We start from the raw sequence: 60,961 nt of genomic DNA on the forward strand, positions 1-60,961 counted from the left end.
CAAAATCTTATGTCCAATCTAAAATGTATTACTTGTTCTCCCCATGTCATCTGCATCTACTACTACATGTAGCTGTAATATGTATTCCTTAAATTATATGTTTGAATGAAATATTATTCAAACCCTTTTCTTACGGTAAGTAATAACTTACTTAAATACATGTATTCTTATCTAGATTTAGTTTTATCTAAACTGGCCCCGCCGTCACCAACATCACTCAACTCATTCCTCAGCCTCAACTCTGAGGTTTTCCCTCAAATACTTAACTTCACACTCAAGTCACCGTCACCACATAAATTTGAGGTTTCCTCAAGTGATAATCTTGAGGAAATCCTCAAATATTTAAGGTTAGCTTCATAGCAACCTTAAAATTTTCCTCAAGCATATTCAATATGGCAGGTAGACGTCGCAGACGACGTAGGTTTCTGAGATATCGGAATCGACCATCAAAAAGGGTTATTCGGGACCGACTGAACCCTTTAGAAGCCTACACGGACGATGAGCTTTTCGAGCGGTATAGATTTCGGCAGGCATCAGTCGTGTATCTACTGGACTTGATAGGCGGGGCTTTGATAGACAGCACAAAAAACAATGCCTTACCTCCGCTCTTGCAGCTGTTTGTATGCCTCAGGTTCTTTGCGACAGGCGCATACCACAAACTTATAGGTGATAGTATCAATGTTTCCGAGTCCACCGTCGGTAGATGCTGTAGATCGGTCACGGATGCCATCCTTAGAGTTCGACAACAATTCATTGTATTTCCCAGAGACGCACAAGCACGAAAAACTAAGCAAGAGTTCATCAAAATAGCCGGTATGTTGTCAGTCGTTCTGTTTTCTTTTCTACTTTCTTTTCAAAATTCAGGGAGGATAACTCGTGCTAAGGGGTCGTGCGTAAATTATTCGATTCTAAATATTACATAGTAGGGGTGTAATATTTGTATTCTAGGCTATATTTATCATTTATAACCCAACCAATAGTAACCGTATTCTCTCTCTCTCTCTCTCTCTCTCTCTCTCTCTCTCTCTCATTATTTTCATTGGTTTCCTTTATGAAAAGTCCCGTGGGGATCGGGGTTAAAATATCTGTCTTTTTTATATGCATTAGTTTTTAAAAAAAAATAAACTTTGAATTTATAAATTAACACAGAATTCCCAAACACACTAGGCTGCGTTGATGGAACGTTTATAAGAATCATAGCTCCATCTGAAAACGAACCGGATTTCGTGAATAGAAAGGGGTTTCATTCTTTGAATGTTCAGGTCAGTATTTTATTACTTTCTCCTTTGGTATAAATTTCACAGAAAAATGCAGAACATTCAAAATGCACATATTATTTTTTGTGACACCCCCCCCTTTTATGAAACGGAAGTCTGCGATCTGCATCTTACATTAGAAGCATCAAATGTTGAAGTGCCAGAACTAGAAAATATTCAATATCATATATGTATGTAATAAATTTGCAACTTATCAGTCCCCTTGAAAAGTTTGAGTTTCAAATTATGAATAGATGGTTTGTGACACCAACTTCAAATTTACGAGTGTGTGTGCCAGCTGGCCCAGCAGTGTTCACGACAGTAGAATTTGGCGGGAATCCTCCCTTTGTCGGCAGTTTGAAAGAGGTAAACATTTTTATTTTTTCGTAAAAGTTATTTGATAAAATAAATTGAAAATATTTAAATTATAATTAAATTTAATTATGAAACACTTGTATATTCAGGTGAACACAATGGTATTTTGTTGGGCGATTCTGGATACCCCTGCAGACGTTTTTTAATGACACCATACCTAAACCCACAGACAAACACTCATCAAAGATTTAATGCATCCCTGTGTCGAACGAGAGTGCTCATTGAACAAAGTTTTGGCATTTTGAAACGAAGGTTTTCCTGCCTTCATGGAACACTGAGGCAAGTGAGCTTACATAACACACACACACACACACACCAATCTAATTAAAATTAGATGTTAGATCCGCTCGCGTACGTATGCGAGTACGCGAGCGGATCTAACATCTAATTTTAATTAGATTGACACACACACACACACACACACACATAATATAATGTATGTAATTTCTAAAGTAACTTCAGTCATTATGTGAAACTATCAATTTTAGAACTACCCCGGAACAGGCAGCGGCGTACGTCGTGGCCTGTGTCATTCTTCACAATCTCAGCATTGAGACTGGTGATGTGATGGACAGACAAGACCAGCCAATGGGCGCATTTGACCAAACCGCTCACCAAGTTGCGTGCAATTCTCCAGAGGGAAGTCGCATGCGCGATTATATCGCACAGACGTACTTCGGGTAGAGGTACGTATTGCATTTAAAATTTTACCAAACTTATCTGTAACACCTATACGTTTAAATTAATTTCCCCCCAAACTGTCAGTGTAATTCACCAAGAGGGGGGGGGGGGGGTGTCCCATTTTTTATGGATCAAAATGTTCAAGAGCTATTCAATTTTAACGAGCCTTTGAGTCAAAATAATATGAAAGGTGGATACTTACATCACTTAAATTCATCAACAACAGTATATCATTTAATTCTAGGATAAATAAGACCACTGATATACATTTACCATATTTTTGTCGCATTCAAGTATCACTTAAGAATTCTTAAAAAGTGCATGTATATATGTAACAGAACAGTTTTGTTTAAGACGTAGACAATTTGAAAGTGAAAAAAGGAGTGCCAAGGGAAGCTCAGAATGCAGAATTTTGCACCATTTACCCCAAAGCTCAATCAGTATATACAAATGTATATTCAATATTACAGTTGTAGATTAGTGATATATATATATTTTTTTCATTTCAGGTCGTGGACAGACTTTGGAATTACATGTACATGTTAAAGCAGAATCTCATTTGAAATGTTAAATAATGTTCGAAAAATGAATAGCTGTGTAACCTTTACTGTTTCTTATACTTTTCTTGTTTACTTCCCGGATCAAGGGTTTAAGATTTTTCAAAGGTAATTCATTGACACATTGGGTTTATGATGGATTCTGGAAATTCAGAATTCAATATACAGATATGAATTAATAGATGGATAGGTCGGTAAGAAGATATTGCCACTTGGCAATTTAGCTGAAGTATGTCCTATATATCTGATAAAAACAATGACAATGACATTAGTGATCAAATTATTTTTCATTTCTGGTCGTTTTTTTTTTCTTTTGAGAAGATGTGTTTGGTCTTTCCTGACTACATACAAGCTGGGTTTACATGTAACATGCACTCAGGAAATTCCGCATTTAGTTTACAAATCAAATAGGATTTCTTTAATTCAATTAAATGATTTTCATTTTGAAATTTCTTTTCCTCTGCCTCTAATTTTCTCTGTTCCAGTTCAAGCTTCTTCATTTCTAGAACAAGTTTTGCGTTTTCTAGCTTAATGTTTTCTATTTCCAAATCCTCGACAACATCTCTCTTTGTCTTCCTCTTCTTCTTCTCCATAGATCGTCTAACTGTATATTAAAATATCAGCATGATTATAACATTTTGTTTCGTATTATATCAATTCAAGTCATTGTTTACTTGTCTCCAATTCCATTACGTTTTCACCCATCTTGCTAAATCGTTAAACTTACCACTAAATGAGCTTGAGGCGTCACCGCTCCCACTTGCTACACAACTCGAGACACCTGTCATCGCGGCTGAAGCACATACTTCCTCTTGAGGTTCAGAAAAACATGTCAGTGGTTCTACAATCAGTATAGAATTATGACTATTTTCATCTTACCATATGAATCTTAAAATTAGAAGAAGAAAAAATCTTCTTCTTTTTTAACAGTCCTAACCATTTTTTTTAACACAGTCCTAACCAATGAAATAAAACAAATTTATTACCATCTGAATCAATTCCGCCAATCACGCCTACAATGTTGGGTCTAGAGTCCATAGCTTGATAGAGGACCTCCTCAGCTTGGGTCAGTGGTGGCATTGGTGGACCTCCCCCTGTCTTGGGACGGCGTATTCCGTCAATCTTATCCTTGGCTATAAATCATATAGATAAATTATTATTATCATTATTAATATATTAAAATTTCTCAAAACAAAAAAAAAGTTATCAATTTGTATATTTACCTCTCTGTTTTACGTTGTCGTACTTTTTAGAAATTGATTCTGAGGTTCTTTCATTTCTAAATTGCCTATATGAATTAGAAAATAAATCTAATGTTAGATTATTTAAAATGAACAGCGCTAATTATCATCAAATATTTATGCAAAAATTGAAGGTATTTTTAAAAAAAATCTCATTTCATCTTTCAGTTTGTAATTTATATAAATCAATAAAATGATGGTGATGATGGTGTATATTTATAGTGCAGACTGCCCAGTAGGGGCCCTACTACACTAATCAATAAAAAGGGTGATGCCATGGTGAATTTTAAGCAGGCACCGATATTTTTAAGAGGGGGGGGGGGGGTGACAAGGAAACAAATTAATTATAAAACATAAAACTAATTTTCAAACTCTTAAGAGGGGGTGGCAACATTCACCCTTCACAACATGGGTTCATTTCATCAGTTTATCTTTACATTTTCATATCATTCATTACGTCTAGAAAAAAAAAAGGGGGGGGGGGCACCCAATTTGTCGTACTGTGCGTGTGAAAGTAACAGACACTGATAGATGTGAAAAAAGTAAATGGGATTGTCCCATATCCCCTGATTCTACTTGCTAATTACGAAAGAAGAGAGATGGACGTAGCGCATAGTGCTTCCTTTTAACCAGTCATAATGACACAGAACAAATTGAATAACACGATAAATTATTTTCCAAGATACGTAAATCGTGAAATGTGAATCATATAAAGTGTAAGTGTTAAGTTAGGCTGAAGAATTAATCAAGTATTTGGTACAAAGAGGGTTTGAAGAATTTTAGAATTCAATAGAGTAAGAATACGGTAGGTGCTAATTTTGGTGTAGGAGTGAAATACACTAGGATAAATTTTGTGTATACACCTTCTAAGGGAGGCAATGCTGCGGAATCGTCTGATCATCAAAATAGCATCAGCAGCAAGGGGTAAGTGGAAGGCAGATATAGAATACTTACGAATTCAATGTGTCTGTTATAGACTGCCATGTCTCTTCTTTCAGTTTTACATGTTTCCCCTTCATCCCCGCCCCTTTCATTTTTCCAAATAACTTCTCTTCGTTCTTCAAAACTTCCTCGATCAACACGATCTCCTCCTCAGTGGACCAGTTAGCCCCCCGCTTCCTCTTTGCACTCGAAATCAAACTTAAAATATCTTTTTCAGCCATGTTTACAAAACACAAATGCAGACGAGAGAAATTTTATTACGTAAAATCATTACATAAAATATTCCGCGAAATCACCCGAAATTAATCGTGTACTTTCTCAACTGAGTTGAGTGTGAATTTTCAGCCTCAACTGAGGTACTCCTCAGACTGTTTGGTGACGGCGAATTGAGGAAAATCTCAGTTAAGGAAACCTCAAGGATTTGAGTTGAGGGTTGAGGTTGAGGAAAAGGAAATTTTGGTGACGGCGGGGCCTGTAAGGTGATTATATGATCTCAATTAATCAACACATGGGTTAATCATAATATTCAAAAGAGTGAGAATTGTTTTGCGGTGTTTTATCACTTGAGGACTTATGCGACGTTTTTCAATAATATATATCAATTTTCATGAATGTGCACTCTGTCTCGTTTCTACAAAAAAAATCTTGGGGTATGTATTACCATGTCTGTTTTAGAGATAGCATACTGGTACTCAGTATTTTGATAGTTTCTAATATTGTTGCAATCAAAAGTTATGTATTACAGCAGGTTGTATATATAAGGACAGTACAAATATATTTTAGCAAAGAATGGATCAAATCCAGGACCCCTGCATTACAAGATAGGTTATCTAATCGCTAAGCTACTCAGGCCGGTAAAATTTGAATTTATTTCCGAAATCATACAATAGCTTTTTATATCAAGAAGATGGAAAAAAAATCCAGAGAAAATGTCAGAAATGTTGCTTGTATGTTCTTAATAAATACTTTTGTTTTGTTAGTGGCATGTGTAAAATGAAAACAAAATCAAGCTAAACAAAAAAGAAAAAAAAAATAGAGTAAATTCCCATGCATAACATGTACATAGGCTAAGGTGTATCAGTATTGGTATTTCTACAATATTTCAATTCTGTTTAATTAATTGAATTTATTCATAGAATTGATAATTTTTTAAAGTATCATCAAAAGTAAAGGGGGGGGGGGGGTATGCAATGGCTTAATCACAACAGGGCGTCTCTTTTCTTTTATGTAATATGTATAATAACGAAAGGTCATGCATTTTTCAAATGAATAAATATCTATGATTTTTTGTTTATGATTCTATTAGGGGTATGCAATGGCTTAATCACAACAGGGCGTCTCTTTTCTTTTATGTAATATGTATAATAACGAAAGGTCATGCATTTTTCAAATGAATAAATATCTATGATTTTTTGTTTATGATTCTATTAGATCTACTTTATTCTATTATAAAACAGATAATGATAACGATTTTGCATTTATTATCTCAATTTCATCCTAGTCATACGATCCCCTACATAATAAAGTGTGCTGCATTAGGCCTAAGTAGATCTAAGTACTGTAATGTGTGACGCCACAGTCTACATTTTGACGTCATATCAATACAACTGAAGCAGTGGCGAGTTGAAGGGTGAATATTTAGCACGCACGCACATCATATGTGCCATGCTATAGCAAAGATCGCGCATCACTGATAAGACCTAATTATAGATAGGATAAAGATAACGCGCAGCCTCGTTATCAAATGTAGTACAAACATTGGACAGCGTGTACTACATTCCTAATGGCCACGCCGATATCAAAAGAAAAAAAGCTAACACACGGTACAACAAGACACTGCTGTTATGGAATATGCAACAGTGACAGTAGATATGCTGAAAATGTACGCATGTGTTTAAGTGTTTCTTACCTTTTGACTAATTCGGGTTTTGTACCCGCTTGTAACATTCCCCTGCATTCTAACCATCGCTTCAGTTCAACGACTGAATGTTCTGACACATCAGAACAACGAAACTTCGCTCCAGGAACATCAGTTTCCTCTAACTTTATAGAATAGATTTTGTCGGACACTGCCATTGTTTGTACTACACTTTCACTTTCGCGTATCACGTGATTACACACCACACGATTTATGACGTAGCGTACGATCTACGCTATTGGCAGATCTAGAGAAATCCATAATTGTACACAATGTCTATGAAAACATTTGACATCAAATGATTGTGATCAAGTTGATTAATTCTAGGCTTGTGAATGGATTTCAAATAAATAGAATAATTACCTGTATTACTAGAACGCTGGTACTTGGAGATATGTCTCTCACACCTTCTCCTTTCGTGTGGGTGAGTGGAGAGAATATTTTGAATGCCACGTCTTCGTCTAAGCTTCTGTCAGCATGCAGTAAGACATTATCCCGCCATATTATATGTAACTAACTAACTATATTTATTTTCCAATCAAGGGCCCTCAAGGGGCAGCATGAAAATACATACAAATAATATACACATACAAGTAAAGAGAAAAGTGATTACATAACACATAGTTATATTCAAATACAGTGTCATATATTGTTCAAAATAAATTTTCCAGTTATATTTAGAATGGATGGCTCTTCAGAGCATAGTATGTAAATGAATTTTTGTTCATCATTGAGTTTGGTAAAATTTTTAACTGTTTTTTCTATAGCACCACAAAAAGATTTTCTTTCATCAGCAAACTTTTCACATTTAATCAAAAAATGGATCTCATCACCTAGTAAACCGGAGTTGCATTTGTTACATATTCGTTCATTCCTAGTAATACCAGAATATCTACCAACTTCAATCATTAATTTATGAGCTGATATCCGTAACTTACAAATAGATCGTCTAATATCAAAATTTTTAATTTTATTAAGATAGTTCTCAAAACCAAAGTGCTCCTTAAGCTTAAAATAAGTGCACAGTTTCCCATCAATTAATTTATTTCGATTATTGTACCAGGTTTCAGTGTATTTATCACAGAGTAATTTCTTTACAATTTTCTTAAATCTATACTGACTAAAATCTCTTAACGGATATCCAATTTTAATATATTCTAAAGCCTTTTCTACTAGTGAGTACCATGACAGTTTGCTGTTTAAATGTAAAGATTTACTACATAGATAAGCATCCTTAAGTAGTTTAAATTCATTTTGGGTTTCAAGCCTGTACCAATAACAAATGATTGATTTCAAAATATCATGATGTAGAGGAAATCTCCCCAATTCTGATAGTACAACAAAATTTGTACTTTTCTTATGTACACCCAGAATACATTTAGAATATTTATGATGAAGCTTCTCACAGTGAAGTGATTTAAAAAGTTTGTCTGGATCAAATGGTGATGATTTTAATTTATTCCATGAACCTATGTATCCACCCCATATTTCAGAATTATATAATAAAATTGGTTTTATTGTGTGGTCAAAGAGATGAGTACTTGTTTTAATTCCTGGTGCTAAACATAAAAAGTCTTTTTTCAATTTATAAAATCCTTTGAGGGCTGTGTTATATAGTTCAGATTTAGCGGTACTAAAACTGCCAGATGCAGAAAAAAAGGTACCCAAGTATTTATAATAAGGTGTACATTCAATATGTTTGTTCTGAAATTTAAATTTACACTGCAGTATTCTCCCAGCCTTGTTAAAGACAATAACTTTTGGTTTTTTAACATTGACATTCAAACACCAATCATTACAGTATGTTTCTAAAATATCGATTCTCTGTTGTAAACCCTCTGCTGATGTTGACATTATTACTATATCGTCTGCATACATTAAACAATTTAAATTTTCTTTTTGAAGTGATACAGTATCTATACATTTTTCGAGATATAATGGAAAGTCATTAATGAAGATTTTGAACAGAGAGGGACTTAAATTGTCCCCCTGTCTTACACCAATGTTAATCAAGAATGGATCAGTAAGACTATCTCCGATTCTAACACATGCTTTAGAATTCCTGTACATGTCTTTGATAATGTTGTAAAAATAACTGCCAATATTCATATTCAGCAGTTTTAGTTTCAAACTAGTGTGTATTACACTATCAAAAGCCTTACGAAAGTCAATGAAACATGTATAAAGCCTACCTTCTTTGGTATTGCAATATTTATCTATCAAGGTTTTTAAGATAAAGACATGATCGGCAGTTTGTGCATGTTTTGTAAATCCTATTTGGGAATTATGAATTAGATTATTCTTCCACAAGTACAAATCTAATCTGTTATCAAGTATAGAGTTAAATAATTTACCAATGCAGCTTGTTATAGTTATGCCTCTGTAGTTTGCTGGGTCGTTGGGGTCCTCGGATTTATAAATTGGAGAGATATAGCCATCGGCCCATATCTTTGGGTAAACCCCATTTTTAAAACAGGTATTGAATAGTTTTCTCAAACATGGGGTTAATTAATTTTGACTACATTTTAGCATTTCATTTGAAATTAGATCAAGCCCAACTGCTTTACCTAACTTGAGCTTTGCAAGTGCATTTATTATTTCTTTATCTTTAATTTCAAAATCAAGTTCATTAAATATGGCTTTCTTTTCTTTTCCCTGTAGAATATGTTCTAGCTCATTAAGTCTATTCTGAAATGTGTTATCAGTATTAGAGTGCAAATTTCTAAAATGGTTGACCCAAGTCTCAGAATCAATTTGTGAGCATGAAGAGTTCCCAGTTTTTGTTGATCCCTTGATATCATTTACCAGTTTCCATTAATGTTTAAGGTTGTTAGATTTCATCATATCAAGTTTATGTAGCATCGAGTTCATAAATAGTTTATATTTAGTTTTCCTGGATTTGTTATACAATCTGTAATTTCTATAGTATCTGCCTTTTATGAATGGATCTCTAGGGAATTTAGCATATAGTTTTCCAAGTGAGATTAAGTTTGTTCTCATTCTGTGTAAATCTTTATCAAACCACTTATTTATTTATATAAGTGTTTCTATGTAATTTTACTGCCTTATTACGTTGAAGAGTTTCAAAGGGGAATAACTCTTGGTTACAGAATGCATTTCCCCCCATAAATCATTCACTTCAAATTGTATGAAATAGGCAGATTCCCAAAAGTTTTAGTTTAGATTTATGAAGAACATACATTAGTTGTTTTTAAAACTTGTGCCACTTTATTTGAGGTGGATGCAAATAAAAGTTATTAAGACATAAAAACCATTGAATTTAAACACAATTTTACAGATTTCTTCAATTATAAAAATCACTAAGGATTGTCCATTATTCATTTTTTTTCTTAAATGAAAAATATGGGATCTGTTTTATAATTTAATATGAAAATTAGAATTTTAAGACTATCCATAATGTTTTATATTCAACTTTTGTGCCAAAACTACCAACTTCTAGAAAATGGCCAAACTTGATAAAACTGTACCTGTTTCCATAGCAACCATGATCACTATCTAATTTTTAAATATATTTTCTTGAATATGTTATATAGATGTTTCATTCAGGTGAGTTTCATGAAAATCAGTGACTATGCGTGCCGAATTTTTTTAAGTGGTTACAGAGAATGGCTCTTAAATGTCATCGGTTCTGGATATCGGGTTTTATTTGAGTGAGAATACCACTTGGTTATGTACAAGGGTTAACTAAAACAGACGGTGGTACATATAACGCACTTTGTGATGACCGCATATATAATTCATCGTAATGTTGAAGGAACCGAAGGTTTTTTTGAAAATATTCTTCATGGGGACGATTAACAGTACTTATGGAACGACCGTCTATATATACTAAACCGCCCTCGGCGGTACTTATCTTAGCGCCGTATTGTAGGGACCAGTTTACTAGGAGTGTTCTCCCCGAAAGTCTAGTCGCCAAAAACAACATCTAAATATCTTATATGATACAAAGATAATGACAGTTATGCTGAGCATACCCTTATATATGAAAAAAGCTATAAACACTCCACTTTGATCCACTGTAAATTGTAGGAAAATATCAGATCCCAGCTTAGAACAATATAGAAATCATCAAATGATAATAAAATATTGTACAAAATTTCAAGGTTATCTGATATGCTATACAGGAGAAGTGTTTACAAACTCTTCAACATCACCCAACCCTCTTAGATCCACTATAACTTTAAGGATAGCAAATGGATACTCCTGTCCCGACAATATGCACATCTACAAATGATATTGAATTATTGTACAAACTTTCAAGTCTCTCGGATAAGCCATATTGTAGGAGAAGTGTTCACAAGCTATTTTACATTCTCCACCCCTCTTAGATCCACTATAACTTTAAGGAAAATAATTGGATCCTCCTGTCCCGACAATATGCACATCTACAAATAGCAATGAAGCATTGTACAAAGTTTCAAGTTTATCCGATAAGCCATAGAGGAGAAGAAGTGTTCAACTTCACAAGCTATTTTACATCCTCCACCCCTCTTAGATCCACTATAACTTGTAGGAAAATACTTGGATCCTAACGTCCCGACAATATGCACATCTACAAATGGCAATAAAGCATTGTACAAAGTTTCAAGTTTATCCGATAAGCCATATAGGAGGAGAAGCGTTCATAAAATTGTGTGACGGACGGACAGAAAATACGAAAACATTATGTAAAGGGATTAAGGGGCCATCTAAGGAGAACACAGGTAGAGTTTACCTGCATTTTTCCAGGATAATGAAGAGTTGATAAACTAGCAAAAAATCATAACATTTCAGATGTTAAATTTTAAAGTGATTTAAATTAAATGACGCATAATTATCAATTACATCAGAATATATGTTATTGGTCTTTCTAAATTATGTGATAAATTAGAAAATGACTTATTTAAATGTTTATTTTAGATTGTTTGTTCCACAGTATGCAGATGACACACCAACAGAACTTCAGTATCAATCATATCTGCGAACATTTAAATCATTCTTATTCCAGCACTCTTATTAAATATAACAATGAGATTCTAGAAAATATTTGATATTGTTACGTTCTTAAAAAGTTCATTTTATACTGAAAAATTAGAATGACAACAATCCTTGGTTTGATTACATAAAACAGATTTTGAATGATTGCGGTTATCTTAAATATGCAGAATGCACAGCCATATGACTTGGCATAGAAATACAGTTTTTCACATTTTGTATGATCAATTCAAACAAAGTTGGACTAGTGATATGTATAATTCCGTTTAGGAGGTAATTACATTATTTTTTAAGAACATAGTCTGTATAGAAAAGTACTTACTTACCTGAAAAAACATTTCAAATATTTTGGTAAATTTAGAATTGGTAATATAAGAAAACCTATAGAAACAAAAGGACGGAGAGACACACCTAGAGAATGTAGAACTTGTCAGCTATGTAACAGAAAGGAGATTAGTGTTGAATGTCATTATATATCTAATTGTACAGGTATATCTGTAAAACAAGCTAGGTAACTCAATGCTTCAAAGCATTACTACACAAATCCTAATATTCATAAATTTAATTAACTGTTTAATGTAACTAACACAAACACATTAATCAGATTACGTAAATTTATAAGAGTTATTATAGAGAGGGTTAGTTCTCTATGTTTAACCTTCCTTTTTTTTTTTATGTTTGATTTTGTTTTGTAATATTTGTACTGTAACGTGTAGCGGTCACCCAGCCAAGTGCTGATCACGCTCGCCGTTGCTTAACGTGCATGATCAAGAGAGAGACTCTACCACATCACTAGAAAAGCTAGCTCTCTAGCGAGGCAGTATAAGTTCCCTCTTATCTGTCCGCTACACCCCCCCCACCATCGTCCGCGGATGAATCCACGTCCGTACATGGACACGAAGTCCCAGAGCTCAGATGAGACTCTACCTGAAGCAAGCCTCCCGCCAAACACCAGAGTCACTACGCTGCCACCAATTTGTAACGTGTAGCGGTCACCCAGCCAAGTGCTGATCATGCTCGCCGTTGCTTAACTTGCTTAACTTGCGTGATCAAGAGAGAGATTCTACCACATCACTAGAAAACCTAGCTCTCTAACGAGGCATTAGAGTTCCCTCTTATACTGTCCGCTACAGTACTAATATTCTTTTCAATGTTTTACTTCTTTGTGTTGCAAGACAATAAAACATGGATTGGTTAAATGATGATTTTGTTTTAGATTATAAAGAAGAATTATTAAAATAGCAAAATATCACCAAATTTCCGTATTTAATCGACCTGATGTTGTATAGATTAAGTATCCGCACTTCAACACCTTCGTCAGTGATGTTATATGACTGACAATGAAGGTAAAAAAAAATTGATTCAGTGCAAGAAATGCATGTACAAATATGTATATGAATCAGAGACAATGTTGGATCGTGAATAAATACTGAAAATAAAAAGATCAAAACAATGCTTTAAATGAAAACAAATTGTGAAGCTTTATATTTAAACAGTACCTTATATTCTGAGAAGATTTTTGTAAAATGCATGATTATGCATTGGATTACCAGTGCTTTTATAAAATAAGTTTTGCATGCATGAAAATCATCAGTGCTTCTCAAAATGTATTAATTATCATTCATGTGTACATATAGTGCTATTGATTATACTTAATAATATAAGGATGATTTTCTGCTTTATTTTTACCTGGATTATCCAGGTAAACTTTACCTGTATTTCCCTTAGAGATCCCATTAGTCCCCCGGCATAATCATGTTATTCGCACCGCGCGATAAAGTGTAAGATTTATTTTTCCTTTAGTAAGAGTTATTTGCTCTTTAAATTTGGTTTATTCCGTTAAATTACTATAAGAATATGCAAATTTTCAAAATTTTCAAATATGGCACAGGTGAAAGAAATATAAATTAAAACAACCTTGAGGTGGAATGGAATAAACTGTGGTGTGAGTAACATGATTATGCCGCAGTCACTATTAGCATACTTGATTCTGATAAAATCCGGCCGAATCGAACTAAGCCGGGTGAACCCTGCGACGTGCTAAGAATAAGTGACCCGGTGATCGCTGTCGCTGGTGATCAGGGTCGCTCCAAATATAGCGTAAGCCCTGCTGTTCGACGCTCGCACAATTCAACCCATAGGTAATTGTAAACATTTTATATGGTTATAATCAGCAATTCTTTTGAAGTATGGTGATGGGAAAAAACCAAAAGACAATAAAACAATTTGTATTATTGAATTATCTTGTTTTAAAAAACCAGAAAATGCTTTGATTTTTAATTCTACATCTGAAATTGTGATCGGCATATGAACTTCATTTATGTACATATTTTAATGAGAAAACGTGCATTTTAACTAATCTATTAATTAAATTATATAACTAGTGCAGCTCCTTTAGAAAAAAAAAATCAACAGAAACTTACTAATAATTATTCATTTTACATGCAAGAATCATCGAGATCGGCATCCCACCAATGTCCTGTACTCGAGTCTCGACTGATTTATTCCATTATGATTATGATAACAATACCTTGAAAGTAAGATAGTGGTTTAAAAAGAAACAGTAAATATTAATATGTTATACGGTGTGACCGTTGAGACGAGCGAAGCCCATTAACATCTTGCAACACGACTTTTATCTGCCTCTTCATTTAACGCGGGAAATATAACGCGCTTGGTGTAAACAGTTACAAATTGTGACGTCATGTTAGCTGCAATGTTTTTTTCTTCTCTCAAACCAAGCAAAAACAAAACGTTTGAAACTATGAGAAAGCTTGTCTGGAATTTAAAAACGTTAATTGTACTTTCTAAACAATCTAATTATTTTAATTACGGGATTGCCAATGAAGTATACCACAGTGACGGCGACATTTTTCCGGAGGCATTATGGGTAGTCCCCATCATTTTTCAGCTGAGGAAGAGCAAACCACGTGACTCAATTGCGTAATCATTGGAGCGAGCTCGTCGCGTCGCTTCGCGAGGCGAGCTTCGCTCGCTATTATTTATATTGTCGACGATTTAATTGCTAGTATGAATAAATGCGAATCATGATCACACTGTACCAGTCTAATTCTAAACAAAGTTGTGACTCGAATTTCCTCTATTGTGTTTTTTAATATCGAAAAGCAATTACCTTTTTCATATCAACTATGTCAATGAAGTATTTTTATATAGGTGTTGAAATGCTTAGGTATTTAGTTTTAATTTTTTGAGCAATTAAGCCTAGTTATGAATTTAAAGCAGATTTTCGACATAGTTTGTGGTCAGAATAATCGATGCCCCATGACTAATTTTCATTTGTAATTAAATGAGCACAAAGCACAACTAGCCAATCCAATAAACTTATCATAGTTATTTAACACTAACCTGACTAAGAAGATAGGTGCCTGTTTTTGACCGACTCAGGTTTACATTTCTAGGTAAACATCATATCTATAGATATCTAGTCTTTTTCAATGATAATATCAGACATTCAGTATTCGAAAATGTGGATAATTTATGATGAATTAATGTTAAGAATGGAGATGTGGAGTCCATACTCCATTAAAGTAATTTACTTCACGTAGTTCAAAACATGTGCAATTAGTTTAAATTCATTTCTTTGAAAACACGCTAGAATAAAGGTATACTAATGCAATAATCAGTTATATTTGGAATGAAGAATATGAATTATTTACTCTGTGAAAAACAAATAGAAAACATCCTATATATTGGACATTCTCGAGCCTACATTAAAAATGTGCATAATCATTTGCATGAGATTTCTATATGGTAGAGCCCTGATATTTAGAGGTCAAAGGGCAAGTATTATGACATCATTTACTGATCCTTTTAATTCTTTCTGCATTGAATTTGTCAATTCTCCAAAAACATCCCAATTTCCCTCATTGTGATACATTTTAATCTGTGATCCATTTCAATCAAGTCTGTTGATTTTTTGTTGGATTTGAATCATATTTTTTTCGAAGAAATTTGTAGAGTAGCATAATATCATGTGAATTTGCAATTCTTGAGCTACATCTGTTCTATTATAACATCAGGTTGCACTCAAATACAGTAGTAGAACTATACCTTACTGTGTGTGTGTGTGTGGGGGGGGGGGTTTAACCCATTTAAAAAGAATGATTTAAAATGATGCATTTTAGACTGAAATTCTTGTTCTTTCTTCCCTTCATTTGTAGTCACCACATCTTTTATATGTTTGGGTGTGGTAAAACAAAAAAGAAGACTCCCCCCACTGAAATATGCTGGTGTCAGTATATTTTTCTGAATTATAGTAACAGAAAAGCAGTGTTCGAAATTGGTTTAAAACTTAGTACAGACTGGGATGAAATCCGACTGAAAATCCTGAAAAAGAAAGAATGCTGGAAATGATTTCTCAACCTGGAAAGAAAAGGGTGAATTGTCAATGAGAATGGTTGGCTGTGTTGGTAATTCATCAATGGCTAGCCGAAGTTCCGAGTTTGGCAAATCCCTGTGTAAAGAAATTAATTTATTAGTATGCACTATGCAGGGTATGGCCTTGAAACATACCACGGTTGACATCAACTGCAGACCAAGAGCAAATATTTGTTACTGAGGCATACAATACAGATGTGTATGCCATTGAACTGCACTGTGACCCAGCAGCTGGATCAGCTGACAAAATATGAAACGATCATTCTGAAGTGCTACTCCAGTCACCGACGCTCATAATTAATTCAAAATAATTATTTTCCCCATTTTTTTCTCTCCCGATTTCTGAAACTACACTTAAATTATCTAGTTCAAATCAAACCGCCACCTATTTGCACCTTTTAAAGCTTTTACAGACCATACACTAGTCAGTTCTGACAAAATATGAAGCGGTCATTCTGAAGTACGACCCCCCCCTCCCCCCCCCCCCCCGGAAACTCAAACAACTAAACTACCCATGTTTATTATAGAAAATTTTGACAATGATCCTGCTGGTGTACATTATTACACTGGTTTAGAGGATATTAAGAGGTTTTATTTTGTTTTATACACTTTGGGTCCTATGGCATATTGCCTAATTTATATGCATAACCAGGTTGTAAAGTTGGATGTTCCAAATAATTTGTGTTCTTTCGCTGATGAAATTAAGAATACCACAAATTTTGCGCTATCGGAGACAGTAGTTCAAAATATCATAATTACGTGGATTAATTTATTATCAATGGCGACAAGTTAATATCTAGCCCATACAAGAACTAGTTCGCCATTTTACCCCATCTGGATTTAAAAGGTCGTACCCTAAAACTAGAGTTATAATCAACGGGACAGAATGTCCCATCAAAAAACCAACGAATTCGAAAACACAACAGTTAACTTTTTCTTTTTATAAAAATCGTAACACGTCCAAAGTTCTTGTTGGTGCAACACCTGATGGACTAGTTTCTTTTGTGTCAAGTGCATATGGCGGTAGTGCAAGCGACAGACAGATTACTGAACGCAGCTCTTTGCTCAACAATTGTGATCCATATGATAGTATTATGGCTGATAAGGGATTTAATGTCCAAGACATTTTCGCACCAAGAAATATAACCATAAATGTTCCTACTTTTTTAAAAAAGAAAAACCGCCTCTGATAAAAAATCATCATTGTGACTTTTTGTCCTGCGAATTTTTGTCCTACCGATTTTGTGACTTTTTGTCTTGTGACTTTCCGTCCGTATACCTACGGGATGTTCTTCCTTTTCTCCAAGCATATTTTGCAAATTATACTTTTAATTTAGAATGAAAATGTTCCTTGACAGGCTGGTTTCCCAACCCTCCCACTTTTTGTCGCTGGGCAGTCAAATACTCATGTCGTAATGTATAATAGAATTCATTTTTTTCTTTTCATTTCAGAAAAGTCGGAACTTAACACCCCCCCCCCCCCTTCCAAAACATTCAACCGAAAGCGAATTTTTGTGTTCATGAAATTCTTTGTATTGGCTTGACAGCTATATTTTAGATAAGAGTTGTGAATTATATTTCTGTCAACCCTCCCTTTCAAAACCCATCCTAAGTGTCTGTGAAATACTGATTGTGATTATTGTACCCTCTGCACTACGCCTTACTCTATATATGTTATTTATGAAACTGTATACAATAAGATATAAGTCCTACATAACAAAGTGCATTGATGCTCTTTAAATGTAATTGTATAATATTTTAATTAATTAATGCTAACATTTATATTATGGTGCGTGTTTTGCGATATAGTGAAACAAATGGTTTACTTCATGATATGATTATGGAATTATGGTATTGATCGCTGTAGACATGCTCTTGGAAATATTTTGTAAACCAAGTGCAATAGAATAAGTTTTTATTTTCTTCAATAACATTTCTACTTTGGCAATTTTTTTTAAAGATATGCTAATTTTATACATATATTTCGGGCCATAAGACTGAAAACAAATGATTTGTGGATTTTTACGCTGATGTCGTTTCCACCGAGATGAACGAAAACTCGATCAGGGGAATACTGAAGCAGATTTTGCAGGCAGGTTCGATTTGGCTCCTTTGCTGTCATGTCACCAACTCCAAAATATTTTATTCTCGGGTCTGCTTCGGTAGATCTCGCGAGACGCGAGACAAAAGACGATCCAAAGACGGCATCTTTCATGAAGATATTAAACATTGTACATACCTATCATATCACTGCAAAGAGTGAGATTCACTCAAAGTACTGCTCATTTTTACGTAGTTCCTTGTCATTAATTTGATATAAGAAAATTGTAATTTTATGATATATAAAAAATGATTCAAATAAATGTTCCTAATTAGAACCAGGATCATGAAAATATTTCAACTTTTAAAGTCATAATTAATATATACATTGTGCTGAAATTACGAACCTTTCAAACCATTTACAACTTTACAAATTACAAAAAGTCACGGCCAATATGACCATGGGCAAAAAGTTACAATAAGAAATTTTATGAAAGTAGGACAAAATGTCACAATTTTATAAGAAAATAAGACCAAGTCACAATTAGAATTTTATGATAGTCACAGGACAAAAAGTCACAGTTTATAAGAAAATAAAAAAAACTATTGATTTTTGATATATATTTGAAAACATATCTGTTCTTTTTGTAAAGTTTAAGAAAATATATATGCAAAATTTATATTTTCTATGAGATTTTGATAATAATTATAAAATTGTTATTCCTTTTAGTATATTTATTGTAAAATATTTTGATTTTTAAAAAGAGAGATTTCTTATTTAGATAAAATAAAAATAAGCTTGATGATCATTTGGTTTAGTATACTACATATTACATGTAATGATTGTCAAAACAAAATCTGATGACATAATTATGGTTGGCTTCCTTTCACTCCAGATCATTGTCAAAACAAGAAGTAAGTGAACTATCATATAATAATTGCTATATAAACAAGTTAATGATTTTTCCTTTCTTATTATCTAATAATGAACATTTAATAATGAACTAAAGTCGCTAAATGTGGCAAAACAAACACCAATAATGATGACATGTATTCCCTTCTACCTCCTATCCACTGTAAGAAATGTCTGGTGTCTGAACAACAGCTTTAGTGAGCATTTGGGTACCACCTGTTATTATTATCTTAAAAGTATATATGGGGTCTCATTTGCTAAGTCATTTTGTGACTTGTCCTACATATTTTGTGACTTTCTGTCCAGTGACGTTTATCCTGTGACTTTTTGTCCGTATACCAAACATGAATTCTATTTTTACTAATTTCGTGAAACTGAAACGTGTCCTTTGTAAGCAATTATAGTGGGGCATAAGTGAACAGATATACGTTGACCTTGAAAATAAATAAATAGATATTAGGTAAAGAAAGAAGAAAAAGCCGTCAGACGTTAGTTTTGTTGTCTTATGGTTTTTATTGGGAATAAGAAGGATTGCACGATCCCTCATGCCTGCTGGTTCCTATACACGACCCTGCTATATGTATATAGAGTCTAGTTGGTTAAATTTTAACACAAAAACAATTATCTCGTATTAGGAAAGTCGTCCACTTTTGTACAAAAATACCCAAAGTAAACCTCCGAGTTGTATACAGTAGATGTGTGGTTGTTCGCATATCGGAGATAATTTGAATTCAGATAATCAGAAAATATATTTGAAATAAAAGAGTGTGAGAGAAGAAAAATACTATGCAAAATAAATAAATGAATGATGAAATAATGTTGAATATTGTTCGTAAGTTGGTTGAGTGGTACTTGTAATTATACGATTACGAAGGTTGGTCACGGTAGAATAACCTGGTGTTTACAGGTAATTGTTTACACCTGCACGTTAATCCAAGTTTAAGACGTATAGCTGTGCCTTGTTCACACCTGCTATCATGTGATTAAAATATAAAAGATGACTTAGGAATTGTTATGGAGATAACACTATTGTAAATATGCTTTCAATAAAAAGCCATTGTTTTCAAGTTGTTTATTCGTTATTAGATATCTTAGACATAATTCAGAAATCTTGTGCATTAAAATATCAATTTTGGAGTTTGATAATACAAGTTAATTTGTATCTTTCAAGTTATGATGTGCATACGAAACAGAAAACTGAGAAGGAGGTTTATTATTACTATGGATTTAAAACCAATGGGGCACCGCTTCGAGTTAAACACCACGCATGCGCAGAAGCCGGTGATTCGAGTCGTTCTTTTCCCTATACATGTATATTCTATTAAGAGCGACTCTGGTCACCAGCGACAGCCACCACGGTTACCGGCTACTGTACAGACACGAACAGGTTGACCTTCTATTGCATAAACACTATTTGGCATCATGTTTATTTCACCAGTGTACCTGGATTTAAAACATGATAAAAATAAGCCACTCTCGATATTACTGTGTCCAAGGACGTCAGCTTGAACTTCGAGTTGAAGCCGCCTTCGTCTATCAAAATTTTCCAGCTCAATCGGCTTACCTGGCGGGATGCTTGTGCAATTTCGGCTCACAATCAAGTGTGTCTCCAGTCATCCCGAGAGCGCCGAATAGTTAGAATCAAGTATGCTATATCTTAGTGAATGCTGCACAACTCGCCCTCAAGACAACTTGGGGCGAGTTGTCTTGGGGACGAGTTGTCCTAATACCGCCTTAGGTTGGATGAATCACGAATCTAACTCGCGACCCCTCCCCCCTTTCTGGTTGCGAAGCGAGCGCCCTATCAGCAACCGGTCTCAATGCATTACAGACAACAGAAGTTGCATTACAGATAATATTTTGATCACTTTGTAAGTTTTATGAACTATCAGCAGACGCAAACACGTTGAATCAAATTCTATTTTACGATCTGATTGTAACATCCAGCACGAAAATAGCCATCCATGGAGGTCTGAAAATCAATGGAATGATCACTATTGATAAAAATCTGTATTGATAAAAGACTAAATGTAATAACTCTTTATTAATTTAAGTGTACATTTCGTTGGAAAATGATAAATAGTCGCTCAAAATATTGCTCAAGGGGCATGATAAAAAATCAATGTTGGGTGAAAATTTAAATCAAGCAGTCGGGAGAGGAGGGGGGCTAAAAAAAACTTTCATTTTAGCTTATTTTGTCTGACATTCATTGCATGATTTAAAAAAACAAATTAACCTTTTTAATGTACATTCAAGGTGACATTAAAAGACTACTCTTTCATTTGTGAAGAAACAGGAGAAAGGGTATAGCGTGTTATTAGTACTTGACCTTGATAATTAATTTGGGATCAACATTCACCGTAATTAGTTTCAAGGGGGATTTGGAGGGAAATTTGTGAATTAAGTTTTTGTCACACATTAAACGTTTGATCTTGCCCGTAAGGATCGATAGATTTAATGAAAACAATAAATTTCCTCTGTAAAGTTCAGATTTGTCCTTAATACTGATATTGTACATGCAACTAATGATTTGAGATTCTATTTCATCTCGTTCTTTTCCCTGTTGTCTGTTCAGAACTAATATATCAAATATTTCGTATATGCATAAACCCCAATCTAAATTCGTTCAAAGGAAAGACAAAATAAAATGGGAAGCTTAATATTGCACGGTCCCCGTGGACTGTTTAAAATTATCAAAAAGACCAAGGAAATTGGGGCGTTACTCAAAATATTGTTCGTTTCTACATTGTTTTGTGACCCAACACTTTAAAACTATTGACCCGCAAGAAGGAAACTATTTTAGGGGAGTCGAGAACATTTATAAACAATAACGCCTAATGTAAACGTGTTATTAGATTCAAGTGAACTATCACAAGATAACCCCGAAGATGCTTAACTTTGTGATAAAACAATTTTTTTTCCAGCAAAAAATCATCAATACACTATTTTTGAGTCGGTGGCAGTTTTCCTGGGTCGGTTGCAAAAGGAAAACAAAATTTGAATGTCGGCCCAGCGGTCACAGTCTTGGCGTCATTGATGTTCCCCGATATAGGATTTATCTGAAATCGGGTTTAGGATGCTAATTTTAACGATGACCGTAACAAATGTCTCCCGTTTCCGAAGTGGTGCCATTTTGTTTGAATAAGTTCCATCGAATTATTTAATACATGTACATACACCTTTATTGCGAACAGTATTTCACTTCATTTCCTTGAGCTAAAGAGGTTTGCAACTGAGTTTTGTAGTATTGCCATTTTTTGGGAAGTGTATTTTTGGTTTCTACATTGAAGGAGAACTATGGAAATAAAAAGAAACTAGAGATTGTTTTTTATGAAAAACAAATGTTTCCTTAGCTCCCGAAGCTGGTAGTGCTCCAAATGAAACCTCCTCCCTTAATGTACTGCATGGTATGAAGGAGAACACACGAGCATCGACATTATCAACTCCAATAAGCCACATAGCCACTATGAACTCTGATAAGCCATAAAGGAGAAGTGTTCACAAACTATTTTACACCCTCCATCCCTTAATTAGAGATTAATTTGATCTTTGTGCACTTAAAATTTACTCGAGGCTTTCATTTGTGTGTTGATGTAATACAAAATCAATCATTACATGAAATAGATACATAATCATGTCTCTTAACAATACGGATATAAAAGAAGGTTAATTCTAGCAGAATGAAAATAGATATGACCTTTTTGCACATGATAGACGGAAAGATTTATGATACAGAAAGAACATATTAGGAGTAATGTTAATTTCTAAAATTGCACATAAACTACAATGTCTTGTCTTAAAATTTAAAATGGAACGTTAAAAAGTTGGATTATAGATAAAAAAAAAATATTATTGGTCAATATTTTGAATCTTTAAGTAAAATTTCAGGTAAATTAATCAATATAGACTTTTGAAGAATCGCTGTTTGGAAAAAATACATCAACCAAACTAATGAATCACAACATTTGAATTGGTTCGAAGTCTTAATTACTTGTATCATAAATCAATAAATTGAAGAAAAAAATATAGGGTTATCGAAAATAAAATGATACACATCGATATACTAGGATAAAACAGAAACTGTAAAATATGCAGATTTAGAATAGAGCTATATCAGTTACAGCATTATTTCATCAAAATCAACTGCATGTGCAGGTATTTTCTGGTTGGTAATTTGAACATGTCTACCCGTCCTGCGTCTCAATAGATGCCTACAGTATAAATGGGAAACTAACTCGTCCAAAAAAAGAAAGTTACACACATTAATAAAGCATTCTCCAATCACGATTGCTAGGGGATGTGCATGCGCTTTGATATACATGTACTTTCTTTGCATTGAAAAAACAAGACAAATTATGTACTCTCTATGTAATATTTTCACTTGGCATAAGATGCATGTGTACCAAGTTTAATGGTCCTTGCCCCAACAAATCGGTCTGCATCCTGCTACTACGACATTGACCTTAAGAAACAATAGGCATCCTTCACTTGGCATAAAGTGTATGTGTACAAAGATTGACGGCCATAGCTCAAATAGTTAAGTTTGTATACTGCCTAAAAGGTTTTCCAACAAAAGTGATACTGTGACCTTGACCTGGAGCTTACGGTTGGGTTTGTATCCTGCCCTCAAGGCTTTCCTACTAAGTAATACTATGACCTTGACCTTTGACTTCTGACATTGAAAAACAATAGGCATCTTCCTCTTATCATGGTGATCAAATGTACCAAGTTCCAATATCCTGGAGCTTACGGTTCGGTTTGTATCCTGCCTACAAGGTTTTCCTACTAAGTAATACAACGATCTTCACCTTTGACTTCTGACATTGAAAAACAATAGGCATCTTCCTCTCATCATGACGATCAAATATACCAAGTTGTAATATCCTGGAGCTTACGGTTGGGTTTGTACAAAGTGATACTGTGACCTTGACCGTGGACCTTGAAAATCAAAAGGCATCTTCCTCTCACCATGGTGATCAAATATACCAAGTTGTAATATCCTGGAGCTTACGGTTGGGTTTGTATCCTGCCCACAAGTGTTTCCTACTAAGTAATACTATGGCCTTGACCTTTGACTTCTGACATTGAAAAACAATAGGCATCTTCCTCTCATCATGGTGATCAAATGTACCAAGTTGCAATATTCTGGAGATTACGGTTCGGTTTGTATCCTGTCTACCAGGATTTCATACTAAGTAATACTATGACCTCGGCCTTTGACTTTAAAAAACAATAGGCATCTTCCTCTCACCATGGCGATCAAATATACCAAGTTGTAATATCCTGGAGCTTACGGTTGGGTTTGTATCCTGCCCACAAGGGTTTCCTACTAAGCGATACTACGACCTTGACTTTTGACCTTCAAAAACAGTAGGCATCTTTCTCTCATCAAGGTGATCAAATGTACCAAATTGTAAAATCCTGGAGTTTACGGTTTGGTATGTAACCTGCCCACAAGGTCCGGACAGACAGACGGCCGGACGGACGACGCCATACCATAATACGTCCCGTCTTCGACGGGCGTATAAAAATGAAATGTATATATATATATATATATATATATATATATATATATATATATATATATGGAAATAAAAATGAATTAATATAAAATGGGGAAAGATAAATACACGAGAGGGGGTTCCTAATTTAATGATATACGATATAGGCCTCACGGCGGATGTGACCGGTCGACAGGGGATGCTTACTCCTTCTAGGCACCTGATCCCACCTCTGGTGTGTCCAGGGGTTCGTGTTTGCCCAACTATCTACTTTGTATGCTTATATGAGATTGGCCACTGTTCGTTATCTTCACCTTTCATTTAATCCCATTTCATGAATCCAGTACACACTGCACTTTGAATCGTCTTTTATTTTTATTATTCAAAATTTCTTTTTTTTTAAATTTTGTTTTCAGTCGTTCATTATTTTCATGATCAGAAGAATAAGTTCATTCACAGAAATACAAAGCGTGTGATGAGAAAATAAACTGAAAAAGTTTGATTTTTGTGCGATTTACTAAATGTGAGGCATTTCACCCATCCTGGGCCTCTAGCTGTCTTACAAATTATTTAACAGCGGAAAGGATGTATTTGAAATGACGACGATTATCATCGATTTAGTGTGGGATTGAATGGTTTCACTTGCATTTTCTTGGGGGAAAATCATTCATGGATTGATTTGGGTAAGTTTTCAAACGATTCACATCAAATGTAACCTGAAATAAAATTGAACCGAAGTGCGACTGATTTCCCACATACTTTATGAAGGCTTGTACAGAAACGACAGGGAAAAGGAAAGACCGAATATAAATAACCCCCTCGTTTCCACAGACATTAATTATTAGCTCACCTGAGCTGAAATCTCAAATGAGCTTTTCTGATCACCTTTTGTCTGTTATCCGTATGTCCATAAACTTTTCACATGTTATCCAGAACCACTGGGCCAATTTCAATAAAACTAGGTACAAATCATCCTTGGGTAAAGGTTATTGAAGTTTGTTCAAATAAAGGCCCATACCCCCATTAAAGGAGATATAATCACAAAACTGCAAAAATAGGGTGGGATCATTTAAAAATCTTCTCAAGAACTACTGGGCCAGAAAACTTGAAATTTATGTGAAAGCTTCCTGACATAGTGCAAATTAAAGTTTGTTCAAATCATGGACACAGCGGGTAGGCTGAGGCCACAAAAGGGGATCAAAGTTTTACACACAAATATATAGGGAAAATCCTTAAAAAATCTTTAGAACCACTGAGCCAGAAAAGTTTACATTTACATGCAAGCTTTCTGACATGATGTAGATGCCAGTTTGTTAAAATCATTGTCCTTTGGGGTAGGGTGAGGTCACAATAGGGGATAAAAATCTTAATATGCGAATTTATAGGGAACTGTTTTTAAAATTTTCTTCTCAAAAGCCACTGGTCTATAGGAACTTTCAACTTTACATGAAAGCTTCTTGACATGAGTCGATTTAATTTTGTTCATGGTCACCGTGGTAGGGTGGGGCAACAATGGAGGATCAAAGCTCCGGGGTAGGGTGGGGCAACAATGGAGGATCAAAGCTCCAGGGTAGGGTGGGGCAACAATGGAGTATCAAAGCTCCGGGGTAGGGTGGGGCAACAATGGAGGATCAAAGCTCCGGGGTAGGGTGGGGCAACAATGGAGGATCAAAGCTCCGGGGTAGGGTGTGGCAACAATGGAGGATCAAAGCTCCGGGGTAGGGTGGGGCAACAATGGAGTATCAAAGCTCCGGGGTAGGGTGGGGCAACAATGGAGTATCAAAGTTTTACATTAAAATATATTTAGAATTATTTTTAACAATCTTTTTTTTCAAAAGCCACTGGGCCAGAAAAGTTAAAGGATGAGATGACACAGCTATTGTAGTCGGTCCCTTTTCCCGTGGTCAATAAAACCAATGATACTGTACAAAAGTTAAAACTTCGTACAAAGACGCCACAGACAATGTTTTCTGAATAGTTTTTTTTTTTAAATACATGTAGTTCCCTATATATTTTGTCATAAGGAATATCGAAATATCAATTGATTTTAAAACCCTATAAACAAAAGACCATGGACCTGTAACACTGTAACTCTAGGGATTTTTCTACACTATGATTTGTTTTGAAAGTGTGCATATAATAAAGGTAAATGAAGGTTGTTTGACAAATTTATGTTGAGGTGTCTTCAAGACATGGCCATTTGAATTTATCAATTGTTTGCAAATTCAATATGGCCGTTATCCATACCGCATTAAAGACGACACATTGTAAACACAAACAATTGGCATGGGGCTTTCCAGAGAGGACATTGGTGAGAAATACGTATAAAAAATAGAAGACAGTTAATGTAAAGTTGTGTACACAATTTTAAATATCTGCAAAATACAATTCAGTCATGTCTTACGAAATTATACTACATGTATTCCCAAAACAATAAGTACCTATTAGCATGTTCAATACTAAATAAACAGTATGATAAACGGTTCATTTCTAGATACTATAATCCATAGGTCCTATAATATACACACTCTGTGTCAAGCTCTTATCAACATCAAGAACAAAGATGTATCATACATTATGGATAGAATGTAGAGGATAAAGACAAAATCCTTCATGAAGCAGTTTTCAAAAGATTACAAAATGAAGTCACAAGAATAATAAAGACATAGATTGTTTACTAGAAGCTTTACATGGCTTCTATCGCTGGTGTTATCAATTATTTACAAATATTAGTTACTGGAAGTAAACCTTGAGTATTAAGGAAGTTGTGCCGAGTCAACTGAACTGTAAGAGACTTTCACTCAACCTGTCTTCACTATCGGCACTTTCCCCCATGCACCTATAGGTGTCTGTTCTGTAAGAAATAAACTTAAGTACAAGGGGAAAACACAAACTGGTAAAGTGTGTGACAAAACAGCATTCTCTCACCAGAGGGCGTGTTACGCAAGCTTCACATACACCTCTGTCAACGTTTGAAATCACGTGACAATATAATCACATGATATAAACAATCACTCTCGGTTTCCTTTCCCTTTAAAAGTCCTGGCAACAGGTAATACATCAGGCTCTTTTCATAGCCCACTGACACTTTATAAGTACATATTTACCATTTAGCTGTTTGTCTCCTATTTTACAAGTTTTATCGTATTTTCACAGCCTTTCTTACTTTTGATTCCATGTTTACATTTAAATCTCCACCACGTGTATGTCCTACATTCATACGCATATTACGAAGTAGTTCCAAATTTATGATCAGAAAACGGCGATTTTAAACAATTTACAGTAAGCATCAATTTAACTGCACCAAAGACATATCATAATATGACTAAATATTTAGTCCAAAACATAAATGTTAGATAATAGAAACTTTTACAAGATTTCTGTAAAAAGCCGTTGACAGAGGTGTAGTGCGAGAAGCGCACGGAACTCTGGGTAGAGAATGACAAAACAGTAGAAGCCATTAAAAAACTGCAAAGACTAAAAGTATCTATGACACAATAGGCCTCACCTGCTTTGACACGGGGCCTCGGTTTTTTCGGTGTCATCCGAAGGACCGCCCCATTTAGCCGTCTCTTACAACAAGCAAGGGGAATTGAGGACCTATTCTAACCCGCATCACCACGGGACAATAAAGAGTAAAGTTCGATATAATGATTAGGTTGCTAAGGGGGTAATGTTTTATCCGACCAATAGAAAAACCCAAACTAGATCCGATGGCTAAAACAAGTCAGAAACTGAAGATGATATGATTCTTGAGCATTTATCTGAATACCGGTATATGGAGATGAATATCGTGAAGAATTACGTGGTTGCGAGTATGGCAATGCTCAGAGAGAGATACTCGTCACTTATCTCGACTCATGTAACAGTGATTAAAAAACTTGAAACCTGAAATCAAAAACAGAAAGAAAATTTGGTGGTAAAATCGAATTTTGGAAAGTTTCAAAAGGCGAACTTATAAATTCGTCATGTGTAGCTTCTGAACAAGCAATCGAGTGTGCATTTGCATTAATCCTATCAGCCAAACAACAAGTCAAAGGATCTGCTGTGATAATCAAAAGGCAGATTTTTGACCGCCACAAAATTGCCAATAACCTACCATGGCCACCTCTCCATCATCTCTGAATACGTGTGTATAGAATATCGTATTACATTCTCTCTGAAGTCATATCAGACAACCAATCTTTTTTTTTCAAGTGCAAAAAGGTTTGCCAAATCGTACTCTCAGCTATGAATGACAAATGTATTTTACCTAAGCACCTCATGTTTGAATAGACTATGCACTATCGGACAAGAGTTTATTACACCTTAAAACATGTTAGATCACAGTGGAAGCTACTCACAGACGCCGGAGCTTGAAACTGCTATTTGCAATGCGATTATAAAGTCTTGATTAATACTGCCTGCAAGCATATCTCTTACAAATAACTCAGTGATTCATAAATACAATTCACCATAATGTCAAACAACTTGATATATAAACAAGGCGGTGAGTTCTTTAAAGAAAAAAAAAAAAAAAAAAAAAAAAAAAAGTTTGCAAATATCCATATTGCGTTTTTCTTCTCACGTAGGAGCTTTTGAATAAATTCTGCTTCATAGGAATATGAAAACAGGTCAGCTAACAAAGGTGCACAATTCGTGCCCATGGGAATTCCAACAGACTGTTGGAAGACCTGATTACCAAAGACTACGAAGATATTGTCATTGATGTACTCCAGCATATTTTAGATTTCACCTTCAGTGTACTTGTGCGTAGAATCAGAGTGGTATTTAAGAAAGTAATGTTTTAGTGACTGATCACTAGATATGAACATTTCCGTTTTCCGTTTTTGTTGAATAAGCCACTTTCTAAGATGCAAAGTCTAGTCTTTAATAGATCATGAAGAATCGTAGTGTAAAGTGTTGAAAAGTCATACGTTTTAATTGATTCATTGTATCTTGTTAACGTCTCGCTCGATAATCTTTCACTTATATGGAGACGTCACCAATGCCGATGAAGGGTTGCAACATTGAGACCTATGCTCGGCGCTTATGGCCACTGATCAGGGAGGCATCTTTATCGTGCCACAGGTGCTATGACACGGGGCCTCGGTTTTTGCGGTCTTATTCGAAGGACAGCCCTGTTTTGTCGCCATTATTTGAGAAAAGTTTTGCGATTTCAAGTTTACTAAAAGTTCTTTATAATTTTGTACAATCCACATTTGATTTACACCACCTCTGGAATGGTGGTGTAAAGTGTTGCAAAGTCATACGTTTTGATGTTATTGATATGAGAAAAGCTTTGCGATTTCAAGTTTACTAAACGTTCTTTAGAATTCTTTAGAATCCACATTTGATTTACACCACCTCTGGCATATGTAGTGGCGCAGTACGTTTGACGTTTCTCCTTCAACTGTTAATATTTTTGTGTGGAGCCAAGATAGAAACATTTACTGGATCCAGCAAAGTATCTTTTTTAAGGGATTTTTATGAGGTTTAGAAATCCAGTATAGGTATGGTAAGTCATATTCATCCGACCTATTTATCGACTGGAATATTGAATATGTTTAAAACTGAAGCAAGGTTTTGAAGAATTTCATCTTTTGAAAGGACAGTTGGAGTATAAGTACAATTACCAATAGTGGAATAAATGCCGAGTTCGTTTGAAATATCGTTGTAATAATGAGCCTTACAAACAAAAACATTGTTACATGTACTACAAGTTTTGTCTGCTGAAACCAAAACATATTACTCATGTAACCTATCTAATTCTTTTATCACTTATGATTTACTAAACACAGTGAACTCGAAATAAAAGACACCACATAGTCGTCCACTTCTTACTTAAGATATTTGATTGAAAGTAGATCTTCACGACAAACTAACAACTCAACTTTATGACAAACAGGATGGTTTCAGCTTCTCCATCGTCAACTTCCCAAATTTATGTAGCAATATTTCATTATCACCTGCATATGGTGTTTATATCTTTCAACTGATTCGATACGCTAAATATAGCCAAAAACAGCGTGCCAAAAAAGTGGAGCCAAATTCGTCCAAGGATAAGAGCTATGCATGAGGGAGATAGTCCTTAATTTTGAAATGAATTTCTAAATTTTATAACAGCAATTAAATATACATCCGTATTTTCAAGCTAGTAACGAAGTACTTAGCTACTGGGCTGTAGAGACCCTCGGGGACTAACAGTCCACCAGCAGAGGCCTCGACCCAGGGGTCATAATGTAAAACTTATACGGTACCAATTTTGATGCACCAGATGCGCATTTCGACAAATAATGTCTCTACAGTGATGCTCAACCGAAATGTTTGAAATCCGAAATAACTATGAAGTTTTAGATCTACTACATCGTTATAATAACCATAGAATTTGCGAAATGCGGACTTTAAACGAGACTGTTGAAAACCATGTAACATCAACTTATTGATCAGTAGTTTTAGTTTTAGCTTCAGTTTTACATTTAGACATTTAGTTAGAATTACATTTTAGCGTTAGGTTTTTGCTATATTTAACGACATTTCCCTGTCTTCCTCCTAATGAGTAAATGCATTTCCACATTTTTAACGGATTTGGAAATTTCTGTCGTAAATCTGGTCACGCTAAATCCTATTCAAATTGGTAGCCTGTGTTTTACTGTTATTTGAGAGTATTTTATTGGGTCTTTGAGAATTTGGGAATCACATAGCTGTTCCAAGAACATTGTGGTTGTGTGGATTATATGTATTTACAAAAGGAATATCATTGTTAAAATGGTTTTCCTCTTAACGGGAGTTTCTTACGATAGAAATGGGTATCTTCCGTTATTCCGTCATTGATGAGTTTCCTGGATGTCTTTAAATGTATATTTTCAACTCCCCAATCTGACTGACAGGAATGGAGTATCCATATTATTACTTTTTTGGCACGCTGTTTTTGGCTATATTTAGCTCTAAAACTTCATAGTTATTTCGGATTTCAAGCATTTCGGTTGAGCATCACTGAAGAGACATTATTTGTCGAAATGCGCATCTGGTGCATCAAAATTGGTACTGTATAAGTTTTACATTACTGTACATATCCATCTTGCCATGTTATACGAAATACATGTAATACGTTTGATATGAGAAGGGTGACATGAACAGAAATAATAATGATTGGTTTTATATAGCGCCTTTTCCAGCGTATGCTGCTCAAAGCGCTTTACAATAATCAATGTACATTATTACCCCGGCAGACCTTATATCAATCTAGAACTTTCTCAGCCTCCAAGGAAGCATACAATGCAAGCTGCCATTACAAGCGCTAGATCACTAACATTCTAACAATATCTTTCACTGTCTATAGCCAGGTACCCCTTTTACACTTGGGTGGAGTGAGGAAATTCATGTAAAGTGCCTTTCCCAAGGACACAACGTCAGCCCTGCCGCGGCCAGGACTCGAACCCACGACCTTTCGGTCGAGAGTCTGACGGCCTAACCACTCGGCCACCGAAAGCCTAACCACTCGGCCACCGACGCCACAATATCTAGATATTAATGAGAATCTGTTTCTTTGCAATAAAGATCTGTGATTATATTTGTATCATCCTTAATAATTAGGAGGTCCAAAATTGGTTCATATCCATAGCATGAACCGTATTCAATCATGAAATTGATTTATTCTAAATTGACATATTTTTTTTGCAATTCATCTTCAGTTTCATTCCAAAAATGTCATCAAGGCATTTCTTCCAGTTGTCGCGAATACATGTATATTGTACAAAATTTATCAAGCAATTTTCTGATGGACGTTTGAGTTTGGAAGATGATAAGCGAAAGGGTAGGTCATCCTTAAGGGCGTTGGAGAATGTTCAAAAGGAGGTGCACGACATCATCAATGCTAACCGATGTCTAGTGGTAAGTGAAGTTGCACACATATATGGAATATCCAAAACTACATCGCATTAAATATTTGTAAATGATCTGCACATGAACGGGGTCTACGCTCGAATTGCCTCCAAGACATTTTTAAGGAATTACAAAAGGTACGGAGAAGAATGTCTATAATTACAACAGACGAAACTTGGTTCCATTATATTGACCAAGAAAAAAGCAGCAGTCAAATCATCAACCCCTGTGCTGAATCCAACCACAGAAGCTCAAGAGCGATTCATATCAACAAGGCACGCATTCGAACAAGGAACGTAATACGCAAGTTCCGAGATATCAATTCTTTTGTGATGGAGGTACATTCAGTATTCCATTTAACGCTTGGGTGGGTACAAGATGTATACATATGTTATAGATTAGCTATGTAAATAAGGATAAAAGTTATGAAAGCGTACATTTTGTTTATATCAGCAGTTGCTATACATTAAATTGACCATATGAAGAATACTTGTTTGAATTCGGCCATTAAATTAAATATGAATTTATTTTTTTCCTCTTCTGCACGAGTGATACTTCAATGAAAGAAAGATGGTGATTATCGATTTTTATTTGAGTTATTTCATCATCAAATAATCATAAACTTACTAAAATTGTGTGTCCTAGCAGTTTGGGTGGTAGCATGATGTCTGATAATCATCCTTTAGGCAATGTATGAAAGCAGCGATAAGCATTTGTACCCACCTCGTGTGGAAGAAAATATGTTTTGCATCTCACTGTGCGTAAGAGTTCCTCAAAGGGAAACTATTGGGTAACTCGGAAATTGTTCTTATTTGTTGTTCTTATTTGTGACAACGGTCGAGTTCGGATCGATTATAGAGGAAGGTGAAATGATGGTACACGAGTGCGGGATCAACTTATCGCTGGACGATTCGCAATGTAAATGAGCTATTGATAGATATTGACAGGAAGTGTCATTGGCTGATTATATGTTTATGTTTAGGTGTTTACACATACATACATACATACAATGTCAGATAATCATATAATTCAATATTTATCATTTCAAGCATTTTCTTATGCCACACTGAAGACAACACCGTATTTTGATAGACACACTTGGTGTCCTGCACATTCGTCTGGAATCTTTGTTGATCTAAAGCCAGCCTATGTTCTCTAGATTTTCTCTCTCGATATCCCTGTTGTTCTATTTGAATCAGTTGCTGCATGCTGTTCTCCTCATTCACCCTCTTTGTTTTCCTGGAATATGTTTCCTGAAAGGTGGAATGGGGTTGGTAGACAGAATCTTGCAAAACAGTATAATAAAACAATGCATCCATGAGTTAGTGTAGTACTGCCTTTGTGAAATCATTGTCTTACCTGTAGAGTAACGTTACACTGCATTCTGATGTTTGAAGTGAAGCGGCATTCGTTCGTTCTGATGAATCTAAGAATGGAAAAGACAAATATAGTATTCAATGGCATGGGTATTACAAGAGGCCCATGGGCCACATCGCTGACGTGACCCATATTCAAATATTTTCTCAATATATTTGCATGTAAAACTTTGATCCCTATTGTAGCACCAACCTAATCCCGGAGAACATGATTTGTACAAACTCAAATCTGCATTATGTCGGGAAGCTTCCATGTAAATGTAAACTTCTTTGCCAATTGGTTCTTCAGAAGAACATTTTTAATGATTTTCCCGATATAATTTGTATGTAAAACTTTGATCCCCTATTGTCGTCCCATTCTACACCCGGTGGCCATGAATTTTTACAAACTAGATTCTGCATTATGTCAGAAAGCTTTCATGCAATTTTCTACTTTCCTGGCCAAGTGGTTCTTGAGAAGAAGATTTTAAGTTTTTTCCTATATAATTGCATTCAAAACTTTCATGCCCTATGGAGCCCCATCTTACACACCTTGGACCATAACTTCACAAACTTGAATCTGTACAGTGTCAGGAATCTTACATGTACTTGTAAACTTCTTTGCCTGAATGGTTCTTGAGAAGATTTTTAAATATTTTTCTTTGTATATTAGTAGGTAAAATTTTGATCCCCTATTGTGGCCCCATCCTACTACCGGAAGCCATGATTTTAACAAATTTGAAGCTTTCATGTCAATTTGTAATTTTTTAGTCCAGCGGTTCTTGAGAAGAAGGTTTTTAAAAGATTTTCCCTGTTATTCATTTATAAAACTTTGATCCCCTATTGTGGCCTCATCCTACCCCTGGGGGTCATGATTTTAACAAACTTAAATTTGCACAATGTCAAAACGTTTTCATGTAAATATCAGCTTTTCTGGTCTAGTGATTCTTGAGAAGATTTTAAAAGATTTTCCTTATATATTTGCATGTTAAACTTTGATTCGCTATTGTGGCCCCATCCTAGCCCCGGGGGCCATGATTTTAACAAACTTGAATTTGTCATAAAGCTTTCATGTAAATGTCAGCTTTTCTGGCCCAGTGATTCTTGAGAAGAAGATATTTAAAGATTTTTCCTATATATTTGTATGTAAGACTTTGATCCCTATTGTGGCCCTATCCTACCCCCGGGGCCCATGATTTTAACAATTTAGAATCTGCACTATGTCAGGAAGCTTTCATGTAAATCTCAGCTTTTCTGGCCCAGTGGTTCTTGAGAAGAAGATTTTAAAAAATTGTCCTTATATATTTGCATGTAAAACTTTGATAACCTATTGTGGCCCCTTCCTACCTCCGGAGGCCATGATTTTAATAAACATGAATCTGCACTATGTCAGGAAGCTTTCATGTAAATTTCAGCTTTTCTGGCCCAGTGGTTCTTGAGAAGAAGATTTTTAAATGACCCCATCCTATTTTTGTGATTATCACCCTTTGAACGAGACATGGCTCTTCATTTGAACAAATGTGAAAGCCCTTCACCCAAGGATGATTTGTGCCAAGTTTGGTTGAAATTGACCCAGTGGTTCTGGAGAAGAAGTCGAAAATATAAAACATTCACAGACAGACGGACAGACGACGGACAACAGGCGATCAGAAAAGCTCACTTGAACTTTAAGCTCAGGTGATCTAATAAGTGTAAGTTGTGATCTATACAGTGATCTTCATAATACATACCATTAACAAGAGAGACGCTTTCCTCGATTTGCTCTGCCGTGTCGTGTCTCCCTGGCAATCCATCAATGATCAAGTTCCCGATGATGCCTACAACTTTGTCCTGCAATGCATCCAGTTCCACGGGGAGTGAACCACCTCCAGTTTTCATAGCCTGCCGGCGCTGTCGGGACGCCTATTTCATAGTGCCACTAGAATAGGAAGATCATTTCTAACCAATTTCGTCCATAATCTGTAAGTACAAATGCTCTCCCACGCCCACTGCTTCGCTACATTTGTAACTACATTAGACAATTTACTAAATAAGACATCTCTGTTTTTCTCTACTTCATCAAGAAGAACGTGAAATTGGGGCTCTTCATGTTCTTACTCATGGTAATCCGCACAGCTTAAATTCAAACCGGTTTATCTAGTGTCGGAATAACGATTGTTCAGCTATTTTTTCTATGTCCTTGTCACGAGTTCATGTAAGTTAAAATAATTGAACTAATTTGAAAGGGTATTGCGTGACTCAGTAGTTTCCCCATTGCAATCATTGTGAAAAATTTATATGAGTGTGTATGAAATACACATGTATAGGTTCGAATCACAATTTATTTTATTTAATGTAGTAAATGATCTTAAGATGCCTTTCTTTATAACATAATTATATTAAATATACGGTATTTATATGAAGAATATTTATATGAATAAATAATGTCTTTTTCTCTAGCTGTATGTGTTTAGATTTTAATTTTGTAATCGAAAATATTTCACGAACACCATGGGTATAAATGAATGTAAAGGAATAAGAATGTTCCTTAGTAGTTAGGACGTCCTAACTTAAGAAGAAGAAACGGTTAATTTTTCAATTTAGATTATATCTTATCCTATCAACTATTCAGTGATATTAATTAGTCAAGTTCGTGTATCTCTTTACGCTTTATCGTTCAGAATGGTAAAATCCGTTTGTTTTTCCTGAATGGACGAGTTAAACTCCTGTGTAAAAACACACGTGATGTACGCAACTCATTAAAATATTTTTGGTTGATGTACGTAATTTTCCTATATGTTGTACGTAACTTTCCTATATGATGTACGTAACTGTGCAATTCACTCGTAGTTCGACAAACCCTAAAGCTTGCTTTCTAAGCAGCCAAACAAGTAGAGAAGTAATGCGCATACTTTGTGGCAGAGAAAGAATGCCATTAGCGATATATATAAAAAAACTCATTCTATAACCTCTTGAGATATTTGTTACGAACAGATGCTGCACACAGGGAAGGGGGGGGGGGGTATTACTCCAAATTTTGTACCATTTAAAGACTATGCCTATTCTTGGGAGGACAAATTTTGAATTTTGGTGTCTTTTGGAGTTCCAACAAAACCGTAGTATGTCTGTCGGGGGAGGGGGGGGGGGGGGTAGGGGGTAGGTAAAATGGATGTTTTGGGGTTGGTTTTCTTGGTATTTTGACGGGGTTAAAGATTTAAAGGAGAAATTTACATCATTATCATTAACTTGTATGAATGTTTCACAAGCTTAGAAGATCTTGATTTTAAGATGTTTTATATTTTTCAGGTTATGTAGATTTTCAGTAATTCTTTATTATTATTTTTGGGCGCGGGGGGGGGGGGTGTGTGTGTAAAAATGTGCATAAATATTTGGGGGATGTTTTTACCAGGTATTTCTTTAGGATACGTTGACAAACATGATTTGTTTGGTATTCTTTTGCTGCAATACTACGTAGACTCAATTACTCTGCTGGAATTAACTCTCCTGGAAAATTTTCATGTGATCTTCAGAGCTACAGAGTCTGTTTTATCCGAGTACAATTAATACCAATTAATTACCTTCAATATATTATTTTAATATCATTTCACGCGTTCTCGTCTGCACATGCATGATATACATAAGTGTTGTAACACGTCGAAATTTTCATATTTCTTCATATAAAATTACATTTTTTCCAAAAAAAAAAAATATCTGTTGAAAGCCATTTTCATCCGATTTTTGTGAAAATTCTTCTTGTGAAATTCAGAAATATATCTAATTTCAGTTTAATGTTGAAATATTTTTACTACTACGGTAAATTTCTCCTCTGTTTCATGTCTGTTGATCGTATGAAGCAAGATCTGATTTGGACTTGAAGAGACCGTTGTGCAGTTGTAACACATACATTCGTCTGAAAATTCAATTTTATAACCAATGAATATATATAAATTTGCTTTTTTGCTACATGTATATCTGGATCAAAGAAAGCAAAAAGAATAGCCATATTAACAAAGTATCAATCATAGAAAAGATAAAGTGGACAAACCGATCATGCTACAGTATTACATTCATTTGATTTATGTTATTTTCGGTGTGTAAAAATACTTTTTGTTCATTTTGCCAATGGACCAACCATGTAACTTGCGGAAAGGGGCTATGTTTTTTTTTTTTTTTAATTTTGTTGCTGACGAAATTTTTTTTATCTGAAGCAAAGTTTTGCACTAATAGTAGTCCCAGATAAAAGTAATGCAATATTAAACTGGAAAAAATTGTCGCGAAACGTAAATTCATAAAAAAAAAATTGTCGCCCGCTGAGTGCGGAAAAAATTCTGTCGCGACCCCCCCCCCCCCCCAACCAACCAAGTTAAATGACCGGTCCCTTATCCTTTTGTTACAAAAACATCGTCGATACTGTACTTGCTCATGCATTAACGAGTTTGGTTACCGTTGAAGAATATTTGTGGCGTACTTTGAATGAAGTTTATCAGTGATTGTGCCATTTTTTGATTGATTGCTCTTTAACTTATAGCATTATAGGTACTGCATCATAGATATGAAAGAACATTCCTAAATCTTCTTAAAAGAGCTTAAATTGAAAGTTTGATTTGATGGGATGTTGGTAGCATTATTTAACATGTGATTTTCATTGATGAAGGCATTCTATCGGGCTTTTTGAAAGAACAAATGAATAAAAGTTTAATAGAGATCTTTTGAGTTACGTACATCTTTTATGTGCAAATCGGAAAGTTACGTACATCATATTGTGAAAGTTAGGTACATCAATCTACGTATTTCGAATACCGATTGCAGCAAATTCGGGATAGTATCATGAAGACTTTGGGTACAATTGTGAACTATTGATATAAATAGACATCCTCTTTCGTGAAGTGTATTTCACTTTGCTTTCTAAAAGACAAAAACATCGCTATTCTAATTTACCTGTTTCTTCTTCCGCCATCTTGGGATGTACGTAACTGCAGTTACGTACATCAGTTTAATACCAGTGACCCTTGCCTGACTCTTACTGTAGCTAGTCCAGAAGAATTGTCCTTGCTGATTGTTGAGGAGCACTGCGCTGCTGGAATGTTTATAGAGGGCCTGGATGACTTGAATGAGCCCTTCATCATTGCTTCTTGGTACTTGCCAGAAACCGCTGTTCTACACCCGATCGAATGCCTTCTTGAAGTCGATGAAGTTGATAAAGATGTCCTTTTGGTGTTGTAATCGATGTTTTTCAATGAGGACGCGACAGTTCGACAGTGCTCCGCCCTTTTCTAAAGTTCTTCTGATAGCAGCTCCTCAGCATTTGATTTCAATCAGTTGAGGGTGATGCAGAGCATAAATTTGCTTAGGTGACTAATAAAACTTATAGCGATGAAGTTAAAATGACAATGCTTGAGGAATCACAACCTATTGTGTGAAAGGCGAAGATAAACGAACAGTGATCAATCTCATAACTCCAATAAGCAATACGGCACACACGGACCTCTGTATATTCCAGAGGTGGGATCAGGTGCCTAAGAGAAGCAAGCATCCCCTGTCGACCGGTCTCATCCGCCGTGACCCTATATCTTGATCAGGTAAACGGAGTTATGCGTAGTCAAAATCAGTGTGCCAAGAACGGCCTAACAATCGGCTATTATCAAATTTTCCAATGCTCGATTAATTGTATCTTGTTTAACGTCTGTCTCGAGAATTTTTCACTCATATGGAGACGTCACCAAGACCATTTGAAGGGCTTCAAGTTTAGGCCTTTGCTAGGCGCTTACGGCCATTGAGCAGGAGGGTTCTTTAGCGTGCCACACCTACTGTGATACGGGACATCCGTTTTTAATGTCATCTCCGATAACCCGTGACATTCACACCTGATGCCGAGCGTTTGGTGATGGAACTGTCACTACCTGTTTTAACGACTTAGGTCTGTCGCGGCCGGGATTCGAATCCCGGCCTTCCGCATGAAGGGCGAACGCTCTAACCTCTAGACCACCGCGGTGGTTTTTAACGCTCGAAATCGGAATGGGCAAGTAATAGTATACAAATTAACAATATCAAATGTTGCTGATATTGCATTGTCGTTTACCTTATCAGGTAAGTGTCGTAAAAATCACCACGGAAAAAAACTGTTATCTTCATTGTACAGAGGTTTTAAAATAATGTCAAAAAGGTATAATTTTGTGTCGGGGCGGATGCTGGAGGCGACATTCTCGGGCCGATTTTAAATACTTGCGAGCCGAATTCAATGTTAAACTCACAACTAATCAATAAAACGATGCTTTTTGTACTTACTAATAGGAAAACGTAAGATATTTCGGACTACTATTAAATATGTTTGAAAACACTTATTAGACCCCCGATGTCAGAATTTCCTTTTACTAGACATCAATATGTCAAATTCATAATCCTTTTCGAATAGTATGTACCACATTTTGTACCAGTTATTGTGTTTGAGTGGATGAGTGTGTGTCAAACAAAAGTAATTTAAATTTGCATCAGTCTCTCATAAATAGGCTTCATGATTCCTTTGTTTTAAAATTTGCATTCCAATGTATCTTTGAATATTATTAATTCTAACATATACACCAGCCCCAAACATTGCTCTATCAAATACAGATGTCACTTTCCTCTAATAACCCTCAGCGGGGCCCTTGCTGACCGTGTCAGTTTTCTAGTTTTCACTAAAAAAAATTACGTACTTTCCAAAGCACCACGGGATTAATTTTGTATTGTTAACTGGCACGAATGGTAATGAAACAACGATATTAATAGATATATGTGTATCAAATTATTTTAATTACCCAAAGCTTGTTGACGAATGACACTTTCATTCATACACGTCTCAAGATTTGTTCAGGCTAACTTTCAATGATCTGGCATCATTCATACACACACAAAGTCAGTATTATTAACACTTACATGAAATTCCATATTTCAAATTGTGTGATGACGCGATACCAAGATATAGTGCAACCGGTTGACAGGGGATCTCACCTCTGGTGTGTCCAGGGGTCGGTGTTTGTCCAACTATTTATTATACCCCCCGCAACAAGTTGTGGGGTGGGGGTTTACTGGAATCGGGTTGTCCGTCTGTCTGTCCGTCCGTCCGTCCGTCTGTAGACGCAATGGTTTCCGGGCTATAAAGCATTATCCTTTCCACCTACCGTCACCATATCATATATATGGACTACCCATGGGATGAAGATGTTCCCTATTGATTTTGGGGTCAAAAGGTCAAAGGTCAAGCGCACTGGACATCGAAGTAGCAATATGGTTTCTGGGCTCTAAAGAGTTATCCTTTCCACCTACAGTCACCATATCATACATATGGACTACCCATGGGATGAAGATGTTCCATATCGATTTTGGGGTCAAAAGGTCAAAGGTCAGGCGCACTGGACATCAAAGTAGCAATATGATTTCCGGGCTCTAAAGTGTTATCCTTTCCATCTACAGTCACCATATCATACATATGGACTACCCATGGGATGAAGATATTCCCTATCGATTTTGGGGTCAAAAGGTCAAAGGTCAAGCGCACTGGACATCGAAGTAGCAATATGGTTTCCGGGCTCTAAAGCGTTATCCTTTCCACCTACAGTCACCATATCATACATATGGACTACCCATGGGATGAAGATGTTCCCTATCGATTTTGGGGTCAAAAGGTCAAAGGTCACGCGCACTGGACATCAAAGTAGCAATATGGTTTCCATTTAAATTCTTTAACGGCTTTTTTCATCGCATGGAGGTGCTGTGTTCCTAGATACCTTTTGGATCATAATACTGAAGTTTTACCTATTACCAACACCCTTTGGGATATTGGGGTAAGCGGGGGTATTCTCGGTGAGCATAGCTCACAGTACCTCTTGTTTTGTATTGCTTATGGGATTTATGAGACTGATCACTGTTCGTTATCTTCACCTTTCATTTTAAAAACTGTTTCACCAATTTACTTGAAAATGAATAGGGTTCGTCCTCTTAGAATGCCACAGAAGTATGCGTTGTTTGATAATCCTTGGTGGAAGGGTTCTTTTTAAATTTGGCTTACAATTAGTTGCGTGAGGGGATACTACAAAATGTAAGTTACTCTAAGGCGCTTTACAAGGGAAAGAAGAAGAATGCAGCAATAAAACACAATTACATGGCAGTTTGACATAAGATCTTATATCTGTAAAATTATCAAAATAAAACACTATAATTAATATCGATAAGCTAATGGGTTTTGATAATTAAAATTGCCACGGTTGATACATGTTAGAATCTAAAAAGCTAATTTATGAAATGAGTTTTAATACGCTTTTTGACAATTTCAATAGATGTTGACTTTTTGATGTTACATGTATTTGTAAGGTCATTCCAGAGATGTGCTGCAGCCCAGCTAAGTCTGTATTTATTTGATCTGATTTTGGCACTACAAGTGGCGACTTTGATTCAGACCGTAGTATTCATTTTAAAGACTTTCAATACTTACGATGTATGACAACGCAGATCTATGGAAGGAACAATAGGCATAGGTCAAAATCTTGAACTGGGGTCGGTAATGGATAGGAAGCCAACAAAGTTCCGCCGTAATCGGAATTATGTTTTCCCACTTCGTCGTCTTCGTAACTAGGCGAGCAGCAGTATTCTGCACCAGTTGCAGACGGTCCAATGGTTCCAAGTTTAGATGTTACAAAGGCGTTTACCGGGGTTTTGCTAGCTTCATTTGTTAAGTAGTGTCTTATCCGCCCGATGTTAAATAAACTTATGATGACATGATTTTACAACCGTTAACACTTGATTTTCCATTGTAAGATGTTGACCGAAAATACGCCTAAATTTTTCACAAATGGTGCACAGTATGCCCCCCCCCCCCCCCCCTTTTTGGATGTAGTGTTAAAGTGCAGTCTAAGTTTGGGTTTTTTTTAAAAACAGAATCAATTAAGTCTTGTTTTGATTTAATTTAAAAAGTTTCGGTGTCATCCAAGATCCTATATCTACAATGCAGGATTCCATGCGAGATACATAGTTTACCCAGTTTTCTTCGGTCTGATTACCAAGTGGACTTGTGTATCGTCTGCGTAGCAATGATACTTCATATCATGAACACAAAATATTGTTCCAATGGGTCTTGTAAAAAGACAGTATAATTTGGGTCCCAAAACAGACCCTTGGGGAACACCAAAAGGTAACTGACGGGTATCTGACCTAATGGTTCCAATGATATGAAGTATCATTGCTAGGCGGACGTAAAACAATGGTTTCTATCCTGTAAATAGGATCTGATCAATTCTAGGGCATCAACATTAAGTCCTCAGGATACGGAAAGGCGTTGAAGTAGTATTTCGTGGTCGATGACATCGAAGGCTGCTGGCAAATCAAGAAGGTATTAGGACCTGAAATTACTTATTTAAAAGAGGTCCTGAATTCAGAGAATCTCGATCTTGCAATTGGCGACGTAACTTAATCTCTATTATGAATTGGACTAAATATGAAAAAGAACTTGATACCTTGTCAGAATGGATTAAAAGTTTAAGAGGGATATTAAAATTCCGTATTAGACACCTCAAAACAAAAGTACATACTATCTATCTTTCTGTGTTTAGAAAACCAAAAGTGATCAAAGAATTAGATAGGTTACACGGGGAATATGTTTTGGTTCCATACTGGTTGAATAGGGATTATATTAGCAGGTGTATTCGCAACCATTAAAAAAAATCAGGATTACATTTGCTGTACAACTCGAATAGGTTAGGTAATCGTATTGCATTAGCTGGCGGGAATTTCATTAGTCAGTGCTACATGCTCAGAAACGTTTTGAATTTTATTTCCGGTACTTCACTGAGTGCAAATATACATCTTGATGGCCATGCTCAGTCCTTAGTTTGTAATATTTCTTATAATCTAAGTTAATTGTGATCCGCAGATATTTCTTATAATCTGAGTTATTTGTAATTCTCAGTAATAATTCTTACAATCTAAGTTATTTGTAATCCTCAGTAATATTTCTTATAATCTAAGTTATTTGTAATCCTCAGTGATATTTCTTATAATCTAAGTTATTTGTAATCCTCAGTAATATTTCTTATAATCTAAGTTATTTGTAATCCTCAGTGATATTTCTTATGATCTAAGTTATTTGTAATCATCAGTAATATTTCTGACAATCTAAGTTATTTGTAGTCCTGTCATATTTCTTATAATCTGAGTTATTTCTAATACTCAGTAATATTTTTAAATCTGAGTTCTTTGTAATCCTTTATTTAGTAATATTTCTTATAACCTAAGTTATTTGTAATCCTTAGTAATATTTCTTATAATTGAATACTTCTGGAGTACAATCTTTAATCATTACGTTTTGGGAGCAGAACGGATAAGTTGGATTATACACATTGGTGCTTTAACGAAACAATAGAAGAAATAACACATGATACAACCGTACTATGATATCTTTTATTCCAGGCAATATCCACCATTTACCATCAGATGCACATTGTTGAAGAAATATACATGTATATAAATTCTGGAGAAATTTACGCAGAAGATTCATAAGTGCGGCATATTGATTAGGAGTTCATTAACTAAAACATCAATTGAGATATTGGCCATTGAAATCACAGGATGAACAGATTTAGGTTTTGTAGAATTTCAATATGCTTCCGGAAGTCACTTGTTCACTTTCCTCCTCAATAAGAGGTTCGTGAGTTACATGGTTTGAAAAGCTATCTGAAAGAAAAAAGACAGAAAATTATTTATAAATGACATAGTTCAAAATCTACATGAAATCTTGTATACTGTATTTTCGGCAACAATTGACATATTCAAACTGCATATAAGCGAATAAAAGACCTAATGTGATGGTTTATAAATTAAGGAATCTCGCGTTAAGACTTTCTCGCACTGTTTGGAATCTCGCGTTAAGACTTTCTCGCACTGTTTGGAATCTCGCGTTAAGACTTTCTCGCACTGTTTGGAATCTCGCGTTAAGACTTTCTCGCACTGTTTGGAATCTCGTGTTAAGACTTTCTCGCACTGTTTGGAATCTCGCGTTAAGACTTTCTCGCAATGTTTGGAATCTCGCGTTAAGACTTTCTCGCAATGTTTGGAATCTCGCGTTAAGATTTTCTCGCACTGTTTGGATGTTGAATCTGGAAGACACCAACGTAAGAGCAGGCAAGATAGATGTTTGTGACACCCAACAAATTAAGGATGGATTTCATTTTATCCTTCAATGTCCTAAATAATCATATATAAGGGAAAATACCTTCAAAAACTATTATGAAAAAGTGAAGATAACGAACAGGGATAACTCTCAACCCCTACAAGCAATACAAAATAGATAGTTGGGCAATTACAGACCCCTGGACACACCAGAGGTGTGATCAGGTGCCTAGGAGGAGTAAACATCCCCTGTCGACCGGTCAATAAACTATGATTTATGCATTGTACATTAAAGAGTTCTTAGCAGTGAACTTGTTTCCTGTTACAGAAATGTAGCTGCTTATCTGTACTGCAGTGAAATATTTACATATATTGAAATTATAACAGTCGATGACTATCATACTGTCCTACATTTTATTGCCACATATATTTGAAATATTCTCGAGCGGGACTTTAAACAATATACATTATCATATCAAAAATACAGTTTGCGCTATGATGATGAAAACTCCTTACAAAATGAAGATGGTTACGAAAGGTGAAGATAACGAACGTGATCAATCTCATAAATCCCATATGCAATACAAAATAGATAGTTGGGCAAACATGGACCCCTGGACACACCAAGGGTGTGTTTCATGTACTTTTACATGCTTAAAGTGATCTTCACTTGGATAGAACAATTACAACATTGCTTTTAAATGATTTGTTGTTTCAATAATTTCTTTTCATGTAATTATGTTTTCGCAAATACAAATTTCACTAGTCAATTGGTTTTCTTGCTTTTATTTTTTTTTCCAAACTTAATAATTGGGTATTTTGAGAAATTTTGTTTTGCAAAAGAAGGTTGATATCCTACAATCAAAAATACAATCTATGTTTTCCTTATATGTAAGTTTAAAGGGTGTTATTTTCTGGTTGTCTGAAAGGTTTTTTCTAGTTAGTGTATAGAAGGTCCTTTAATGCCATTTCACTCGTCGAAATATTTTATCTCCCAACAACTTGATTTTGTTTTATATCGTATCCTATCATGTAACATAAATGACAATTTGGAATTTGTATTCCATCGGAACATTTCCTTGCATAATTGATTATTTGATTGCATTTTTCATCGGATACAATATGATGATAATACAATATTTGAACGGTCAAAGATACGTGAGATCTCGTTCAAAGGTAGTAATCAAGGATTGCCTGCCAGTTTTGTATGAGATGACATGTGTTATAAAGGGGTTTCTTTGGTTTCTCAAGTCCATTAATTTTCTTCTTTGATATACACAGTAGATGAACTTTTGGACTTTTGATTTGCGCAGGAATAATCAACGCTTTGTCGCCTTGGGTAAACAAGATCTAATTAGCAAATGAAACAATTAAAGATGTTTTCGGGACATGATGAGAAAAAAAAAGGTAGATGGTCAAACCATCCTGAGATGAACCCGAAGTATCGAAATATGCGGGGTTTTCTTTGTTCTTTATATTTTTATTTTTACAAAATTAATGGTTCATTAAGTAAGTTTATTCATGTTTTGCATACTTTGTGCTTTGCAATTAATGTAATTGACGGAGATAATATTTTCTGTACTGTACATGTATATTGAATAAAGGGTGTAAATATCGTCAAATCTATGGAAGCATTTTGAATTTTTTAAAGGAAAAGATAAATGAATGAAATATTCCGATCATATACTTTTCTATTACTAACACGTATATACATGTTTAAAAGAAAAATATAGAAAACTGATGAAAAATAAAACCATGCCAATCCAACTTGAAAATTATAATCAAAATGATATAGATTTGAATGCAAGCGCGAGGATATATGTTTCTCCATTTTGAATCTCGTGTACCCAAGTTCACGTCGTTCTTAGATGATACATAAAATCCGTAAATACATGTAAACCCCATTTTCTTAATCACATATAACACTGATTTTGACTACGGTCACTCCATTTACCTGATCGTGATAGGGCTCACGGCGGGGGTGACCGGTCGACAGGGGATGCTTACTCCTCCTAGGCACCTGATTCCACCTTCTGGTATAACCAGGGATCCATGTTTGCCCAACTCTCTATTTTGTATTCCTTATAGGAGTTATGAGATTTATCACTGTTCGTTATCTTCACCTTTTCATATAAATGCTATTGTACCATGTCTCCTATTTATGAATATGACGCCACAATGCACTATTTACATCAATTGCGTTGTATTTCCCGCGTTCAAATATCAATTGAATATTGTTTAACGTCCCTCTCGAGAATTTTTCACTCATATGGAGACGTCAGCGAATAGGTGAATCAAATATCTAAAGTGGTATAAAAAGTGTTAGGATGCTTTGATAGAGCTCTGTCCTCACACCATGGGTGCTAACTTCGTGATATTTTTTGTACTGTTATGGATATTATAAATGACTTTGCTTCGTCCTTCAATACAGTCACGGCACTAGACATGTTAATAGTGTAGAAGTTCTTTTAAAAGGTGTAATACAGAAATTCTACGTTTCATTTTGCATTTGTTAACGCCATACAGTAACTGTCTAATTGAACCCTTCATTGGTACGGGTATTGAAAATTCCACCAAGGGTAAAGATTCGCAGTCTTACACGAGGCTTTGTCGAGTCCTAGACAGCCAATCTTGTACCCAAGGTAGAATTTTCCCACGAGTAAGTAATAAAGCATTATCACCAGTGTGAGATCGACTTTACCCATGTGAGACAGCCATGTGAATTTTGTCTGTCTTTCACTGTTGCGACATCATTGATTGTGACGTCATATATTTTCTATGATGATATACATTGTACGCATTTAGCAAATTTCGGCAGATTCCGGTATCCTACATCTAGCCTCGGATGTATGACGGTAAGTTATACGCAGCTACGTCTAACATTTGTTATGCGGTCGTCTATTTACTCTCCCGGAAAAACTTCCACTTTCAGAAAGTAGTGATTAAAATATGGTTTATAAAAAAAATGAATTTATCGAGTTTTCCTTTAAAAAGAACTGCCCTTTATTTCGAGAAAAACCCCATAATTCTCAAAGAGAAATAATTACAAACATTGAGAGTGTTATAAAATAAATATGTTTCGCGGGAGCTATCAGTAGCTGGTTGTTCAGTGACGTTAAACGTGTTGTTATACATCACTGTATACGTAGTATGGCGGAAAACATCACACATCCGAGGTTAGATGGAATCGACCGAGGTGATCCGAGTGACAGTGCACGGTGAAGCTGAATATTTTACATTGTTTTGTTTGAATTTCGTTCAATTTGATATAGTTTACTGGTGGGCAATGTTTTCACGTACACTTTGACTACCTAACATGGCTACGTCAACAAACGGAATCATTTGAAGCTGGGTTTTGTTGTTGTTGCATTTTTATAGACTGCATCTTGTAGTTTGTCTATATGTATTAAATCATATGGAACGAAGCTAAAGTCCCCCCTCCCCCAAATAACTTCATTCCTTAAATATATCATCTTAGTAGTTTTCCGGACTTGTTTCTTTTGCTATGGACGCAGCTATTAAATTGAAAATTTATACAGGAAATTACATCAATCTGTTACGTTTGGTCTCTGTTGACCTATTATTCAACGAGTTATAGACCTTGAACTTAGCACATACATGTAATGTCACACTTCTGTGATGCTGGCCATCACAATGATACACAGTCCCCCACCGTTTCTTGATCCGCAATCTCTGTTTGATGGAATTGGCTTTTGATCGGCTAATAATATTTTACAGTAGGCTATAACATTGTCAAAATGTTTTAAGAGATAAACACTGGTGTGTACAAAAGAATTGATGATATGATGAACGATCTCAAAAGGCAGGCATTTCGTGAACTCATTATTTGTGTGACAGCAATATAAAAACAGCACATACAGAGGCGAATTCCACTCTTTCAGTTTTAAAGTATGGGCTGTTTTTGCAATCTACTGATGCTCCACAGGGGAATCTACTTTTAAGGGAATTGGAAATACGACGCGCAATTGTGGAAGATGTGAGGAGAAGCACCAAGAGCTGATTATTTGCTATTAATCAGGAAAATTTATAGGACAAATTAGCTAAATTGTTAAATTAGGTTGGTGGATAAAGTTACATGTCCCCAACATTCGTAATTTTTGCAATAATCAGCTTTTCCGTTACTTCTTTGGCTTGCTTTACTCATTTTGGTATACCTACATTAAAGTTCCATTTTCATCTTTATCTGAAGAAACTCCTGATGCCACTTTTCTCTATTGTTCTAAGAAGTTTTGTCAAAATTAGTCTTTAACGCATAGGTTTAAGTTCACTAGTTGTAGACCTTGAAATTCTATGACGACCTTGGTCTAGTATATAACGTGAACTTCAGAACTTGGACTTACCAATCTATGCTTCCAAAATCTGGGGACATCGCTGATTGCCCTTTACAGTATAATCTTCTCTGTTCCTCCAACTGAAAAAAAGTACATGTAGACTGTTAACAAGATAGTTACTATCTAATTAATACTACTGAAACAATGATTACAGTACATGACGGAGTGATTTCTCAATGATGGGACTTGTGTCAATTCCCCCCTTAATCAATCAAGTTTATATTCAACAGTAATAGTTACTACTTGCGTATAAATGCACTATGAAAAAATTGAGAAGAATTCAGTAGGCCTATAACAAACAAAAACTATTGGTTCAAGCTATTAATGATGGCGAGAAAATGCGCTCAGCAATTCGTGAAATTACAGCGAATGGAATGCAATTCAATATTAACAGCAAGCGCGGAATAGCTGGTAGACATGCAATTACCGTATATCTCTACTGATTCATTAGGTTTTCCTGCTTTTATACTGATAAAAAGGAGTTCAACTGATACCAGCAATGAGTATTACTAATATCATTTCCTTGTGATATCATATTTTTAATTTCTCAATCTACCACATACATGAGGGGGAGGATTTTAAAATTTCTCGATATGACTGTTTTGTCATAATTATTTCTTTTAATGATTTACGGTTATTATCATAATCATCTCATGATTGTCGGGGAAATCTTAATGGTGGAAAAATTATTAAAAGGATGGGTGATCTGATTTACTTCTATTTTCATTCAAACCCGTCATAGGTCGACAATTCGTTTTAAAGTTCTCCCTTTCCAAATTTTTAGATGAGGCACTACACATCCTTAAAACAACCATAAAACTTGGAAAATATTTTTGTGAATAACAAGAATTTAAATCAAATAACTATAAAGCCAGGAAATATTTCCCATAATAGTTGTCAGGTCATGAGAAGCTATAACTTATATGTTTAAAAAAAAAAAATAATTGGGCATATCACAAGATCCTTTGTAAAATTTTCTTTTGCATTCCGTTTCAGCTGGCGCTCTGAAACGTGGAACGAAGAACGAAAAGTAACGAAAAATAGACAATTTTTGCATTATTTCAAACTTATTCTGTAATCCAACTTCGTAGCATAACAATATGCTCAAGACGAAATACAACCAGGAGAATGGGTGTGTATACCTTAACCTATGTCTAACCGTATAGTGAACTAGGCACACGGTTACCTTTCACAGAGTAAAACAATTCACTTTATTTAATCAAACGTGAATGCCCTTTCATTGCAATTCATCAGTCCTCTCACTATATACATACAATATAATTTTCAGATGAATTCATTGAAAAACAAGAAATTCATAGAATTTTTAAGTATTATCTAATCAAAATTAAGCTTACGTACAAGCGTGATACCAGTGGTTAACGCCAGCGTCTTAATATGTACCTATATCTCAAGTTTCAGACATTTAATTGAGAAACAATTTGTTATAGATGTATCATCCAATGTATAAACATTCAACACGTGCATTCGCGTGTTTGTGGGGACTCGTTACAAGTCTTAATATATAACTACAAGATTTTAAAAAAATTCAACGATAAATAGGGAACTGACAGCGAGAGCAAAACAGGAAGTCCAAAAACAATGCACGCATGCTCAAATGTTTCAGCACGACTAATAATTTTACATTGTAGATTCTTGTAACTAGTGTGTAACTATGATGTCAGTATCATTCCATATTTCTCATTAATAAAAAAGTTGTGGTATTCAAATAATTAGCCAATCAAAATTGAGTGTTCATGCTTGCGTGTGCGGGTAAGTGATTTTAATGACATTAATCAGTAGAGAGTCTAAAAAAAATAGAGCTGTATGATAAATTTCAAAACAATTCATTGAGATCTAAAAATGTTATAAGTCAATTAACTTGATTTTAGTGGTTAAAAATTACAATGCACGCGCATGAAAATTTGATTCAAGATTTTTTGTGGACACCATCCGTATCGTTAACCTACAGCAACAATTTCATTTTATTTGAGTCTTTAATTAGATATGGTCATTTTAGTATTCCAAAAATGAAAAAGCAATTTATGTGCATACACGGACACAAGAGTATGTCTCGGTATGACTCAGCACTTTTGTTGTTATTAACAGGCATTTGTACCATATACCCACAGTGTGAATTTCATGATTTTATCACCATATATAGGAAAGTCAGTGATTTTAAAATTGTTGAATCCTAATTTAGCACTCATGCATGTACTACAGTAATTTTGACCACAGCATATTGCAAGGAGTACTAAGGTACATCTAATAAAAGCAAATTTTAAAAGATTTCGATGAAAAACAAGAAGGTTAAGATCCTTCAGAGAATACAATGCAGGTGCATGCTCATTGGCATTTTCATTACTCCAATCATCTACCTACATTGTATGCGGCGAATATCTTCCAATTTCCTTAATTTATATGTTAGTTACAAACATTTTTGTATTATCCAATTAAGATAAAACACACGTGCATATAGGTAATTTTGACCTACAAATGGTATACTATCATTCTAAAAGGTTTTATCGTCATCCCTTATGTAGTTTCTGCTTCTTCAATGAAAATAAAATTCGTAAGTATCCATTTCTTGTGATATATCATCCAAAAATTATTTTGTTAATCACCACTGATTCTACGCACAAGTCCTCAGAAGATGATATTAAAAAAGATGATTGGGTTTCTCATTGACAATATCTAGGAGGTCTTTGGTGATCAGGTTTTCCACAACTCTGTAGGAGTTCCCATGAACACGAACTGTTTTCCTTCATCAGTTGAGCTGTCTTTTGTATTCTTATGAAGCAGGATTTATTCAAAACTTATACATGAGAAGAAAAGTCTTTTTCTATAGCTTTCAACTTGACATTTAGATACTCCAACAACGTATACTCATTTTCATTCATTTGTCGATTTGATATATCAGAGTGAACTCGAAATAAAAGATACCACATAGTCTTCCATATCTTCTTCAAGTTTTGATATTTTATTGAGCATAGACAATGACAAAACTATTTCGGTAAACGAAAGCATGGTCTGCATATGATCAAAGTTTTAAATCGAGACAGGCTACTGACAACCAAGTTGATGTTATAGAGGTTTTAACAGTCTCTTTTAAGGCAGCATTTCGCGCATTCTAAGATCAGTATAAATATTTCATTTGCAAATACATCCTGTCATTAAATTGAATGCTGTTTGACGTAGTTCATACAAATTTATAATAAGGCCGTTCTTTACATAGTGATGTTGACTACGAATTACTCCGTTTGATATAGGGCTCGCAGCGAGTGTGACCGGTCAGCAGGGGACACTTACTCTTTCTAGGCACTTGACCCCAATTCTGATTTGTCCAAGGGTCCGTGTTTGCCCTACTCTTGGATTTGTATTCTTTGTAGGAGTTTTGAAAATGTTCACTTTTCATTATCTTCACTTATTCATTTCCCAACGTTGTTTTCATATGGAAAAAAGTGTTCACAGCCGTCGCCAACCCCAATACTTTATGAAATATATTACGGATAGTCAGATATATTTGTTCACTGGAGGGCGAATCACCTGTTCTATATTCCATACACTTTAAGAGAGTAAAATGTATCTTTTCAGTTTTGGTAAACAAAAGACATATATCATGCCATAGTTGATGCCATTTTCTGTTAAATAATAATGGTCTGTTTCCTATCTCTAATATACTTTTTCTATGTACCTTTTGAAAATACATTTTACAATGAAATGTCAAGACAAGTTAGGAGGGACAGAGTGCCAATTTCCCCAACAATTTCCCGATCACTCAAATACCTGAGAGGCATGGTGTTGCATCTATATTGCAAGATGGTGTCTATGATGTATACGTCACATATAAGTTCCTGTATATACAATGTGTAAATCCAAACATAAAATGTGACGAATTTTTTGTGCCTATAATTAAATGAAAAGGCTCCCCCCAAATACCAACTCCTCCAACACGACTGTACATGGAACATGTTGTATTGAGTGACGTATAACGAACAAGTATGGACCCTGACAAATATTGCTTTCAGGACATTGCAGAAAATATTCTGTAGTTCGTCGTATAGGCTTGGATCGCTAATGATGCATAGTCCTTCATTCATCAAGTATCAATTTTCTACTTATAAAATAACAATTCAAGAACCATGAGAGGTAGGCTTTCACATTATCGATAATTCTGTCTTGCTTCAGGTGTTATTTTGTACGTTTTACCGCATGACATTTTGGCGCGGAAGACGAGGAAGTAATTCTTGATTATGATCCTGCCAGGAGTAAGAGCGTATGTTTTTATTGGAATATAGGCCCTTTGATGCGGTCAGGCGACAATGATTAAGTGAATAGACATTTTAAGATCTTCAATGCTTTCCCAGTAAACAGGAATTTTGCGAAACCCACAATAAAATTATAATGTTCTTTTTTCTAAAACCGTTATGACTATGTCGCCACCTGTGCATATGTAGGTTACGATAAAAGACAACAGCATGCACTTTACAATATAAAGTTTTCAAGCATTCTAGTAAAATGTTAATAGAGGAACAATTTAAACATTTAAAAAAATAAACTAACAATTTTTAAGGAGATCAAGAGTGCATGTAATGCCGTTCTTTTATGTAGATCTTTAAGCTTTAGAATAATCAATATTATGTATAACACAGTTTCTTGGTCTTTCATTAAGACACAACAGATATAGAATAAATTCTGTATATGTATATGTCATACATTTTCATTATTTTTTGTATGTAAAGTGGGTATAAGTATGAGAGTTACTACTGAACAATAACCTGTATAGACTATTTACAGGGGAAGGGCAAATTAGGTAGAACATCAATACTGCCTCCACACAATGTCCTACCATTCATTGACGATATACAATCAGTTAAGAATGCGCACGTATTATCTGAATTCAGCCAATTAACACAATAACAATATGTAATTAGACTCTATTTTCTCATTTATTGACTCAAAAGACCACCTGCTTCAACTCTCCTGAATCCCGGGTCCTTTATTGGAATGGGAAGTTTCGATAATCTTACAATTTCCTTTCACGAACTGGGGCGTGAACAGTTAGATAAACATATGTATTCCTAAGACTAACAAAACTCAACAATATTTATAGTGCTGTCTCTGAATGTCCCTCCAATACTTTTTCATAACATGCTGTGAAAATATTGGGAAATAATAGTATGGTTAATATTAGCAGACTGAAGAAGGATCCATCACTTTCTATTGTATTGGAAAGACTCATAAAAATGCGGGATTTGAATTCAGAGACTAATTTTTGTATTCCAAAAGTTCATGAAAATAAATTTCAATTTTACTTATATCCCCCCCCCCCACCCCTGTTCCTTGTGGCAATGTATTGAAAGGAATCCCTTTCAACTTTAAATTTAGAATATCTGTAATGATAATGAAAAATATGGGTTATCTTCTAGACAGGGGCAATCTCTGATATTTCAAAATACTGAGCAGACATTTTAAAATAACCAGTCGTTTGAGTCATGACCTTTGACCTTGCGACTTGATGATAAGTTTTCTCAAGATATGGAGCGGACATATTCCAATATCCAGAGTATGAGAGGACATATTCCAATACCCAGAGTGGTTTGACTCTTGACCTTAAGATTAATAGAGACCACCTACTCTTTAGGTAGGACAAGTGTACATAGATGTCCAGCAAAGAGTTCTTAAGGTATTCCATGTATAATGAAAGGATAATGAACAATTTTGAAGGATTTAGATCAATATAAAAGTTTATTGTAAATAATGATGAAAGTGAAGCAGATGAAATTCACATGACTGGTAAATAATTAGAAGCTGACCTTTTTGTACTTAAGATTTTTTGGAAGAGTTGTCTGCCCTTTGTAAAAATAAGAAAAATCTAATTTTCTAAAATGTATGCAGTCAATGATTAATTTTATTTCATATTTTCACTAAGAGAAAGTGTTTGTAACTTTCTACCAAGTGATTTGTATGAAAATATAATTTCTTTTTAAAATATTGTAATAAAACATGCTTTTCCCATACACTTCAATGTTAAATTCCTGGTGAAATAAATCAAGCAGTAGATAAAAGTTTGAAAATTCCTATGGTGGATTATTTTTATTTGATGAACCCTTCAAAATACCATGATTACAAACATTTCACCATCCATTTATTAGATATGAAATATGGTCATTATACATTGAATATTGAACAGAACATATCTTCCGGTATGATCCTCGATCTCAAAATCAATACAGCGTAACAAGTTTGATGTCTGTCCAGCAGAGAGTTCTTAAGATATCTATGTCTGTCCAGCAGAGGGTTCTTAAGATATCTTCCTATGCCTAGAATATATTGACCCTTGACCTTGTGAACTCAAAATCAATAGCGGTCATCCACTTTTTAGGGAAAACCAAACTCCCCGTCGAGGCCTCATTACGTCACCTACGAATAGATCTCTCCTATGTGACGCAGTACAATATACAGATTTGTATATTGTGAGTCCGCAATTATCACGCAGGTAAATAACACTAAAGAAGTAGTTCGTAGTTAAAAGTTTAAAGATATTGACATTAATAATGTATGGATTTTATTTTAAACATAAAATGATCAAAGATCATTAAAAAGTAGGGAGACTCTCTTCAAGTTATTGTGTAAAGTAATGAACTTGATGTTTACGTTCTTGTTTTGAACGTTGTTTACGTTTGACGTTATGTCTTTTCGTCATTCTACAGTAACGTCACAGTATACGCGGCCTCAGAAATCGCTATCCCATAATGCTTAAGTGGAAGAGTTTGGTTTGTGAGCAAACGAACTCTGGCGGAAGTTTGAGGGAAAACAAGTAAAACAAGTTTGATGACTGTCACGCAAAGGATCCTGAAGATATTGAGCGAACAACACTTAGTCTACCGACCGACTGGGGCAAACCGATAACCCCCCCCCCTTTTTTTTTTCAAGGGTGGCAAAAATGAGAAGTTAAGCTCAGCTGGTTCGGAACATAACTATAAAATAACAACCTTTAAAATCTGCAGTATCATTTGCCTTTTTTGAACTTGCTAAGTTTAAGAATATTTGGAGATTAACTTAAAACGTCAAATTATTATATGATACATCAAATACCATTCTAAAAGAAAAACTGTTGCAAGGTATTCTACATTATTTCTTCTGAACATAATTGCATTTGATAATTCAAATCATTAGATCACAGAAAACCAATGATGTTCATATCTGACAACACAGGTACATTTCTATAAAACAACTTGAATACATTTCCACTGCATTTTTGCACAGGCTTACGAAATATCATTATTATCATGTCTTAATGATTCCATTCTCTCTCTCTCTCTCTCTCTCTCTCTCTCTCTCTCTATATATATATATTCATTTTAATATATATATATATATATATATATATATATATATATATATATATATATATATATATTCTTATTTTCTCATAACTTGATGAGCTTTAATGCTATATTGAAGGTTTTATGATTTCGTAATTAAAATATCTCGCTGACTGGTGCCGAATTTGGGCTATATCTTTGACGGTGGTTTACGCAGTGCTATTTGAAGTAAATGCTCCTGAGTTCTAATCATGAAGTTGATCAAATCAGATTATGTTTAACAACAAAGTAGAATTCCAAAGGAATTTTTTGAGAAAATTAAAAGCCCGAGTGTGTCTTGGGAAATTATAGCAATCTTCGTGAACTTATACAGTTTTTAGATATCTTTAAAATGAAAATAATTGATTTAATTCGAAAAAAAAAAATATATGTAATGATCACAAGGCTGCTGCAATTTTTTCTAAAAACTGCGAAATTTCAAGGGAGCTCGTTAGTATAAATAAAAATTGGCTGTATCTCTTTTATTACACTAGAAACTAACAACTTGTTCACGTTGACGCTTGTAATCTGATTCCCGTGGTTGAAGAGCCGCTGATACAAACTCCCCGAAGACTATTGTGACAGATAGCAACTAAAAGGCAAACATTGTTCTCACAAAAAGGTCATCAGCGCAAGCCCACGGTTCAATTATGCTAACACGATACATAATTTAATTGGAAAATGTGTTTCTGTTTATTCCCCATTGTTTCTCTTTCCCAGAAATTGCTATTCACCACATTCGAGTCATCTTCAATATGAAATATTTTCTTATTTTTTCATAACTTGATGAGCTTTAATGATATATGGAAGGTTTTATGATTTCGTAATTAAAATGTCTCGCTGACTGGTATCCTTTAAAATGATGAACTTCGCTATCACGGAAACCAACAAACTGTATAAAGAATTAGGAAAGAATACAGTAGTACTCGAGTGCTTCTACATGCATGAACATCAGCATGCAACAGAGATTAGTTGGTCCGATTCGGCGATATTTTTCTTCCACAGTTCCAACGATTGAAGATTCCCGTGGGGATCTGGGTTAGAGTAGGTCCTCAGTACTCCCTTGCTGTCGTGAGAGGCGACTAAATGAGGCGGTCCTTCGTATGAGGTCGCAAACACCGAGGCCTCGTGTCACAGCAGGTGTGGCACGATAAAGATCCCTCCCTGCTCAAAGACTGTAAGCGCCGTGTGTATATATATATTAGTAGATTTGGCACGATAAAGATCCCTTTCTGCTCAAAGACCGTAAGCGCCGTATACAGTGTGTGTGTGTGTGTGTGTGTGTGTGTGTGTGTGTGTGTGTGTGTGTATATATATATATATATATATATATAATATGATATATATATATATATATATATGCTTGACCTTGACAGTTTTTGTGAAACAGAATTTCACATGATTGGTGATGATATCTAGGTTGTTATTGTACCTATTTCATATTAACTGTGTTTTCTGTAGATGACTTTCGGAGACAATGTTTTGTCTGGGGATTGAATGTTAAATTTCATATCTATTGATGTTTTGTTTTTTTTAAATATAAGTTTGCGTTAAAATAAATGAGCGTGATGCTTCCCCTGAATTTGCGTGGGTCAGTGTTCAATGTAGACAATGAGATCAATTGATAATGCCGGGAGACGAATTGTAATGCTACACCCCATAAGCTGATAATTTGTAATCATATCAATAAAAATATCTCAAATTTATACATGAATTCACAAAAAACAAGAGGTTTTTTTTTTTCAAAACTAAATTTATTCCCCATTTGAAAACCAAAAAATATATTTGGAATGAAACGAAGGTCGCTCAGTAATACTGACCGTCTGTGGTATAATGACCGTCTATTGGGGATGCAGCATGGAGGAAAATTGTTGCCGTAAAACATAATCAATTATTTATTTACAAAACCTAATAAAAATCTCAAATAACCAACAATTACAAATTTCATATGCACGTAGACGTAGTGTTGATAAAACAACGCCTCTCGGTAGAACAACTCCACGAACACATTTTAATCTGATATGCGAGTTTTACAGTTTATAAAGTACAAATCGGGTGGAATCTCCTCCGCCGAGAACCTTTACGGAGAGAAAAACAATGTACAGAAAGGTCATTGATCTTCACAAATCATTAGAAATTAACACATTATCATTATAATTTCAAACATTCACAAAGTATCCGCCAAAAGTTAATATATAATACGCTGTGGGCAAAGTCGTGATTCACATAAGACACAGCGCAAATAAATGCAATCATTTTAGAACTATTTGTCACAACTCACATTTAAAAATGATAAACGGCAATATTTCCCAGTCCCAAAACTCGCGTCGTTTGTCATGTATGCATAGAAAAGAGTTTGGGATCCTCTTATCTTCGGTTCTAAATTTGTTTGCAATTCGACAACTTCCAAAACATCAAAAAGAAAATAATAAGAAACAAAGTAAAAAGAAAGGAGTATGCAGGATCCTAGAATATCAGTTTAACAAGAGTCTCTGTTTTCATTTCGCATCCATGATTTTTTAACCAGGTTTGGGGAAGAAAACTGCTAAAATGATAACGAATTCGTTTAAATTGTAAAATCACAATCATTAAAGGTAAAATCAAATCTGTCTTTTTCTAAATTGCGATATGCAGCTTTTTAAACATATGAATGAGGACGTCTCTGTATATAAAAGTGAAGAAGGACTATACCCCCAAAAACAACAACAAAACGGAAAAAGCCCCAGTAAACTGTGCACCCTTTATCATTGATAGCGTTTTACCTGAGAAATAATCTTTTTATCTTAATAGATTATCAGGATTTGTAAATAGATGGGACGAAAATGATTATTGCTACAAACCAAATGCAATCGAACATAATGTGCGGTGTTTGTTTTGATTCTTACCTTTACAATTGTATTCATCAGCTGTTGTATCTCTGAATCTGTGTCTTGGCATGTAGATAAACTAGACCGTTTTCCCCATCCCGGAGCTCGTTTGCCCCACCCAGGCCTCCGACGCTCTACAAGAATGTCACTTTCCGATCTTTTGCCCCACCCCGGGGCACGCTTGTCCAGAACGTTATAAATGTTTGACGGTAAACTTGAATATTCATAGTCTTTATCACTTGGAAATGTTCTCTTCCCCCATCCGGGCTTTCGTTTTTCCATCTCGGCGCGTTTTCCCCATCCTGGTTTTCTTTTATAAATTTCCATAGCATTTAGAGTATCTAACATGTCCGCTGTACGTTTGCCCCAGCCAGGCCGTCTTTTCTCGACGAAATCTTTCACATTCTCATTTAAATTTCGTTTACCCCATCCAGGTCTTCTTTTGTCGATGATTTCATTGTCTGATGAAAATCTTTTGCCCCAACCAGGTTTACGTTTGTTCATTATGGAATCTGGTAATTCTGACTCAAAGTCTAAATCACTTCTTTTACCCCACCCAGGCCTCCGTTTATCTACAAGTTCATCATCAGTTGACACAATTCCTATAACAAATGATGCTACAATTAATAGTAATACCGATTCCATACTTGCTGCGGCAATCAAATGTACAACTGTTCTATACAAGAAACCTCTGGCTCTTATACCATTTACCGCCTGTCATAGCTACATGTTTTGAGCATGGGCGATGTGATCGTCTTAAACCCCGCGTGGAAACTTTCCCGTCAATCAAATACCACATCATCTAGTTGGGGCGTGTTCTACGTTTACGTTGGCATGTTTATTCACATATGTTCATCAATATGTAGGCAGATGATCAATTTCTATAATCACCTGAGTTTGTCTTGTTGGTTTCGAGATATTAAGCCATCAGAAAATGTTGTCATGAATAATTGAAATTAGATGATTTTAGCGAGGGAATTTTCAGTGTCGTTTTGACGTGTCTTATTACCTCTCGAACGTAGTTCGTTAATAATATATTGTATGTCATGTACATTTCATGTAAGTTGCAATAAAACTTTCCAACCGATGTAATACACTTGGTGGGCGTAGATCAATGCATTGATAAATAACAAACTCTTTCTCTCTCTTTGTCTATATGATTAATTAGAGAATTAAAGCCTTTTCAGTTTTGTATTGTGACTTAAATAGAATACGCGTCACTTTTTGG

At 35.1% G+C, this 60,961-nt stretch overlaps 4 protein-coding genes across 4 annotated transcripts; 1 reads left to right on the top strand and 3 right to left on the bottom strand.

Annotated features, from left to right (window-relative positions):
- Positions 1-392: 392 nt before the first annotated feature.
- LOC125656886 (putative nuclease HARBI1) lies at positions 393-2,917 on the top strand. Its single transcript, XM_048887508.2, has 6 exons — positions 393-813; positions 1,150-1,262; positions 1,511-1,622; positions 1,721-1,910; positions 2,120-2,317; positions 2,822-2,917. The coding sequence occupies exons 1-5, from the start codon at positions 393-395 to the stop codon at positions 2,313-2,315; spliced, it is 1,032 nt and encodes a 343-aa protein (XP_048743465.2). The 3' UTR covers positions 2,316-2,317; positions 2,822-2,917.
- LOC125656885 (uncharacterized) lies at positions 1,034-5,525 on the bottom strand. The gene is made up of 6 exons (XM_056148775.1): positions 5,065-5,525; positions 4,093-4,157; positions 3,856-4,002; positions 3,597-3,710; positions 2,046-3,473; positions 1,034-1,977 (listed from the first exon to the last, which is right to left on the bottom strand). The coding sequence occupies exons 1-5, from the start codon at positions 5,271-5,273 to the stop codon at positions 3,211-3,213; spliced, it is 798 nt and encodes a 265-aa protein (XP_056004750.1). The 5' UTR covers positions 5,274-5,525; the 3' UTR covers positions 1,034-1,977; positions 2,046-3,210.
- A 28,119-nt stretch (positions 5,526-33,644) lies between these two features.
- Positions 33,645-35,924, bottom strand: LOC125659811 (uncharacterized). The gene is made up of 3 exons (XM_056148791.1): positions 35,766-35,924; positions 34,040-34,106; positions 33,645-33,933 (listed from the first exon to the last, which is right to left on the bottom strand). Exons 1-3 carry the CDS (start codon positions 35,911-35,913, stop codon positions 33,903-33,905), a joined length of 246 nt encoding a protein of 81 aa, XP_056004766.1. The 5' UTR covers positions 35,914-35,924; the 3' UTR covers positions 33,645-33,902.
- An 8,504-nt stretch (positions 35,925-44,428) lies between these two features.
- On the bottom strand, positions 44,429-60,722 carry LOC125659807 (APGW-amide-related neuropeptide-like). Its single transcript, XM_048891592.2, has 3 exons — positions 59,752-60,722; positions 49,512-49,582; positions 44,429-44,715 (listed from the first exon to the last, which is right to left on the bottom strand). Coding segments are annotated over exons 1-3 (699 nt in total). The 5' UTR covers positions 60,379-60,722; the 3' UTR covers positions 44,429-44,714.
- Positions 60,723-60,961: the final 239 nt, after the last annotated feature.

Source organism: Ostrea edulis, chromosome 9 (assembly GCF_947568905.1).
Source record: "Ostrea edulis chromosome 9, xbOstEdul1.1, whole genome shotgun sequence".
In the NCBI taxonomy this organism is placed as follows: Eukaryota; Metazoa; Mollusca; class Bivalvia; order Ostreida; family Ostreidae; genus Ostrea; species Ostrea edulis.

Coding starts and splice junctions, on each gene's coding strand:
- LOC125659811 (XM_056148791.1), bottom strand. CDS start 35,913: ATGAAAACTGGAGGTGGTTCACTCCCCGTGGAACTGGATGCATTGCAG. Junction 34,107..35,765: donor AAGCGTCTCTCTTGTTAATG/GTATGTATTATG, acceptor TTCCATTCTTAG/ATTCATCAGAACGAACGAAT. Junction 33,934..34,039: donor AGTGTAACGTTACTCTACAG/GTAAGACAATGA, acceptor TCCACCTTTCAG/GAAACATATTCCAGGAAAAC.
- LOC125656885 (XM_056148775.1), bottom strand. CDS start 5,273: ATGGCTGAAAAAGATATTTTAAGTTTGATTTCGAGTGCAAAGAGGAAG. Junction 4,158..5,064: donor ATAACAGACACATTGAATTC/GTAAGTATTCTA, acceptor TAATTCATATAG/GCAATTTAGAAATGAAAGAA. Junction 3,474..3,596: donor CGCCTCAAGCTCATTTAGTG/GTAAGTTTAACG, acceptor TTTAATATACAG/TTAGACGATCTATGGAGAAG.
- LOC125659807 (XM_048891592.2), bottom strand. CDS start 60,378: ATGGAATCGGTATTACTATTAATTGTAGCATCATTTGTTATAGGAATT. Junction 49,583..59,751: donor TGATGAATACAATTGTAAAG/GTAAGAATCAAA, acceptor ACTTTTTTTCAG/TTGGAGGAACAGAGAAGATT.
- LOC125656886 (XM_048887508.2), top strand. CDS start 393: ATGGCAGGTAGACGTCGCAGACGACGTAGGTTTCTGAGATATCGGAAT. Junction 814..1,149: donor AGAGTTCATCAAAATAGCCG/GTATGTTGTCAG, acceptor AAATTAACACAG/AATTCCCAAACACACTAGGC. Junction 1,911..2,119: donor TGCCTTCATGGAACACTGAG/GCAAGTGAGCTT, acceptor TATCAATTTTAG/AACTACCCCGGAACAGGCAG.